The sequence below is a fragment of the Euleptes europaea genome, chromosome 5 (genome assembly GCF_029931775.1).
Source record: "Euleptes europaea isolate rEulEur1 chromosome 5, rEulEur1.hap1, whole genome shotgun sequence".
Lineage (NCBI taxonomy): Eukaryota > Metazoa > Chordata > Lepidosauria > Squamata > Sphaerodactylidae > Euleptes > Euleptes europaea.
Genome location: NC_079316.1, coordinates 9,261,059 through 9,332,323, shown reverse-complemented (window position 1 = coordinate 9,332,323; position 71,265 = coordinate 9,261,059). Strand labels below are relative to the sequence as shown.

At 47.8% G+C, this 71,265-nt stretch overlaps 2 protein-coding genes across 2 annotated transcripts; both read right to left on the bottom strand.

Moving 5' to 3' along the window:
• Nucleotides 1-14,302: 14,302 nt before the first annotated feature.
• On the bottom strand, nt 14,303-29,135 carry LOC130477882 (matrix metalloproteinase-23-like). The gene is made up of 8 exons (XM_056849965.1): nt 29,064-29,135; nt 28,498-28,583; nt 26,742-26,878; nt 22,500-22,667; nt 19,734-19,898; nt 18,530-18,640; nt 15,280-15,412; nt 14,303-14,531 (listed from the first exon to the last, which is right to left on the bottom strand). Exons 1-8 carry the CDS (start codon nt 29,133-29,135, stop codon nt 14,303-14,305), a joined length of 1,101 nt encoding a protein of 366 aa, XP_056705943.1.
• Nucleotides 29,136-36,317: 7,182 nt separating this feature from the next.
• AP2M1 (adaptor related protein complex 2 subunit mu 1) lies at nt 36,318-67,199 on the bottom strand. Its single transcript, XM_056849985.1, has 10 exons — nt 67,079-67,199; nt 54,908-55,173; nt 52,183-52,265; nt 45,537-45,672; nt 45,300-45,441; nt 42,753-42,872; nt 40,026-40,161; nt 38,416-38,513; nt 37,973-38,084; nt 36,318-36,482 (listed from the first exon to the last, which is right to left on the bottom strand). The coding sequence occupies exons 1-10, from the start codon at nt 67,150-67,152 to the stop codon at nt 36,348-36,350; spliced, it is 1,302 nt and encodes a 433-aa protein (XP_056705963.1). The 5' UTR covers nt 67,153-67,199; the 3' UTR covers nt 36,318-36,347.
• Nucleotides 67,200-71,265: the final 4,066 nt, after the last annotated feature.

Genomic DNA, 71,265 nt, shown 5'->3' with positions numbered 1-71,265 from the left:
CCTGTTCCACTGAGGAACCACTCGAACTGTTAGAAAATCCTTCCCAATGTCTAGACGGAAACTCTTTTGATTTAATTTCAACCCACTGGTTCTGGTCCGACCCCCTGGGGCAGCAGAAAACAACTCGGCACCCTCCTCTATATGACAACCCTTCAAGTACTTGAAGATGGTTATCCTATCCCCTCTCTGTCTTCTCCTCTTCAGGCTAAACATACCCAGCTCCTTCAACCTTTCCCCACTGGATTTCTTGTTCTTGCCACGCAACAGGAAACTAACTTGCTGCCCAAACTGCACAGCCAACGCAATTTCACGGCTTCAAATCTGTATCTGAAGATTTTGTTCATCTTTAAGGATCTAGTGGACTCTTGCACTTTTCCGCAGCTACCCATCGTGATCTACCTGGGAGGTAGATTAGGCTGAAAGGGGGAAACTGGCTGAAGGTCACCCAGTGAGCTTCATAGTTGAGTGGGGATTTGAATCTGGATCTACCGGGACTTACAGCCCAATCCTGAGGAGGGGGGGCAGTTAGGCAGCGGCCGGGAGTGGCGCAGCCACGCCGCCTCCACAGAGGCTCTGGAGCGGCAATTGTGTGCTTGTGCAGCCCTGCGCAAGTGATGATGTCACTTCCGGTTTTACTTCCGGAAGCACTGCATCGCCCCGGCTGCTTTAGCACTCAAAATTTGGGGGGTGTTGAGTGTTAAATCGGCCACGGCAATGCCACGCTTTTGGAAGTAAAACAGAAGGGATGTTATCGCTTGCGCGCGGCCACCCCAGCCCCGACCCTTAAAATTGGGGGGGATCTAGCTTATATTAATCAGACTGATAATGCACAATTTTGGGGGGAGCGGGAGGTGTGGAGAAGTTATTGTGAAAAATATTTTTCAATGGGTCAATTTAAAGGATACTCTTTGATTTAATCCCCCACCATTTATTTGGTATTGTGGAAACACTAGGATGATTATAGACATATCAATTAGATAAATTAAGATATCTACAAAGTAATCGAGTAGGGGGATCATAATGTTAGCAAAAGTATACACAATTTAATTATGGACAGAAGAGAGTGAAGGGGAAGTCAATTATGTTTTGTTAATTTTAGATTAGAATTTATAGAGTTGAATTTATATTAAGCATATAAGGAAAATGTTTAATGATGTATAAAATGAGAAAACAATAAAAAAAATTATTAAAAAAAATTGGGGGGGGATCTGGAAACCATACTTCCCGGGCACTGCAAAAAATAATAATAATAATAACAGGCATTTTGAAAAGCAGATAGGGAAAATGCCCCCCACAGGGTTTACTGAGGCTACGCCACCAAATTTTCATTGTCCAGTCTATTGGCTCTCTAGCAGGATTTCCTGCTAGAGAACCAATAGGTTGGACAATGAAAAATTGTATTTGTTGAGATATTGGCTGACAAAGCTTATTAGCGAAAACGCAGGAACTTATTCCGGGAAAAGCGTTCCCTTCTATCTTTCGTTGTGCCGGAGTACCCCGGTCTCCCGCCCTGCGGGGCGAAGACTATCTCAGCCAGCTGGGCGTTTGTGTTGTGAGTTCTGGACTCACAATTGTGATCTTATTTGATCACACTGTGACTTATTTGCTGAAGAATCTGCACCCTGCCACAGCTCTATTATCCTGCACCATTGTATTGGGAACTGCAAGCGCTTCGGTCCCTTTTCGCTTCGGTGCTACGTATAGAGTGTTGAATGTCGTTTGAAACCCCTGTGAGTGTATTGTTTGCATGTGGTTGCAAATATTGTAAATAATTATAGTGATGAGAATAAGAACTGAAACTTAAAAAATTGTGGTTGGTTTTATTTGTTGCGAGCCCGTGTGCTGCCGTTTTTCTACATAGACTTGATACAGCACTGGGTGTTTATTTTTCTTGGTTGTGCCTACCCAGTGCCGGATTTACGTATAAGCTAAACAAGCTATAGCTTAGGGCCCCACTCTCTTGGGGACCCCCAAAAAATTTAAAGGAAAAAAAGCTGGATGTACATTTTCAAAATATAAGATAAAAAATAATTAGTAGTAGTTTGCATCATATATTTACACCAATTATTATTTCATGTTATAGCAAGTTTCTAGAGACTAGATTATGAGTCTTTGTAAATTGTGGTTCTAAAGGAACTTTTGTTTTTGCCAAATGCCAATGTGTTTGCATTATTAAGTTTGTTATGAATAAAAAATAATTTTAAGTTAGAGCTTAATAATTATTTCACTTCTTCTTAATTGTATTTCAGTTCAACAATTACTTTGATAAAATACATATTTTGTTATGTGCAAATGGCTTTCGATACCTATTAGGTCCATAAATTACCCTATAGCATATATTCAACACAAAAAACAGCGACAATTTGTTGTTGGCAAAGGACAGCTGGACATATGAAGGGCCCCATGACCTTCAATAGCTTAGGGCCTCATCAAACCTAAACCCGGCTCCGTGGCTACCATCTGCAGGTTGGCAACCCTAACACACACAGAGATTTAAAATCATTTGATTTTTTTTTCTTTCGTTGATTTTTTTTTATATAAATATTTTTATTAATTTCTAGTATTAAATGGGAATACAGGAAAGGAAAAAGGGTAAGGAAAAACATAAGCAAAAAAATACATATTTTTACCCCCTTAACAAGGTTAAAATTGTCATCAGTTTTTAACATGCTATGTTGAATCATCAACTTTATTTTCATAACGGTTATAAAATTTATTGTTGCTTTTTGGTTTTAATAAATTCATAGAAGGCGTGCCATTTGTCTTTTTTTGAATTTTGAGTGTCTGTTTGTAATAATTCTGTTAGGTGGGCCATTGATATGAATTCATATGCTTTATCAATCCAGAGTTCAATTTTTGGTATTTTTTCTGTTTTCCACAGTGAAGCTAGGACTATTCTTGCCGCTGTTATTAAGTATTTTAGTATGATCTGTTGGTCTTTAGTACATGCGTCTGGTATTTTACTCAGGAGAAAAAGTTTAGGGTCGTATGTAATAGGTTGGCCGACTATAGTTTCTATGTTCCTATGTTCTATCACTGTTGGTGGACGTGTACACTGGTCCAAAAATTTTGGTTGATTTTTTTTTTGAACCCACAAAACGTTCACTGTCACTTGGACAGGTTCATCGAAGCGCCGGCGAGATTCCTAGCTGCTCTCTAAGTGGTTCTAATGACTTGCTCTGCCAGGTCTCTCACATGGTGGTGCTTAGTCAGTCATGTGTCAGTAACCCACACCTGGTTCCTCTGATTTCAGCAGCGCTCTGCAGCCAAAGATCACCTGCGGCAAGCACTCACAACAGGAAGAAACACTGTCACGCCTCGGGGCCCTGCCGAATCCAAACGGGTGACACACAGGAGGAAGCAGGTTCCCACAGGCTTCTCTTCCACCCGAGTCTGTTGGAGGCAGCTGTTTCGTTCCAAGAGCATAGGGTTACCGAGTCCCTCTTCGCCACCGGCGGAGGATTTTGGGGCAAAGCCGGAGGAGGGCGAGGTTCGGGGAGGGAGGGGGCTTCAGTGCCATAGAGTCCTGTGGCCAAAGGGGCCGTTTCCTCCAGGGGAACTGATCTCTGTCGGCTGGAGATCAGTTGTAATAGCAGGAGTTCTCCAGCTATTACCTGGAGGCTGAGCAACCAAAATAAACACCACTGTACTGTTACCAAAGGTTAGGAAATAAGCACAGAGTATGGCTGAAGAAACTTACAATCACTATATGAAGCAAAGTGTATTAAAGTGCATGAGGTGGCTATAAATAAATCAACAAATACATATATACAATTTCACTAAACAGTCCAAAAGGTACAAGTATCAAAGTTCATAAGTAGAAGCTGGAACGATTGTCTTCATGTATATTTGTTGTTGCAGGGGGACGATCGTTTCATTTCTTCCTCAGCCCCATTTCAATGAGAATCACTTCACATGCATGGTTCCTTATGCAGGCATTAAAGATATTTTCAATTCTCCCGTTGGGATGAAAAAAGCAACTTAAGTATATTAAAAGTCTTCAGTTCCACAAGGGATACGTCAATTCACATACATAGTTGCACAGACGATTCTAGACGTTCCCAAAGAGATACGGTTGAGTTACTCTTTCCCCCACCCCCCAGGTTCGTCCAGGAGGGTAGTAACCACAGAACTTGTAACTCTGAATAGAAACTTGATTATTATTATAATAGGTTGTTTTTGCTATCAACCTAGGTTCTTCTTTTTGGTGATTACCTGGAGGTTGGCAACCCTACAAGAGCAGGTAGCCCACGAGGCAGATCTGTCTGTTCATGAGCTACTAAATTTGTATCCCACCTTTTGTTCAAAGTAGCTGACATGGCATTTTGTGTGGCCGGTGGCTAACCAACACCCTTTTAGAGAGGACCTCTTAAACAAATGCAAGTTAGAAAACTGAGGTGGCTTTCACAGGGAGGTTTCATTTCAGTCTGGTATCCAAACTGAAGTGAGTTTTGGTTTAGACATTCACAACCAGGCTGGGGAAGATTGCTAATATGTGTCTCCGATGAATGATGATAACGTATGAATGCACTAAAATATTTGTGCCAATTCAGCTATTGTATGGATTGAAGAATACTGTGGTGGAGTTCAGCTTATTCAAATGCGACTGAAGAAAGAAAAGATCGTGAAATAGGAAGTACCTGCTTTGAACAAAAGGTGGGATACAAATTTAGTAGCTCATGAGCAGACAGATTTGAGTTAACCTCCAGGTACTAGCTGGAGATCTCCTGCTATGACAACTGATCTCCAGCTGATAGCGATCAGCTCACCTGGAGAAAATGGCCGCTTTGGCCATTGGACTCTCCAGGTATATCTCCAGGAGATCTCCAGCTGGTACCTGGAGGTTGGGAATTCAAGCAAAAAAACCTCGGGCCAAATAGTCAGTTAGCAAAAAAGCAAAAAGGCACTGATAGCAATTTATGGAAAGCAATAAAGTATGCGTCATCTGTAGCGTGCAGCCGAATAACAATCCACAACAGGATGGTAGGTTGTGATGACCCGAGATAGGAGCCCGGTGCAAATCCTATTTCGCAGGATGCTTTATCTATCGGGATTAATGCAACGGTGTTGTCATACAGCAATGCACATGTTTTTTTGCTAAGTACCTGGAGGTTGGCAACCCTAGGTATAATGCATAGTGTCCCCCTTCCAAAGCGGCCATTTTCTTCAAGTGAACTGATCAGTAGTAAGCCCAGGAGATCTCCAGTCACCACTGGGGGGATGGCAACCCTAGCTTCCACCCGTGCATGGGGTTCTCTTGGCACCAGTAGGAAAAAAGCCTTCTCCCACCCCTTCAGTATCAGCCAGCCTCCAGGTACTAGCTGGAGATCTGCTATTACAACTGATCTCCAGCTGACAGAGATCAGTTCCCCTGGAGAAAAATGGCCGCTTTGGCAATTGGACTCTATGGCAATGAAGCCCCTCCCCTCCCCAACAACTCCCCTTCTCAAGATCCACCCCCCAAAACCTCCTGCCGGTGGTGAAGAGGAACCTGGCAACCCTAAGTATCAGCATGTGGGTGGCCGTCTGCATAGATGCAAGCACGTGCCTGAAGGGAACACATGGGAGGAAGCCAGCTGGCACATTGGTGTGTATTAGGGATGCCAAAGGAGCTCAGCTTTCCAGGAAAAAAAACATATGCATGTGTGATCACGGAACTGGCACTATGAGTCTTTTCCAGTTCTCTCAGAAACAAGTCCTAATGATGGTGGTAAGTGAGCAAGTGTGCCTAGCATGTAGCGGGTAGTGGTTAAGAGCAGCTGACTTTTATCTGGAGAACCAGGTTTGTTTCCCCACTCCTACATATGAAGCCTGCTGGGTAGGGTTGCCAACCTCCAGGTACTGTGGAAAAAACGAAGGCTCGGTGCTGTAAAAGTATTGGAGAACCAAAACAGCACAGAAACAATATAAGAAATGCTTAATTTTATAAGTGAGTAAAGTGCAAAAGTGACAATAAATATATACAATATAATACAACAAGATACAGGTAAATAACATATCTCAATCCAGCATGTCAAGGACTTGGAAACCTCTCAAGTCCATTCGGATGTAAGTCCAATAAATCCAGTAGTTATATAGAAAGAATATTTCCTTTATGGGGATCAGTTGTATGTCTTTTCAGACTATATTTCAGTACGCTGGAAATCAAGCAACATTTGCAAACCCACAATACAGGATGACAGGACGGACGAATTCTGTCCTAATGGAGACCTGAATAGACACTGTTGGTGGTCCCTAAGGAGATGTTACCTACTAAGGTGTTTTGAAATTATACTTTTGGATACATGTAGCTGACGAAGCCATATGCGAAACGTGATTGATTATGATCTAGACAACACATCCTTCATTTTGTGTGAGCTACTGGGGAGTGACTTGAATCTACATGGCCTACGTTTGGTTACGTCACGGCACCAAGACAGGGTCAGCCAGTTTTAATCAGAAGTTCCATAAGTGAGCCAATGCCATGCTAGCATGTGGTCTTTCCCCCCCTCCCTATTTCCTCCGGCTGGTGCCGCAAAGAAAGGGAATACCAAGAGTCCTGGTATCCATAGCCAAGAGCCCACAGCAGGCCCCAGAATAAGATTTCCCCTGGGTCTCCCGGCTCACATCCCCCAGGCCTAGGGTGGCCAACTGCAGGTTGGGAAATTCCTGGAGATTTGGAAGTGACGCTGGAGTGTGCAGGGTTAGGGAGGGGAGGGACCTCACAGCCCATTCCTGAGCGGCGCCGGATGCTCGACCCAAAGGCCTTTGGAGGCCCATGAAGGCCTCCGCCAGCGCAGGGGCCCACAACGCCGGTGCCCGGAAGGCACACACTGGTGTGAGTGGCCCCAGCGCCGGTGTGCAGGTCCCTGGCTGCCGCTGCAGCAGTGCTGGGCCCAGATGCCGCCGGAGCCTCCTGCCAGCATCCGGCCACCGGCACAGGCTGCGGCGGCGCCCTGGGAGGCATGACAGCACCCCAGGAGGCGTTCCCAGGGCGTTTTGGCCCTGGCCGGGGGGCGGGGCTGGTGTTAGTTGGCCTCCTGAGCTGTTTCGGCTCAGGAATGCCCCCTTTTTTTCTCGGCAAGATACACCACCTTTTAGGTGGTGTATCTTCCGTGCAACCTTTTAGGTGGTGTATCTTCCGTGCAACCCTCAAGGGTTGCATGGGTTTTTGGCGCTGGGCAGAGGTTTCAGTGGCATTCCGCTCAGGAATGCGCTGTCAGTGAGGTATACTGCCATAGAGTCCACCCTGCCATTTCCTCCCTGGTAACCGTTCTATGTGGTCTGGACATCTGTTGTAATACCCCACTGCGGTTCCTCTGCCACCCCAAACCCCACCCTTCTGAGGATCCATCCCCAAAAGCTCCAGGAATTTCCCAACCTGCAGTTGGCAACCCAGGGTGATGGAGTGGGCAGAGGATGGCATTGTAGAGGCAAAGGGCTCCACCCTCATGGACCTCTAGAGAGTTTGACAAATCGCACCTTCTTTCTTTTTTAAGGATTAAATGGTGGTTGAGAATCCCAGGCGAAAGAAGGAAAGCCCAATTTGTTAAGGTAACCACATCCAGAGATAACAAATTGGAGCAAGATCAAAGACTCAGACAGAAAGTTGTCAATTGCAACTCTGCTCATGCGAAGCGGGAGGGAGAGAGTGAATAAGGCTTACATCAAGCCCGAATTTGCAACTGATTCATGCCGCAAACAAATTGCGGCTTCTTTGTGTTTGAATGCCACCTGAATGAAAGGGAGCCAGTGAACTGGGGGGGGGGGGGGAATCCTCGTTCTACTTTCCCAGCTATCGCATCATCGTGCAATCCCACTAATCTCAGCTCTGCTTTCAGATCAGTGGGGCAGAGCTCCAACGAGGGTTGCAAATGTGGCATCTGGGGAATCCCTGGGGAGCTGGGGGAGGGTTGGGCCTGTGGAGGAGAAGGACCTCAGCGGGGTGTAATGCTGTCAAGCAGGAGTGTCAAACCCGTTTGTTACGAGAGCTGGATATGACATAAATGTCACTTGGTCGGGCTGGACCAGGCCTCGGGAGCTCAGATCTTGGGAGGGTGGCTGCCTCGGCTGGCTTGCGAGCCGGATAAGAGCTCTCAAGGGGCCTCAGGAGATGGATAATGGATAAGAACTGGAACGCTCAAAACGAGAGTACAAAACTCTCAATGCTTTAGAGCAGAGGTGTCGAACTCACTTGTTACGAGGGCCGGTTATGACATAAAAAGTCACTTGGACGGGACGGGCCATGTGTACCCTAGAATTTAATGCCGGGTACCAAAGATAAAAACTTTATAGAGGAGATAAAGGCAAAGCCAATTAATGATATCATTTTTTACTTTATTTTTTAACTTACAATACAAACCTGCTTAAAATAATAACACTCTTATTTTCTTTTATTTAACAGTCTTTGATAATTGACACCTCGGGACTGGGGTGTGTCTGGATACCTCAGCTGGTAAGGCTGTAATGGGCTTGCCAGCCCAGATGGGGAGTGGGAGGTGTCTGGTGAGCCCACTGGGGAGAAAGGGGGGGTGGCTCCCTGGGCTGGCTTATGGGCCAGATAACAGCTCTCAAGAGACCGGATCTGACCGGTGGGTCATATGTTTGACACCCCTACTCTGAGGTCTACTGTCTGAAGCAGCCATTTTTTCCAGGGAAACTGATCTCCGTAGTCTGGAGATCAGCTGTAATTCCAGGAAATCTCCAGGCCCCACCTGGAGGTTGGCAACCTGAGCTCCAACGAAAGACCTGCGTCGATTGTGTGTATGGGCAAGGCCATCCAATGCCAATTATCAACTCCTTTGACATGTTTTCTTCATTCTCTTTCATTGTCATCAATGCAAGTTTGTGTGGAACAGATCATTCATCCTTAGTGACGCTAAGGCGCCATCATCAAGAGGTCGCCTGTGTTAGTCTGCTCGACTCTGAGCCAAAGTCTGAAGCATTTCAACACATGCTTATGAGCGTAGCTAGGTAATGGCTGTTATTACCGATTCCCTGCTGAGTGATTAATGGGTGTGATACGTGGCCGATAAGGTGGTGTAAGTGATGCAGCACGTAGCAATTCTGGATCACTTAATCACAGGTTAAAAGTGTATGACCTTGCACATGAAGGTGGCCAGGGGAAAGGTGCACTTTATAGCATGCCGCTGTGATGATGGCAAAATTTGGAATACCGGGGAGAGAAAGGTCGAGCCCATTATTTATTTACTTAATGCAATGTTGTCCCACCCCTTCCAGGTTGGCCAGGGATCCTGGAGGTTTTTTGCTTTGTGCCGGCCCATTGCAAGTATTCATGGGAAACCGAGTTTTCCCACGATCCTTTGGCGAGGAAGCAGCCATTACAGACTATGAAAAGTACTTTTAAAATTATCCCAGGGGGCATTTTTCCAGGTAGAGTCACCAAATTCACAGCATAGCTGCAAGGGCCTCTCCTTGCATGAACCCCAAAGTTTGGTAAAGTTTGGGTTAGGGGATCCAATTTTATGGGGTCCCAAAGGGGTCAACCATCTCCTCCATAGAAAAGCATTGTAAACTTTACCATGTGTTTCTTTGGAGGAGGGGGTCAACACCTTCAGGACCCCATAAAATTGGATCCCCTGACCCAATCTTCACCAAACTTTGGGGTTCATGCAAGGAGAGTCCCTTGAAGCTACCCTGAAAATTGGGAACTCTACCGCCAAAAATGTCCCCACAGGAGCTTCGAAAAGAATCCCCATGGATTAAAATGGGCCCAATTTTTTTCAGTAAACCCGTAAATAAAGCCGAATACCCCTTTACCAGTATGGGTATTCGGCTTTTTCCGGGTTTACCGGGGGGGGGGGGACAAACAGGCCCAATAAACCTGAACCCGAAATTTACCGATTTTTTTTTTTTGCACAACCCTGTTAAGCACCCTTTCTTTCCCACAGCGCGCGCACACAGGTCATGTGTAGCTTCTGAAGCACTGTAGAAGATCATATCTGTAATTGAGTTTCCTGTCTGATAGCGATCCATCTGCCATACTTCTCATCCAGTCATGTCAAGACCTATTTGCATTGATCCAATATCCTGCTGCCAGTCAATTACATAACCAATCAGGCACAGATTCCATTTATGGAATTAGGGTTTCCAACTGTCAGGTGAGGCCTGGAAATCTCCTGAATTACAGCTGATCTCCCAAATACAGAGTACTGTTCCCATGCAGAAAATGGCAGCTTTGGAGGGTGGACTCCAGTGCATTATACTCCACTAAGTTTCCTCTCCTCCCCAGGCTCCATCTCCATTTCTCCAGAAATTTCCCAACCCAGAGTTGGCAACACTATGTGGAATAGATAGAAACTGATAGCCATGTTGGTGCATAAGAACAAAATTCAAGCTCGGTAAAATAATAGTTCCTAGGATCAATCAGATTTGGCAGTGCAATGTAAATCTGAGTTACGCAGCACTCCAAAGGCCCATATGAGGAAAAGGAGAAAAAGAGATTTCTGAATGCGGGCATGCCCTAAAGCCCAAATCCACACATTCAATTCAATGGAGAATTCCTTGCCTCTCTGGAATTGTAATTGAATGTTATGTAGGTTATCTTCTATACAGGTTTAATCCTCTCTAAAACTAAGTTTTAAATTTGTGGATATTTTCCAAATATTGTCGAAGGCTTTCACGGTCTGAGTTCATCAGTTCTCGTAGGTTATCCGGGCTGTGTGACCGTGGTCTTGGGATTTTCTTTCCTGACGTTTCGCCAGCAGCTGTGGCCGGCATCTTCAGAGGAGTCACACCGAATCAGTGTTACTCCTCTGAAGATGCCGGCCACAGCCGCTGGCGAAACGTCAGGAAAGAAAATACCAAGACCACGGTCACACAGCCCGGATAACCTACAAGAACCGATGTTCCAGATAGTTCTTATTGTTTGAATGCTTGTTTCTTTATTGCACTGCTGGTTTTTCGCATTGGTAATCTGCCTCAAGCCACGGTGAGAGTGGCAGACAGCAAATGAAATAAATAAATACGAACTGCCCTTTTACAGAGCTCAGGATGGTTCAGAGACTACTAAAGCAAGCGAGTGGGACAAACACTATATAAATATCACTCTCCCCCCCCCCCGCCCCAAATAAAGTGGAAGAGATGAGAACAAGGTAAGTCACTTTGGGCTCCCACTGGGGAGAAATGTGGGTTGTAAATTAAGTCAATAAGAATCTGTCTCTATGTACATTAACAGTTGGTTGATTTGGTTTTTTTTTTTAATGTCGACTTTCTCTACCACTTAAGGGAGACTCAAACCGGCTTACAACCCCCTTCCCTTCCCCTCCCCACAACAGACACCCTGGGAGGTAGGTGAGGCTGAGAGAGCTGTGACTAGCCCCAGGTCACCCAGCCGGCTTCATGAGGGCAAAGAAAAGAGAGCCAGCGCGGTACAGTGATTAAGAGCGGCGGACTCTAATCCGGAGAACCGGATTCGATTCCCCACTCCTCCACATGAAGCCTGCTGGGTGACCTTGGGCCAGTCACAGTTCTCTCAGACCTCTCTCAGCCCATGTGGAGGCAGGCACTGCCCAACCACCTCCGAATGTTTCTTGCCTTGAAAACCCTATGGGTTCACCATCAGTCAGCTGTGACTCGATGGCCCTTTCCCCCACAATGAAAGAGACACAGCGATTTTTCTCTCCCTCTCCCACGATACTAGAATTTGGGTGCATTCTGAGGAACAGCATGAGGGGTGCGTCAGACGTCTGCAGTGGAAGACATCGCCCAAAATCAGCCCTATTTAAGGTTGCCAAGCCTTCCACCGATTGCCTGTAGTAGAAGAAAATATTTTTAAAACCCATCAGCACCGTATGTCATTTCTGGGTACAAACCAGAAGCGGCACTAGGTAGCTCTAGGAACCTATGGTCACCACTGTCTCTCACACAGAGAGACGCCAGATCCCTGCCTCTCAACCGTCTGCCCTCTTCCGTTCCCAGAAAAATGCTCCTGATTCCCGCACCTGGTTTGAATGTGCCCATGAACGCACTAGCAACTTACAATTTAAACGTGTCCAGTACACAAGCACCCAACACGACTTAAAATTTCTGTCCCCACCGCGACACCTTCCTCCGCTGTATTCGATAAAATTCGTATGTTTTCCCCTCGCACTCCCCGATTTAGAGCGTATATTTTGGAAGAGAAACGGGGGCGGCGCTTCCGTCATCACAGTCATGACCGCCGTCAAATTCCCGCGCATGCGCGGCAGCATTCACGCGCCAGCTCGAAGGAGCATTGTGAGTGGCGGAGGTGATAGCCTGCCGCGCATGCCCACTTTAAAGCTCCGGGCGAGGAAAACGTTTCATTTCTATTAATTCCTTGTATAAGCGGATGCTCTTAACGTGGAGAAATTGTGCTCTGGAAACGTTTCCGGAATCCTTCGGTTGAGATGAAGTGCGAACATGCAAGGAAACCCAGCAGAAATCGGAGCTGCAAACGCGCAGTGCGGACACGGCCTGTGTTGACCTGTCTTATATTGCGTCTTTTTATTGCTAATTCACTGCAAGCGGCTTCCCACCAGCAGGAAAAGCAGGAAACAATTTTTTTTTAATATATGAAAAAATAAAACAATCTAATTCACAACCACAGAAGTGTTTCCAGGACCAGAACTTCCTCTCCTTCATTGCACCTAAATTTCTTCCGCAGACATCAGCGTGGCTTCCTTATAATTCCCAAGGGAGAGACTGTGGTCATTTATGCATGGGAGTTTTACCTGAGGTTCGCTGGACCCACACTTTCCTGTTGGGAGTCTATGCACCAGCAGTCTCCAAGCTCAAATCAGGAAGTATATGAATCCCCGCCTCTTGAAATGCTGCTTCGTAATTGGCTGTAGTGAGAGAAAAGCTCCCTCCCCCAAAAAAACTCAATTGTCACATAAAAAAATCATTTTTTTATATAAACATAAAACCAAAAAGGGAGCAATGTGAAAAGAAGGGGGGGGGGAGAAATCCAAGCCTCGGTTTTAAAAAGCCTTGCTCAGAAAGAGCTCAGAGGAAGAAGGAAGTATTTGAATCCCCACCTTCGGAGACGCTGCTTTGTAATTGGCTGTGAGCAAAACTAAGCGTGTGTCCCGCACTTTGCCTTATGCACGGAGATTTCACCTGGGCTGAGCTCAGGGGAGAGGAAAGAATTGGGTTAACAGAGGAACGGGAAAGTCTGGGATTTGTGAGGGCTGGCAGCAAGGTCATCTCTAATGGAGGGAAAACTCATGCATAACTCCAAGGAACAACCGAGACAGACGGGGGGGTGAACGCGAGTGAAAGTACCCATGCATAAATGACCAGTGTTACATAGCGGTTAGGGTTTCAGGCTAGGAATAGAGAGATCCAGGTTCAGATGCCCACTTGGCCAAGAATTACACAAACAGACAAGGCCAAGATCCCCCTGTACTAAAAGGCAAATTGCCTCAATTTGCCTCGGGCTTTGTACGGAGAAGAAAATTCTAGGCAATAAACTTGTCACTGGGAAATGACTTACTGAAAAGGAAAAAGGGGCCACAGAGGAAAGACAAGGTTTTCAGATTTATTGGCCTTTCAGGTGTGCCAGTTCAGGAGATCTACTGGTAGCAGAAAATAAGTCCATGCTATCCATGCCAGATCATTCGGCCATCACAAGATTTATCCCTTCCGCTGAGGCCCTAGGTCGAGGATGAGTATCTTTGGCACTGGGTAGGGGCAACATTAGTGGGACAACCAACACCCAAGGAGCACGGCCCCTGCAGGGGACAGGGTGTGGATCCACTGAGGCCAGAAGGCAAGCAACACAAAAATCAACGACTGCATCAGCTGCAACAACTGGGGAGGGACTGTGGCTCAGTGGTAGAGCATCTGTTTCACATGTAGAAAATCCCAGGTTCAATCCCCAGCGCCTCCAGTTGAAAGAACCAGGCAGTAGGTGATGTGAAAGACCTCTGCCAAGAGAGCCGCTGCTGGTCTGAGTAGACAATACTGACTTTGATGGACCAAGGGTCTGATTCAGTATAAGGCAGCTTCATGTGTTCATCAAAATCTGTACAAGTAGGGTACCTCCAGTTGCCAACTCTGACTTGACAAATTCCTGGTTATTCCCAAATTTCTGGACAGAGTCCACCCTCCAAAGCTGCCATTTCCTCCAGGGGAACTGCCCTGTAGTTGGGAAAGGTTGTCAATCCAGAAGGCCTCCAGGGTCCATCTTGGAGGTTGGCAACCTCAAGGGTTCCCGCTGTACCTTCTGAAATTTCTGGCTGCAGAAAAGATGAGCCCAGAGGACACGGCGGCCGACCTCTCGCACCGCACCGAGGTCCCAGCTGGGGTTCCGAATGTGTCTCCTACGACGTAGCTTTGGTCAACGTGCTCCACCTGAGCCCTTACGCAGCCCTGGCAGGGAGGGCAGGGAGGCCTTCCCTTTAAGCTTCACCTGCCAGGAGTTAACCCGGAGAGTCCTGCCCCCGCGGCGGATCAAGCAGGCGTAGCGCCCTTCGCTGAACTCCGTGGCGACAATGCGCAGGTCCTGGCTGGGGAGCAGTTCGAAGCCCGGGAGGGAGCGGGAGAGAGGCTCCCCGTCTTTATACCAGCTGCAAGCAAGGAGAGAGGAAAAGGGGAAGGAGGTGGCTGGGTCTAAGCGCTGGCCTTCTTGCCCCCTTAAATAGGGTTGCCATCTCCAGGTTGAGAAACACCTAGGGTTGCCAACCTCCAGGTACTAATAAAACCAAAGAATACCCATGCTGTACACAATGAAGTATTAGCAAAACCACAGCAACGTTGGCCCGACTAAAAGAATATAAAGTTTACAACATATATTACACAATGCAGATATGACTGTAATGCTATAGTCCGTCAAATACAGTGTCTGTTTCCAACAATTGCTTGCCATTGTCCCAAGTGACTTTTGCTCTGGGAATTATATGGACTAACAGACATTGTATTTGATGGACTATAAGCATTACAATCATTTCATTGTGCCACGAACCCTATATATAGCTATATGTTGACAATACAGCATATTAGTAACTAACCTTCATTGTATTATATATGTTGTAAAGTTTATTCTTTCAGTCGGGCATTGAAGTCCCTCCCCTCCCCAAACCCCACCCTCCACAGGCTCCACCCCAAATACCTCCCGCCATCGGCTAAGAGGGACCTGTCACCCTCCAAAGCATCCATTTTCTCCAGCGGAACTGATTTCTGTAGTCTGGAGATGAGCTGTAATTCGGGGGGATCCCCAGGAGGCTGGCATCCCTACCTGGCATCGGTTACTGCTTTGAGATGCCAAGCAATGTGTCTGCTCAAGACTGCAGGGCTATAGGAGCCAAGGAGTCTCACCTGACTCGCAAGTCTGACGTGGAGGAGTTCAGTCCACAACGGAAGGTGATGACTCTGCCCTTAGAGATGGATCGTAACTGAATGAGAGAAGGCCGGGCAGGTGGAGAAGAGGAGGCGGACATAGAAGGGTGCTCTGTAAGAAGATGAGACAAATGCAAATGCTACATGGTCAGCAGGAGGTACAATGGCATGAGAGCTGCAATCAAAGCAAAGTTTGGAGGTTAGTTAAGCTGTGGAACTCATTGCCTCAGGATGTGGTGATGGCTGCCAGCTTGGGAGGCTTTAAGAGGAATTTCAAGGAAGCAAAACCAAAGTTTGCTAATACGAAATTTCTTAGGGAATTTCTCAGAGGGGTAAGGATGGAGCTCTCTTCCTCTGTTGTAGTGGCCAAGTTTGCAGATAATACCAAATTATTCAGAATGGTGAAACCAAGGCGGATTGAGAGCTCTAAGAGGATCTCTATAAATTGGATGAGTGGACATTCACCATGGCAAATGAAGTTGAATGTAGCTAAGCGCAATACATGCTGGCAAAAAATACCCTTAACTTCAAATGTAGGCTCATAGAGTCTGAACTGGCTGAGACTGAAAGAGATCTTGGGGTTGTAGTGAAAAGCTTGATGAAAATGTCGACTCAGTGCGCGGCAAATTCTACACTGGGGATTATTAGGAAACTGGTTGAATATAAAACAGCCAATATTGTAAAAGCCCCTGTATAGATCTGTGGGGCAGCCTCATCCGGAATACCAAGTACAGATCTGTTTTGCCCTAGTTGACATTGTTAGACCTGTCGTAGGGGCCTTCGATTCAATTGACCACTCCATTCTCATTCATTGGCTGGAACATGGAGATGTTCGAGGCAGTCTTTAAGCAGAGGCTGGACAAGCACGTGTCAGGGATGCTCTAGGCTGATCCTGCATGGAGCAGGGGCTTGGACTAGATGGTCTCTATGGCCCCTTCCAACTCTATGATTCTAGGGGTGTCTCTTTGGTGGTTTGGTGGTTGTGTCTGATACGGAGGCCATTTATGCTTGGTAATTAGCAGTGTATTCCAGGCTGAAGTGCCCTGCATATTCTTAAGAGCCCCTTTAACGTGACCTTTTGTGTTTTCTCCATCCCCGCCTCAAAGAATCCCCTCAAGGAAGCATGCAAAGTCACAGCCATGCATTAGCTATGCAAATGGCAGTTGCGAATGGAAGGAACGAAGGAGCAGGCGAGAGGGGGGGTTGAATATCGCCTTTTGTGTCGGGACAGTGAATAGGCATTTTAAAGGTCGCGTTTTTAAAGAAAGCTTTGAGCGAGCATCAAAATTGACCCTGCATAAATGGCCTATGATTCTAGGGGTGTCTCTTTGGTGGTTTGGTTTGGTGGTTGTGTCTGAGAGTTTCCATGGGGGTGCCCCCGGGTTCCATTCTGTCGTCTACACTCGCCAGTATTTATGAGGCTGCTTAATGAGATCATCCATAGTTATGAGGTTGGATGTTATTAACGTGCGGATGACGCCCAGCTCTATACTTCATTATCCCAGCCTCGAGATGCATCCATCCTGGCCCTGAACCAGTGTCTTGAGGCCGCAGTTAAATGACTAACAGTGCAGTCCTAACAATGATAGAATCATAGAATCGTGGAAGGGGCCATACAGGGGCCATCTAGTCCAACCCCCTGCTCAATGCAGGATCAGCCAAAAGCATCCCTGACAAGTGTTTGTCCAGCCGCTGCTTGAAGACTGCCAGAGAGGGGGAGCTCACCCCCTCCCTAGGCAGCCCATTCTGCTGCTGAACTAAGCTTACTCTTAATCTGGAGAGCCGGGTTTGATTCCCCACACCTCCACAGGAGTGGCGGACGCTAATCTGGTGAACCAAGATGGTTTCCCTGCTCCTTCACATGAAGCCAGCTGGGAGACCTTGGGCTAGTCCCAGCTCTCTTTGAACTCCCTCAGCCCCACCTACCTCACAGGGTGTCTGTTGTGGGGAGGGGAAGGGAAGGTGATTGTAAGCCGGTTTGATTCTTCCTTAAGTGGTAGAGAAAGTCGGCCTATAAAAACCAACTGTTCTTGGGGAAAATAAGACTAGTTCACCAGAAGAAGATTAGTTCACTTCTTCTTCTTCTTCAGAAGAAGATTAGTTCACCAGATTAGCCTCCACCACTCATGTGGAGGAGCGGGGAATCAAACACGGTTCTCCAGATCAGAGTCCACCACTCCAAACCACCGCTGTTAACCACAACACCACGTTGGTTTAAGAGCTTGGGGATACTCAAGCTCAGCCTTGGTATTTGAAAAGCAGCTTGCTGGGGTACCTAGGAGTGCTGCCTCTCACCTGCATCTGGTTCAGCACAGTGTCCCCCCTTCCTGGGCTTAGCCGACCCAGCCACAATGATGCAGGACGACTGTAGTGCACTCTACGTTGGGCTGCCTTTGAAGACAATTCAAAAATTAGAGCTGGTACAGAGGGCAGCATCTTTACTGATGCCAGGGGCTGCCCGCTGGAAAGACGTCTCGCCAATTTTAAAACAGCTTCACTGGTTGCCGTTTCATTTCTGAGATCAGTTCAAAGTGCTGGTTAGAAACTTTAAAGCCCTTCCCAGCCTGGAGAGGCAGCGTGGTGTAGTGGTTAAGAGTGGTGGTTTGGAGCAGTGGACTCTGATCTGGAGACCCAGGTTCGATTCCCCACTCCTCCACGTGAGCGGCGGAGGCTAATCTGGTGAACCGGGTTGGTTTCCCCACTCCTCCACATGAAGCCAGCTGGGTGACCTTGGGCTAGTCACAGCTCTCTGAGAGCTCTCTCAGCCCCACCTACCTCACAAGGTGTCTGTTGTGGGAAGGGGAAGGGAAGGTGATTTCTAAGCCGGCTTGATTCTTGTTTAAGTGGTAGAGAAAGTCAGCGTATGCAAACCAACTCTTCTTCTCTTCTCCTTCTTCTGTAGGGTTGTCAAGGCAAGAGAACATTTGGAGGTGGTTTGCCATTGCCTGCCTGCGCGTGGGCTGAGAGAGTTCGGAGAGAACTGTGACTGGCTCAAGGTCACCCAGCAGGCTTCATGTGGAGGAGTGGGGAATTGAACCCAGTTCTCCAGATTAGAGTCCGACACTCTTAACCACTACACCACGCTGACCTTCACAGCCTAGGACCCACATATCAGAAGGATCGTCTCTCCCCATACATCCCTGTGTGCCAGCTACAGTCTTCAGGCTGCCACCATCTGGTTGTTCCTTCATTACTTGGTGAGCCTGCGGCAAGATTGCCAGACCCTCACCGAAGCAGGCGTTGCAGATCCTGGGGCAGTGCCGCTTCATGAAGTCTCGCTGGCGCGTACAGAATCCCTGCTGGGCCCATGATGGGCACTGTCTCTTCTCATCCACACAGCCTGCAAGGGAGAGGGGAGAAAGCAGGAGAATGACAGCATGAACAATAGTAAGAGCATAAGAACATAAGAAAGGCCCTGCTGGATCAGACCAAGGCCCGTCAAGTCCAACAGTCTGTTCACACAGTGGCCAACCAGGTGCCTCCAGGAATCCCAGAAACAAGACGACTGCAGCAGCATTATCCTGCCTGTGCTCCACAGCACCTAAGATAATAGGCGTGCTCCTCTGATCCTCGAGAGAATAGGTATGCATCATGACTAGTAGCCATTTTTACTAGTAGCCATGAATTCCCCTCTCCTCCATAAACATGTCCACTCCCCACTTCAAGCCTTCCAAGTTGGCAGTCATCACCACATACTGGGGCAGGGAGTTCCACTATTTAACTATGTGCTGTGTGAAGAAATACTTCCTTCTATCTGTTTTGAATCTCTCGCCCTTCAGCTTAAGCAAATGACCCCGCGTTCTAGTATTATGAGAGAGGGAGAAAAGTTTCTCCCTGTCCACACTCTCCATGCCATGCATAATTTTATAGACCTCTATCATGTCTCCCCTTAACCGCCTTCTTTCCAGGCAAAACAGTCCTAAGCGTTTTTACCACTCCTCGTAGGGCAGTTGCTCCAGCCCCCTGATCATTTTGGTTGCTCTTTTCTGCACCTTCTCAAGCTCTGCAATATCTGTTTTTTAGGTGTGGTGACCAGAACTGTACACAGTATTCCAAGTGTGGCCTCCCCAAAGATTTGTACAAGGGCAGTGCGATATCAGCAGTTTTATTCTCTAAGTAGTGTCTTCTCCCCAATGGGTTCTCCCTACCTTCCCCCCCCCTTTTCTTTGGTATATTTGGTGATTTATTGGGGAGGGGTGGCCGGCCTGCCTTGGTTACATCTTTTGCCACAGCGGGAACTACAGTAAATTGTGCACCATCTATTTTAATAATTGATTAATAATCTGGCACTTTGTATTTTATTATGATGTTTTAATGGGCATTTATATGTATGCTTGTGATTTTATTGTTGTTCCCTGCCCTGAGCCTGGTTTCAGCCAGGGAGGGCAGCCTAGAAATATAATTAGGAACTGCCTGCCAGGTGGGCTCCTCACCATAAAGCCGCTGGATGGCCCAGACGTCATCCTGGCCGATGCGCCAGGTCCGACTGTATGTGGCGTTGGGGTGCATGAGGGCCCGGACATCTCGGGAGTGCCACAGGCCCAGAGCGTGGCCGATCTCGTGAGCTGCCACTTGCACCAGGTCGTTCATCCAGACACCTGCAAGCGGGAGGGAGAGCAGCAAGAAGAAATGTTAGAGAGCCCTTCCTCCCGGCATCTCACGCATCCATCAGATTGGGTTGCCGACTACCAGGCAGGGCCGAGAGATCTCCTGGAGTTACAACTGATCTGCAGACTACAAAGATTGGTTTCCCCCCTAGAGGAAAAGGCTACTTTGGAGGATGGACTGTATGACAGTATACTATGGTTGCAAACCTCCAGGAGATCTCTTGCTATTTCAATAGATCTCCAGCCAATAGAGATCAGTTCCCTTGGAGAAAACGGCCGCTTTGGCAATTGGTCTCTATGGCATTGAAGTCCCTTCCCTCCCCAAACCCCGCCCTCCGCAGGCTACACCCCAAAAATTTCCCACCAGTGTCAAAGAGGGACCTGGCAATCCTACAGTTAGGCTTGCCAGGCCCTGTTGCTCCACCGGTGGGAGCTTTGCGGGGCTGCGGCCGAGGTGCGCGACGTGTTCATGCGCACCTGTGGCAGCATGCACGCGCACCTCACGTGACGCGCCTACATTACTTTCGGGTTTACCCGGAAGCGACACGAACGCTCTAGCGATCTCGGCTTTAGCAGAGGTTGCCAGAGCGTCCCAGTTGCGTGTGCGCTCTTGTGCACGCAGTGCCCGTTGGCCCTCAGCTGGTCGGCGGGCAGCCCGGTGGATTGGCAGGATTTTACCCGCCGCCACGGGCACTTGGCAACCCTACCTACAGTATACCCCACTGAGGTCTAAGGTTGCCAACCTCCAGGTGGGATCTGGGGATCTCCCAGAACCACAACTGATTTTCAGACTACGTAGATCACTTATTATTTATTTATTTAAAACATTTCTTCCACTTCTGGAGAAAATGGTTTCTTCGGAAGGTGGACTGCCTGGCATTATGCCCTCCCAAGGCCCCTCCCCTCTCTAAACCCCACCCTTCCCAGGCTCCGCCCCCAAATCGCCAGGAATTTCCCAACCCGGAATCGGCAACCCTACCATCAACCCTCTGAAATGCAAGGGGCATCTCAAAAGACCATCCTACAGAAAAAGTTCCAGACGTTTTTTAATCTCTCTAGGAGTAGCATCTTTTTCCCCCACTTCCCTTTAAGAGGTATCTTGCCACAGCCCCCCAAAAGTGGGTACTGGTACTTGCTTCTTTAAAAGATGCCCTGGTCTCTTGGAGCAGAATTTTTTTTAGTTGCCGTCCTGCCCCACCTTCTTAACATCATGGAACTGAAAAGGTTCCCATTCCGTTTCCCATCCACACGCTGAACAGAAGCAGCAAAGCTATGGTCATAGACCCACGCACAAACGTCTGAAAGAGTTTTGGTGCCATCTCCAGTTCAGGAGTAACACGGCAGTTGTGAAATAAAAGACGGGCAGCCAGGTTAGCGAGTGGCAGCAGCCACACACGAAAAGGGAGTCTTGTGGCATCCTGAAGACTAACATTCGTCCGAGCATGAGTTTTGGGGGGCTAGAGAACATTTCCACTGATGCATGAAGTGAAACCTCAGTCAGTGGAATATATAGATACAGCAGAGGGAAAGAAAAAGATTGTAAACCGTGGGTCATGGAACGCAACAGATACAGCTGTTGGTATTTCTATGCCAAACTCAAAGTATACACACAGTGGCTATAATGGGTGATAACCCTGACCTAGATGGCCCAGGCTAGCCCAATCGCATCACATCCCAGAAGCTAAGCAGGGTCAGCCCTGGTTACTGCTTGGATGGGTAAGGCCAAGGGAGTCCAGGGCTGCTATTACAGAGGCAGGCAATGGGCGTTAACGCCTGGCTGGTTTGTTCTGCGACTCTCACGCGAATGCTGCAAATCTCTCCCTCCCGCGGGATCGACCGACCTCCTTCCGAAACTTCTGCAGGTTTCCCAAGTCCTGCTTTGTCACAATTTAAACCGAAGTCTCACAGCGGCCGCAGGTGTTTGCTGGTATGTTTCAGTTCCCGGGTCGACTCCCCACCGGGTAGAAGCACCTGCCTGGCCCCGGCAGCGGTGGCACCTTTCTGCGCCCCTGGACCCTTTCCCTCTCTGCCCCCGCGCTAGGGTAGCCAACCTCCAGGTACTAGCTGGAGATCTCCTGCTATTATGACTGGTCTCCAGCTGATAGAGATCAGTTCCCCTGGAGAAAATGGCCACTTTGGCAATTGGGCTCTATGGCATTGAAGTCCCTCCCCTCCCCAAGCCCCACCCTCCTCAGGCTCCGCCCCAAAACCTCCTGCCGGTGGCAAAGGGGGACCTGGCAACCCTACCCCACGCCCTCCTCTGCCTCCCCCCAGTATCAGCCGGGGTTTCAGCCCACCTGCCTGCAGCCCAGAGCACCACCGTCAGAGGTGGAGTGGAGGCGGCTCCTTTCGGCGCCAACGCCGCACACATCCAGCCGCCTCCACCCGACGTGCTAATCAATCTCTTTAACACACTTTTTTATTTCACAGAAAGCCTCCGATTTCCAAAGCCATGCTGTATGAAGGTGTTCAGATCCAACCCTCTGCTCTCTGATGAAGCCACAGGTCATGCTTTTCACAAAGACGAATGCCGCGCCAAGCAAAATTAATCTGCCATTTGATGACGATCGTTGCTTAAACCTTCCCGAGTACCTTGCTTCCAACTGAAGCGTGAGCGGCCCAGAATCCAAAACTCGTGGTTATCGAAGTGGATCTCGCCGCGGGGAGGCAGGAAGGCGTGAGCCAGTTCCCCGTTGAGCCCATCGAAGCACGGATGCAGAGGAGAGAACCAACAGTCAGTGTGATTGAAGGTGTAGAATCCTATTCCAGGGTAGCCAAGAAGAAGGAGAAATGTATGATTGCACACAGTTGCTTCTAACACGCCTGTTTAAAGATTTACAATGAACTGTGGTTCGGAATCTAAACTGTACTCAGTTGCTTGATACAACACCAAGAATTTGCTTCATGATGAAGACAGCTTGACCTCTATGGCCCAGGGCTGTCCGATCTCCTCGGATCTTGGAAGCTAAGCAGGGTTGGCCCTAGAGTTGCCAACCTCCAGGTGGTGGCTGGAGATCTCTCGCTATTACAAGTGATCGCCAGCTGATAGAGATATGTTCCCCCGGAGAAAATGGCCACTTTGGCAATTGGACTCTATGGCATGGAAGTCCCTCCCTTCCCCAAACCCCGCCCTCCACAGGTAGGGTTGACAGGTTCCTATTCGCCACCGGCGGGAGTTTTTTGGGGCGCGCAGAGAACCTAAAAGTTGAGCTGCAAATTTATACAAAATACAGATATTGTTTATTATAAAGTGTACACTCAATTAAAAACACCAGGCCCAAAAATTAGGATGATCAATTAAAAGACTCTAAAAAGTTAATTGCTAATTTGCAAACATGATTGATGATTATAAATATATGAAAATGACCAATGGACAACCAATAGGGTTGCCAACCTCCAGGTATTAGCTGGAGATCTCCTGCTATTACAACTGATCTCCAGCCAATAGAGATCAATTCACCTGGAGAAAATGGCCACTTTGGCAATTGGACTCTATGGCACTGAAGTCCCTCCCCTCCCCAAACCCCACCCTCCTCAGGCTCCACCCCAAAATCCTCCTGCCGGTGGCAAAGAGGGACCTGGCAACCCTAACCAAACGTGTTTCGGCCTGTGGGGCCTTCTTCAGTGGTCATACATACATTTCCACATCTTGAAATACATATAAAGGTATGCTGAAAAGTAATTGTCTTCTATAGTGTGTGGTCTGTTATTGGTGTAAAGCTTGGAATAGTCACCATTTATATTGGCTCACACTGAGGTCTTGTAATGTATTTAGACATTAGGAAGAATTTTCTAACAGTTAGAGCGGTTCCTCAGTGGAACAGGCTTCCTCGGGAGGTGGTGAGCTCTCCTTCCCTGGAGGTTTTTAAGCAGAGGCTAGATGGCCACCTGTCAGCAAGGCTGATTCTGTGACCTTAAGCAGATCATAAGAGGGAGGGCACCTTGGGCATCTTCTGGGCATAGAGTATGGGTCACTGGGGATGTGTGGGGGAGGTAGTTGTGGATTTCCTGCATTGTGCAGGGGGTTGGACTAGATGACCCTGGTGGTCCCTTCCAACTCTATGATTCTATTTCCTATTTCATCAGGATGTGTCTATCATCAGTCAATGATAAAGCATATAGGTAACAACATTCAGAAAAGTTCAGCTAATACACATTACTGTAAGGGCAACCCTAACAAAGAGGCAGGCAACGGCAAACCATCTCTGTTCGGCTCTTGCCTCGAAAGCCCTACAGTTGCCATAAATCAGCTGCGACTTGACTTCACAAAAAGGAGGATGAGAGACAGAGCGCAAGGGCCAGGTTTGGAGGGAGGGGAGTTCAAAGCCTCGGTCTCCCCAATCTGGCTTTGCTCTCGGAGGGGAAGGTGGAAAGAAGCCAACCGCAACCTGGCCACCACCGAAAGAATTCCCCGTCTCATAGCAGCCGGCGCAGATCTAGCCAGGCCGCGTCCCCTGCGGCTCCCTGGCAAGCCACAGAGAACATCTCCGGCTTGGCAGGGTGATAAAAGGCTGAAGGGCAGAGCTAGAAGTCCCTGCTTCAAAAAGTCACTCCGGCCGGGATCTTACCAGGTAGCCTTCAGCACAGCGTTGCCGATAGGGTTGCCAAGCTCCCGGTGGTTAGCAGCAATAGACACTTCTGTGTATATAACAGTTACAACCAAGTAGACACAGAAACAAGCTCTTATACAAATGTAAGAAATTCTATATTATACCACAACAATTCTAAACATACTACAAGCTTACAAAAATACAAATACAAAATCCAATTTTCCAAAATCCAATATGGTATACAACCAACACATGCAATGTTCCTATATCCACAAAGGTCTGTACTTTTTCTTTCAGTGCAAACAGGTAAGTACCATCTGTATTTTACATAAGTTTCATTTTATAATTTTTTCTTTTTTTTTCTTTTCTTCCACAGATGTCTGGTAGAAAAGGAATACGATCGTTTCAGTTCTTTCCTCAGTTCCTTCTCAAACCCTTAAACTGCAAGTTTATCCCAGGAGGGAACCTAGTAATATATGGAAGTATACTAGCCACTTGCTGGCAGATAATATGAAACTAATGCTGCCCATGGGAGCTACGTGAAATTATTTGAGAGGATATACCAACGTGCAGTTTAAGGGTTCGAGAAGGAACTGAGGAAAGAACTGAAACGGCCGTATTCCTTTTCTACCAGACACCTGTGGAAGAAAAGAAAAAAAGAAACTTATGTAAAATACAGATGATACTTACCTGTTTGCACTGAAAGAAAAAGTACACACCTTTGTGGATATAGGAACATTGCATGTGTTGGTTGTATACCTTATTGGATTTTGGAAAATTGGATTTTGTATTTGTATTTTTGTAAGCTTGTAGTATGTTTAGAATTGTTGTGGTATAATATAGAATTTCTTACATTTGTATAAGAGCTTGTTTCTGTGTCTACTTGGTTGTAAGCGCCAGGTGGTGGCTGGAGATCTCCCACTATTACAACTGTTCCCCTGGAGAAAATGGCCGTTTGGGCCATTGGACTCTAAGGCATTGAAGTCCCTCCCCTCTGCAAACCCCGCCCTCCTCAGGCTCCGCCCCAAGATCCTCCCACCAGTTGCGAAGAGGAACCTGGCAACACTAGTTGCCAATTTCCAGGTGGGGGCTGGAGATCTCCCAGAATTACGACTGATCTCCAGCCTACAGAGATCAGTTCCCCTGGAGGAAAATGACTGCTCCGGAAGGTGGACTGTGTAGCATTACACTCCTCTGAGGTCCCTGCTCTCTCCAAACCGCGCCCTTCCCAGGCTCCACTCCCAAATCGCCAGGAATTTCCCAATCTGAAGTTGGCATCCCTAAACTGCTCACTCTCCCCCCCCCACCTTCTGCAATTTTGTTGTTGTAAAGGTAGCAATGAGGACGTAGTAACGTGAAGCACTTTGAATAGCCCCATGGCTAGTGTGGTGTCATAGTTAAGGTGTTGGCATAGGACCTGGGAAACTCAAGTTCGAATCCCCACTAGCGCCATGGAAGCTTGCTGGGTGACCTTGGGCCAGTCACACACTCTCAGCCCTGACCCTGGCTAGTATTTGTATAGGAACCGCCAAGGAATATAGGGTTGCCAACCTCCAGGTGGTGGCTGGAGATTTCCTGCTATTACAACTGATCTCCAGGTGACAGAGATCAATTCCCCAGGAGAAAATGGTCGCTTTGGCCATTGGACTCTGTGGAATTTAAGTCCCTCCCCTCTCCAAACCCCACCCTCAGGCTCCACCTCCAAAATTTCCAGGTAATTTCAATTCCGGAGCTGAAAACCCCACCTTGAGACAATGGCCACTTTGGCCATTGGACTCTATGTAGGGTTGCCAGGTCCCCCTTTGCTACTGACATCAGTCTTTTGGGGCAGAGCCTGAGGAGGGCGGGCTTTGGGGAGGGGAGGGACTTCTATGCCGTAGACTTCAATGGCCAAAGCAGCCCTTTTCTCCAGGTGAACTGATCTCTATCGGCTGGAGATCAGTTGTAATAGCAGGAGATCTCCAGCTAGTACCTGGAGGTTGGCAACCCTGACTCTATGGCATTGAAGTCCCTCCCCATTCCAAACCCCGCCCTCCTCAGGCTCCACACACACCCCAAATCTCCAGGTAATTCCCAACCCCAATCTGGCAACCCTAAAGGAATACCAAGGTGATGTGGAGCCAGGCAATGGCAAACCATTTCCGGATGTTAATTATCTTGAAAACCCCACCAGGGGTTGCCATAACTCAGCTGTGACTTGACAGCAAAAAAAAAAGTATTAGCATTTTCCCCTCCCTCGGCCAGCCCACCACCCTCCAGGATCTTCTGCCCACCAAGCTCTCACCGATGGCGATGTCCGCCTGCTGGGTGGGAGGCAGGCGGCGGAAAGTGAGGGGCGAAACGTCGCTCCACATGCGGAAGGCCTTGGCGATGGCCGTTTGGGTGTCTGCCTTGTTGAGGGTGCTGGGGAACTTCAGGATCCTGCATCCGTTGAACCAGAAAGCAAATAACCATCCGTCAAAAGGATACTGGAGATTCTGTTTAGCTGCCCTCCCCACACAGTCACACACTTAGGTTTGCCAGCTCTGGGTTTAGAATAGGGTTACCAGATCCAGGTTAGAATACCTGGAGATCTTGGGGGCGGAGCCTGAGGAGGGCGGGGTTTGCAGAGGGGAGGGACTTCAATGCCATAGAGTCCAATGGCCAAAGCTGCCATTTCCTCCAGGGGAACTGATCTCTATCGGCTAGAGCAGGGGTCTCAAAACTGCGGCTCCAGAGCCACATGCAGCTCTTTGGCCCATTGAGTGCGGCTCTCCGAACTTGGTTCGGAGCCCCTGCTCTTGCGCCCACTCGCGCCGGCAGCTGGGCTGCAGAGCCGGCTCACCTGACAGAGAGCGGGCGAGCGGGCACGCTTTCTCTCCCCGCCCCCGCCGTGGAGAATGGCCGGGTCCCCCTTTCCCTTGCCCTCAATGGTTGGGAGGCTAAAGCCTCCCCTCCCCTCTAGCCGCATGATTGCTGGGTGGGCAGCTCGGCGGTTCCTGCCCCCCCCCGCCTATCAGCTGTTGGGTGGGGCGGGCTTCCTTTGGTAGACCTGGCCTCCGGCTGAGTCCCATTGGGAGGCCATGTCTACCCACTGGCTTTCTTGGCGGTAGACCTGGACTCCGAGGAGGGGAAAAAGTCCCCCTTCAGAGGCCAGGTCTACCAATTGGCTTCTAAGAGCCTCCAGAGGCCAGGTCTACTGCCAAGAAAACCAGTGGGTAGACCTAACCTCCCAATGGGACTCAGCCGGAGGCCAGGTCTACCAATAGGCTTTTATGGAGGTAGACCAGGCCTCCAGATGAGGACTCCGGATGATGAGGGGGAAATGGCAGGGACTTACAATTTAATTTTTATCAATAAATAAGATCACTATTAAGTATGATATCAAGTTTTATTCAGTGTACCTTTAGTTTAATTAAGACTTAAAACTTTAATTAAAGTTTATTAAGTTAATAAACAGTGTACCTACCTATATATAGTTTAAATTTAAGAAATTTGGCTCTCAAAAGAAATCTCAATTGTTGTACTGTTGATATTTGGCTCTTTTGACTAATGAGTTTGCCGACCCCTGGGCTAGAGATTAGTTGTCATAGCAGGAGATCTCCAGCTAGTACCTGGAGGTTGGTAACCCTATTTAACAGCCACCTCAGCAGCTTTGAGGAGGGTGGAAAGGCAGGGTATAACCAGTGTGGTGGAGTGGCTAGAGTATCAGATTAGGATCTGGGAGACGCGGGTTCGAAGCCCCACTCAGCCATGAAAGCTCGCTGGGTGCCCTTGGGCCAGTTACACGGTCTCTGCCTAACCTACCTCACAGGGTTGTTGTGAAGATAAAATGGTGGTGAGGAGAACGACGTAAACTGCTTTGGATCTTCATCGGGGAGAAAGGTGGGGTATAAATGAAATAAATAAATGAAATGAAACTGGGCCAAACTCTGCCCCTCCAAATGTAGTCCCACATAGTACACCATGATCCTGAAGTATGCTCTGGAAAGGTTTGTTTGACAGGCAAACGCCCTATGTTCATCCCTAACCTACCCAGATATGGCACACATAGCACTCACCTGTATGTCAGATTCACATGGTCCCACTTATAACCTAGAGGGTTGATCGCATAGCGCCTCCTCCTGGTCAAGGCTTTGTCCGATTCCTGGGCACCAGAGGCCACGGATACAGACGGGACTGGTTCTTTTCCCTGCACAGAATCAAGGACACCTGTGGTCAGTAGGGTTGCCAGGTCCCTCTTCCTCACCACCGGGAGGTTTTTGGGCCGGAGCCTGAGGAGGGTGGGGCTTGGGGAGGGGAGGGACATCAATGCCATAGAGTCCAATGGCCAAAGTGGCCATTTTCTCCAGGGGAACTGAACTCTGTCGGCTGGAGCTCAGTTGTAATAGCAGGAGATCTCCAGCTAGTACCTGGAGGTTGGGAACCCTATACTACACTCCAATCTACCTCTGATTGTTTGTGACCCTTTCAAGCCCCCCTCCAAAAGTTTCCTCTTTGCAGTGCGCTTCCTCCCTCCAATAACACAAAGCCCCCTAAACCTCCCCCAAACCTCAACCATAGCCACCGTCTCAGAAAAACAGCCGCTCGAGCCCCCTGCAAAAAAAAAACCCAGGTCTTTGCTCACCTTATAACCATGGTCAGCATTTTGCAGAATCCAAAAAGCTGCCGGCAGCATCAAAAGCAGAATGACCGTCATCGTCCCCAAGTGCCGCCTGGGCATTTGGGGGCACCCAAAGGGCCCCATGGCTAACCCTTACTCCGAGGAACCAAGCTCTGCACAGAAGCGCACCCTTCCCGTGTGTCTCGGATTCAACCCCCACCTCTTCTGCTGCACGTCCCACAAAGGCGAACCGCTGTGCGAAGGAGTCTGCCTGCCTCTGCCGAGCAGCCGGCCCCCAGCCCTGCCAGATTGGATCCATCTGTCCAAGACATACAGGAACAAAGCAGGCCTCTGCTAAAGCTTCCAGATGTGGACCCCCATCTCTTCCTTGCCATCCAGAGGATCGCCGGTATCCCTTTCAGACGCCGCAACCTAAGTGTGTTTTTGCCCGTTTATGGTCTTTCCCACCACAAGACGTCGCAAAAAGCCGCTACCTTAAGTGACTCTTTAAAACGTATTGGACTTGTTCATGGACTATAGCCATCAATTGACATTTTTGGCCACGAGAGCAAAGGGAAATTTGTGACTTCTGAAGCGGTGAGCTGCTGAGTCCCCTACATCTAGGGAAGGGTAGAGCATCTGCTCGGCATGCAGAAGGTCCCAGGTTCAGTCCCTGCCATCTCCAGTTAAAGGGACCAGGCAAGTAGGTGATGGGAAAGACCTCTGCCTGAGACCCTGGAGAGCCGCTGCGGCCGGTCTGACTTTGATGGACCAAGGGTCTGATTCAGTATAAAGCAGCTTCATGTATTCCTGTTTTAAGGGGAGGGGCTGTGGCTCAGTGATAGAGCATCTGCTTGGCATGCAGAAGGTCCCAGGTTCAATCCCCGGCATCTCCAGTTAAAGGGACTAGGCAAGTAGGTGATGTGAAAGACCTCCGCCTGAGACCCTGGAGAGCCGCTTCTGGTCTGCGTAGACAATACTGACTTTGATGGACCAAAGGTCTGATTCAATATAAGGCAGCTTCATGCGTTCATGTGAGTCCCGCTGAATAGGGCCAGAAAGAGAAGCAGCGGCTGGTGTATCTCGCTTGGTGATTTCCTGAAGGGTTCTCATGGTTTGGCAAATTGCAGGACTGCCTGGATCTTCAGGCTAGCCCAGTCAGGGCCTCCAGAGAGCCAGCGTGGTGTAGTGGTTTAGAGCGGTGGACGCTACTCTGGAGAACCCGGTTTGATTCCCCACTCCTCCACAGGAGCAGGGGAAACTAATCTGGTGAACCGGGTTGGTTTCCTCACTCCCACACATGAAGCCAGCTTAGGGTTGCCAACCTCCAGGTAGGAGCTGGAGATCTCCTGCTATTACAACTGATCTCCAACCGATAGAGATCAGTTCACCGGGAGAAAATGGCCGCTTTGGCAATTGGATTCTACGGCATTGGAATCCCTCCCCAAACCCCACCCTCCTCAGGCTCCACCCCAAAAACCTCCTGCTGGTGGCAAAGAGGGACCTGGCAACCTTAAGCCAGCTGGGTGACCTTGGGCTAGTCACAGTTCTCTTAGAGCTCTGTCAGGGAGTCTGTTGTGGGGAAAAGAAAGGAAGCCGGTTGTAAGCCAGTTTGATTTTTTCTTAAGTGGTAGAGAGAGTCGGCATATAAAAAGCAACTCTTCTTCTTCTTCTTCTTCTTCTTCTTCTTCAGTCATCTCTCAAGAGAAGGGTTTCCTGCTCTAGGTTTGGAAATACCTGGACATTTCGGGGGGTTTGGGGACGGAAGGGACTTCAGCAGGCTACAATACAAAGAGCTTCCTAGAGGCGCCTGGTTGGCCACTGTGGGAACAGACGGCTGGCCTTGATGGGCCTGGGTCTGATCCAGCAGGGCCTTTCGTATGTTCTTATGTGAGGAGGCACCTGGATGAGCTCTCTTATGGCACAGCAAAGCTACCTGAGGTTATTTGCCAACTTGCAAGGCTTTAAGAGGGGATTGGACATGTTCACGGAGGATACGGCTATCCATGGCTACTAGTAAAAACGGATACTAGTCATGATGCAGACCTATTCTCTCCAGGATCAGAGGAGCATGCCTATCAACTTGGGTGCTGTGGAACACAGGCAGGATGGTGGTGCTGCAGTCGTCTTGCTTGAGGGCTTCCTAGAGGCACCTGGTTGGCCACTGTGCGAACAGACTGCTGGACTTGATGGACCTGGGTCTGATCCAGCATGGCTTTTCTTATGTTCTTAGAAACTGTTCAGGAGAGTGATATATTACTGGCATTCCCCCTCCCTGCAACTCAGTGAGGGCCTCCCCCCAATTTCCTGCTCAAGGCTTGCACACTGTCTGCCACTGTAGAAACGGAGTTGCGAAGCCAGAATCAACAATGCTACAAGCACCCATTTGTGTTATACTCGCTGGCACGCACAAGCTGCTCCTTCCACAGACATGCCTCTGGTCCAAACCCGCACAGAGAAGCCTGCCAGGAGGAAGCTTCTGGGTTTGGAACGAACAGTGTTTTGTGTTGCTTTTTCCCCGAGCCAAGAGACCGCCGTCAGCCAACCAGGGGTGCAGTTCAGCACTTTCCAATTTCAAGCATAACAGGTTTACGCTTATGCCTTCTCCCCATCTGTCGATTGGTTGTACTTTCCAATGACAAAATGACAGCCTTTTTGGGGGGTGGTCTCTTGCTAGGGTTGCCAACCTCCAGGTACTAGCTGGAGATCTCCTGCCATTACAGCTGATCTCCTGCCGATAGAGATCAGTTCCCCTGGCGAAAATGGCCGCTTTGGCAATTGGACTCTATGGCATTGAAGTCCCTCCCGTCCCTAAAAGAGAGCACAAGTTTGGTAATGAATGATCTGCCGATTCCAAGCAAACATGGATCAGCCAGACTCCAAACTTAGGAACAGCAGTAAGGTGAAGATTGCGGCAGACAACAGCTGTTTCTACAGAACATGCTGTCTCATCAGTGGCTTCATAGCAAACTGAGTCAGTGTGGTGTAGTGGTTAAGAGCGGTGGTATCTGATCTGGAGAACCGAGTTCGACTCCCCACTCCTCCACATGAGTGGGGGAGGCTAATCTGGTGAACTGGATTTGTTTCCCCACTCCTGCACACGAAGCCAGCTGGGTGACCTTGGGCTAGTCACAGGTCTCTTGAGAGCTCTCAGCCTCACCTGTTACAGGCTTTGACATATTAGAGCACATTAACATGGTATTAGTGTTGTACATATGCAGAATTATTCAATATAAAACCCAATTACACATATAAACTGCAAATCATAAAGCTTTTAATGTCTTTTTAAAAGGAAAGAGCCTGGTGAAAGAGGAAGTCCTTATTTGGTAATACAATGGGAGGCAGCTGAGCATGTGCAGCAAAAATGAGAATTGCTCGATTCTCAGAGTCAACCTCATTGAACGTGATTGAAACAGTATAAATACAGGTAAGGAGAGGGCTAGAATTTCAGACCTCTCACAGAGGGTCTCAGAAGATGGTGTTGGTATGTATGGCTTTACAAATATATTATTCTATGAGTATGAATTAGATACTTTGAACTAAATCAGAGTTCTTTAACTGTTATTATTTTATGTGTTGGATTATAAAACTGAATAGTATGTAGAACTTGCTTGCTTTACTGTAGTTATTGAATATTAAGACTTTGTAATACTTGCATATACACATATATATATACACAATTACATTGGAGTACATCAATAAAGACTTAATTTTTAAGTGAGTAAAGTAGTTGAGTCCTGCTTAGTAGGTGACTATCTGAATAAGATAACATACCACTTCTCAGGAAGGGGTCAATTCTAAGAGCATAGTCACTCGAAAGGCACTGACCCACTTCACACCTACCTCACAGGGTGTCTGTTGTGAGGAGGGGAAGGTGATTGTAAGCCAGCTTGATTTTTCCTTAAGTGGCAGAGAAAGGCGACATATAAAAACCAACTCTTCTTCTTCTTCTAAAAGGAATCCCTTGGAAGTTCTCACAAGGCAGTTGCAGGAGACACAGTAATCTTTGCCGCTGTGAAGGTGGGGGACTGCCAATGGCCACCGCCTCTAAATATATTTAGATGATTTGCTGTCTCCCAGTATGCGATGCCAGAGACCCCTTACTGTTAACATACCAAATAATTACAGATTAAGAACAGATGATGAAGAGTGCAGTCCTAGGCAGAGTTAACTCCGGTCTAAATCTGGCCTAAGATTGCATGGTTATGAGTGCAGTCTATGCATGTTGCTCAGAAGTCAGTCCCATTTTCTTCAGTGGGGCTTACTCCACAGAAAGTGCGCACGTAACTGCAGTCTAAGATCATCCCAGGTTCAATCCCCAGCATCTCCAGTTAAAGGGACTAGGCCAGTAGGTGATGTGAAAGACCTCTGCCTGAGACCCTGGGGAGCAGCTGTTGGTCTAATTAGACAATATTGACTTCGATGGACATAGGATCTGATTCAGTAGAAGGCAGCTTCGTGTGTTCATGTGTTCATCATTGAAGTCGGTGCCTTAAACTGAGGCAACGCCGTCTAGGATTGCACTATTAGTCTCCTGTTCTTAATTTAATTCTACTATTGGTAGTTCTTTGATTTGATACTCCGGCATCACATATGGAGAGAGCAAATAATATAAATGAACGCAGGCCAGGTTTGCGAACTGCCAAGAAAGCAGGGCTCAGCTTGGCAGAGAGGAAGCAGGCTTTATAGATCACATTTCCACTGGTTAAGTTCCCAACCCAGGCCCTGACCCAGATAGCCTGATCTTATAAGCTAAGCAGAGTTAGCCCTGGTTAGAATTTGGATATTAGACCACCAAGGAATACCAGGTCGGGCTGTGGCTCAGTGCTGGAGCATCTGCCTGGCATGCAGAAGGTCCCTCTTCACTACACCACGTTAGCCACAAGCATACATGGCTTTAAAACGGGATTGGACAGATTTGAGGAGGGCAGGTCCATCCATGGCCACTGAAGGGCTTAGTAAAAAAAAAAAAAAAAAAAAAGGTAAAGGTCCCCTGTGCAAGCACCGGATCATTCCTGACCCAAGGGGTGACACCACATCCCGACATTTCCTAGGCAGACTTTTGTTTATGGGGTGGTTTGCCAGTGCCTTCCCGTCATCTTCCCTTTACCCCCGGGCAAGCTGGGTACTCATTTAACCGACCTCGCAAGGATGGAAGGCTGAGTCAACCTCTAGCCGGCTACCTGGAACCGACTTCTGTCGGGATCAAACTCAGATCATGAGCAGAGCTTGTATTGCAGTACTGCAGCTTACCACTCTGGGCACGGGGCTCTTAGGCTGGAGTTAAATCTGCCTAGGATCACACAGGTTCATCTTCTATTCTGTCTGTAATTCGTCAGTGTGATAGAGCAAGGCGTCTCTGGCACTGCCAATGGGGAGATAGCAAATCAGCTCTATTCAGTTTGAAGAGATGCTTGAATACATGCAGAAAGTCAGGGGATGAGCACATGGACGCGATGGGCGTTCTTGGTACAACAGTATCCATGCCCCTGCCTCTTGTTGTAAGGTCATTGGTGCGCAGTACATGATTGAGCAACATCGTTTGGTGCCTCATGTGCATTGGTCAAGCATAACAGCAGCAGACAATTAGTGGGATAGAAGATTTATTATGAGTGTTGCTAATAGTTATCACAGACCTTTGAGAGAGAGAGAGAGGAACGGAGCCCAGAACAGCATGGTCTGTCAGATTTAACTGACTATTAGCTTGGGTAAATATAGCAATATTATTTTGTTTGTATAATAAATACGTTAATATAGGATAAGTAAACTTTTGTTATAAACATTCATAGAAGCATGGAGTTGGAAGGGACCCCAGGGTCAGGGTCTATATAAAACTTTGTTTTATATAGACCCTGACCCCGGTGGTCCCTTTAAACTCCATGATTCTATGAACGTTTATAAAACTTTGTTTTATATAGAGAACAGGAATAGGAATCAGTAAGACTTCAAAAGCGGCTAAGATTCCCCTGCGAAATTTAAAGCAACAGACTTCTGAGGAAGCAAAAAGTGAAACAAGGAAAAATTGAGAAACCTTGTCAAATCTTATGTATTTATGTTACATTTGTATAAAAGCTTATATATATATGTAATGGAGTTAACTATTAATGAGTGTATATAAAATAGACTTATATTTGTATAGTGGCGTTGGTTTCTATTGGTTCATGTGCATTGGTGGCACAGGTCTGTTTCAGTCCCTCTCTTTGGCCTAAGCAGTTAGGGGGCAGACATCTAGTGGAGACATCTCTGCCCCAGGCCCCCTTCAATGAACAGCCGGACTCCAACCAGCTGGTTCTACATACTTTTATTAGGTTTAGAACTGGACAAATCACAAGTGTACAAAAATGGGAGATCACACTATTGAAGCAGAGGACCGCGGCTGCTGCAGTAGTTCTACTGACCAAAAAGCGTTTGGCAGAAGAAAAAAAAGCATATGCTGGCCAGGCAAGGGGGCGGGGAGGGAGAAGACGGCGCGACTGAACTGGCCGATTGCGGGGGGACAGATTCGGCCCTTCATGTCCTGACGCAAAGTCAGCTTGCTAGGGGCTTTTCTTTTTTGAGAGTTGGGCGAAAGCTCTAAATTGGCGGAGGGGGAAAAGGCGCTGGCTTCGTCCACAATCAGTGCTCCAAGGACCTTTGCCCTCCAAAGGGGTTTGAAATGCTGTGCTATCTCCCCAACCTCTGGCAAGAAATGCCGACCCCTCGGCCTTTTTTGGTCACAAAACCTTCCCAAAGTAAGACTCTGTACTAAGGATGCCGTAGGGGAAAAAAAACACAGAATGGCAGTGGTGGGGGGAAGGGAGGGACAGCAAACCCCACTTCTGCTGAACAGCAACAAACCACAACAGCGAGTACGGAAGCTGGAAAAATCAACTCAAGGTTTGTCCAGTCTATGGTTTTCAGACCTATTCTATGAGTACATATGCACGAGAACTTCCAAAAAATACTAGGCTATGATGCAAGTAGTGACACCAACGGAAGAGGGCTTGTTACGTGGACGACGTTCCCTAGAATGATCACAAGGGTGTGTGTGGGGGGTGGGGGGGTTAGACCGGCCCTCTCAGGCCCCGGAACAGAAGCGAGGTGCCCCGCCAGGCTCTTCTGAGCCGTCTGACTTCAGCCACGACGGATCGTGGCCCAAAAATCTGAGCAGGCCGCACGGTCCTTTTTTCCAGAGAGGAGTCGCGGAAGTCTAGCTTCCAGCCTCCGAACAGAGGAGGGAGGTGGGCCCAGAGAGATGCTCTTCAATTGTACTTTCGAGACTGGGGGAGGCTGGCCGGGGGAAAAGAGAGCCGGGCAGCTGCGCAGGAGCTAGCATCTCGTCTCGTAGATCCCGCTCCGGCCGATGTACCGCACCCATTTGATCACGTCGTGGTCACTGTAGTTCAGCTTTGGCTCAAAGACCTTCAGGTAACGCACCTTCAGCCCAGAAGGCGCAAACGGGACCTGGATACGATAGAAAACAAGGATCAGGGATGTCGAAATCTTGCATCTTTTGTCTACATGATAAAATATCATTTGTATACAATAGGTTTCATTTAATTATGTATTAGATTTAATAGTCAATAACAGATAAAAGTAATATTGTAGTTACAGAATTTAGCACCTAACTTTTGATTTTTAATGTGGTAATCTTTTAATGGTATCTTTTTAAACTTAGAAGGCATGTTAGGAGTATCTTAAATTAATGGGCAGGAGTCGGAACACAAGGGGCACTAAGTTAATTGCAAATTCAAGTTTGGTTTGTTTGGGCACAGTCATGTTGCTATATGATTTTCTTTCTTTCTCTTTTGCCCCAAAATTTCTTTTTCCCATTTTATTTTTTCTGTATTCTTATATATAAAAAATAAAAATTATTAATTTTAAAAAACCCTGCATCTTTTGTATCTGGAGAACCGCTTTCTGCCCTCCCCATGGCATGATCCCGGAGAAACTATCCACAGCAGCAGCCTCCTTCAGTTCATAGTCACTCCGGTCCCTTTTGTCGAAAGTTTATTTTTTAACTTCGCCACAACGGCAAAGTGGCTGCATGTTTTGGGGCTGGGAAGATGACATTGGTCATTTATGCACGGGAGTTTTACCTGAGATTCGTTGCTCACTAGACTCATACTTTCCTGTTGGGAATCTCTGCATCAGCAGACTAAGCTCAAAATAAGTCCCTGCCCGTTTAAATGCTGCTTTGTAATTGGCTTGTTTGTAGAGCTTACTGTGAGAGAAACCCCCCCCAACCCAATTCCCACATAAAAAAGCATTTTAAGAACAACAACAAAAATGGAGCAATCTGAAAGGGGAGGGGGAGAAATCTAAGCCTCGGTTTTAAAAAGATTTTCTTCTGCTTAGAAAGAGTTCCGAGGAAGCAGGAAGTATTTCAATCCCCACCCCTGGACATGCTGCTTTGTAATTGGCTGTGAGAGAAACCAAGCTTGCGTGCCCCGCACTTTGCCTTATGCACAGGGATTTCACCTGGGCTTTGCTCAGGGGAGAGGGAAGAGTTAACAGAGAAATGGGAAGACCTGGACATTGCGAGAGCTGGCAGCGAGGCCATCTGTAATGGATGGAAAACTCATGCATAACTCCAAGGAACAACCGAGGAGGAGTGGGGAAATCAAACCCAGTTCTCCAGATCAGACTCCACCGCCCTTAACCACTTTTTCTGGAGGTTTCTGGAGGTAAATTGTGAAGAGCTGTGCTGGTCTATGACTGCTTTAATAAAGACTGATTGTATACACACACACAAACAATACAGGATGCACACACAAAGATACATCAATTAGAAGCATTTGGGGAAGGAAGGAACAGTGCCTCTACTCACTCCTCTACCATTTCCACTAGGACGCTGCCAACCAGTTGCTCGTGTCCTTTCTGTAGCCGGAAGCCGTGCCTCAACTCCAGGAGCCTCGTGCCAAGTTGCCTGAGCGAACCTAAGGTTTCCTTACCTCAAAGTTCATGGAGATGGGCGGCCGAGCCCACTTCTTCTTGTCGTTGGTTGGAAGCAGTTCTATTTCCGCGCTGATCTGGGATTCCTTCATTCCTGCCATACGCTTAATCCTAAAAGGGGAGAGAGGAAGAAAGAAAAGTTGGACTCAGAAGCAATATCGCATATTGAAGCTGCCTTATGCTGAATCAGACCCTTAGTCCATCAAAGTCAGTATTGTCAGACTGGCAGCAGCTCTCCAGGGTCTCAGGCAGAGGTCTTTCACGTCACCTACAATCCAGTTCTTTTAACTGGAGATGCCAGGGATTGAACCTGGAACCTTCTGCATGCCAAGCTGATGCTCTGCCATGGCCAGGAGGGCACAAAGCCTACCGGTGACCATGGGACCCCGCAGCAGAACCCACAAAGCAGCCCATGTTAAAGATAAGCCAGAAGCTCACTTACTTCCACACAATGGCATTCTCACTGGCTTTGTATTTTGCCTTCCCTTTCATGCAGATGACTTGTACGCCGCTAGTGTTCAGGGGGGTAGGGATTCGCACCTAGAAGACCAAACATTGGATTCTTAATCCACAAACAGAAAGCTTAGGTATACACCCCTACGCCTAAATAGGAGAACTAAGTTGAGCGGCATGGCACTACAAGTTACTCAGCAGGACTGCGGGAGATAAAGGACATAAAGGTAAAGGTCCCCTGTGCAAGCACCGGGTCATTCCTGACCCATGGGGTGGGGTGACGTCACATCCCGACGTTTCCAAGGCAGACTTTGTTTGCAGGGTGGTTTGCCAGTGCCTTCCCCAGTCATCATAAGGGGGTAAGAAAGGCCCTGCTGGATCAGATCAAGGCCCATCAAGACCAGCAGTCTGTTCACACAGAGGCCGCCCAGGTGCCTCTCTAGGAAGCCCCCAAACAAGACGACTGCAGTAGCACCATCCTGCCTGTGTTCCACAGCACCTAAAATAATAGGCATGCCCCTCTGATACTGTAGAGAATACGCATGCGTCATGGCTAGTATTCCTTTTGACTAGCCATGGGTAGCCCTCTCCTCCATGAACATGTCCACTCCCCTCTTGAAGCTTTCCAAGTTGGCGGCCATCACCACACCCTAGGACAGGGAGTTCCACAATTTAACTATGCATTGTGAGAAGAAATGCTTCCTTTTATCTGTTTAGAATCTCTCACCCTCCAGCTTCAGCAGATGACCCCGCGTTCTGGTATTATGAAGGAGAAAAGCTCCTCCCTGTCCACTCTCTCCACACCATGCATAGTTTTATAGACCTCTATCATATTGCCTCTTAACTGCCTTCTTTCTAAGCACAACTATATTCTTTAGAGGTCCCCCCTTGGCAAGAAGAAAGGACTTCTTCAAGTACTTGAAGGGCTGTCATATAGAGGAGGGTGTCAATTTGTTTTTTGTTGCCCCAGAAGGTTGGACCAGAACCAACAGGTTGAAATTAAATCAAAAGAGTTTCTGTCTAGACATTAGGAAGGTTTTTCTAACTGTTAGAGCGGTTCCTCAGTGGAACAGGCTTCCTCAGGAGGTGGTGGGCTCTCCTTCCCTGGAGGTTTTTAAGCCGAGGCTAGATGGCCATCTGTCAGCAATGCTGATTCTATGACCTTAGGCAGATCATGAGAGGGAGGGCATCCTGGCCATCTTCTGGGCATGGAGTAGGGGTCATTGGGGGTATGTGGGGGAGGTAGCTGTGAATTTCCTGTGTTGTGCAGGGGGTTGGACTAGACGACCCTGGTGGTCCCTTCCAACTCTATGATCCCATGATTCTATGACTTTATGTTCATCCAAGAATATATGCCATACAACTCCGGCCATAGCGGTCACCAATGAAGCCTCTCTCAGTCTTTGCTAAGCCATACAAGGGACACAGCAGCAGCCACCATCATTTGATATCTGGGAGTATACAGCACATTGTTCCCGCCCCCTCTCCTGGTCTACCCAGATGCATATGCTGCACCCATTTCTAGAAGAGAGGTGTGCCAAGCATACCCCCCACCGGAACACATGGCTATGAACAGGCATATGCCCTTGCCAGCCTCACCTCTATCTTCTGAGCCAGAAGGGAAGGCTTGAAGTTGGATTTGATCACAACCTTCACCTCCAGCTTGGTCCGGCCGACCTCCCGCACCAAGGGGATCACCCGGAAGGGAAGGATAATGTCCTTAGTGGTTCGGTATCTGCGGGACAAGAGCAAATACACGTCAGTCTGGAGAACAGAAGGCAGATGTGGCGTGCCTTACAAACAGCCTCCTTGCCCAAATATGCAGATGTCCAGCATGCTACACAGAGCTGCTCCCACAGAACTTTTTAACCACCCATCAGAGTTGAAACGAAGACAACCATCCTGAAGATTTAGGACTGGAACAGGTAGTGCGTGGGGGCAGAGCCTATGCACACACACTCCAACTTAAGGGCAGAAGGAGGAGGACCAAATACCAAATATTGAGAGCCAGCGTGGTGTAGTGGTTAAGAGCGGTGGTTTGGACCGGTGGACTCTGATCTGGAGAATCCGGGTTTGATTCCCCACTCCTCCACATGAAGCCAGCTGGGTGACCTTGGGCTAGTCACACTCTCTCAACCCCACCTACCTCACAGGGTGTCTGTTATGGGGAGGAGGGGAAGGAAGGTGATTGTAAGCCAGTTTGATTCTTTCTTAAGTGGTAGAGAAAGTCAGCATATAAAAACCAACTTTTCTTCTTCTAATATAATCTAGATCAGGGTTGTCGAACATAAGGCCCACGGGCCCGATCCGGCCCCTTGAGAGCTCTTATCTGGCCCATGAGCCAGCCACACACACACACACACACACCACTCTCAATCTGTGGTAGTGAGGCATGGCCCGGCCCGACCAAGTGAAGTTATGTCGTATCTGGCCCTCGTAACAATAGAGTTCGACTCCCCTGACCTAGACCAACTGAAAACTAAATAATAATAAAATAAATAATAAAACAAAATAAATAATAGCAATAGTTAATAACAACAACAAATAATAATTAACAACAACAGCAGCAGCAGCAGCATCAAGGTGTAACGGACTTAGCCATGTTTAAATATTTGAAGGGACGACATGTTAATGAGGGAACTAGCTTGTTCTGTTGTTTCAGAGACTAGGACACGGAGTAATGGATTTAAACTAAGAGAAAAACGATTCCACCTAAAGATTAGGAAGAACTTTCTGACGGTGAAGGCGGTTTGACGGTGGAATGCGCTGCCTCGGGGGAGGGGATGGAGTCCCCGTCTTTGGAGGTCTTTAAGCAGAGGTTGGATGGCCATCTGTCGGAAGCGCTTTAATTGTGGGATCCTGCATGGCAGCGGGGTTGGACTGGATGGCCCTTGTGGTCTCTTCCAATCTTGTGTGATTTTGTATGGTGGCTTTTCAATCGGTTTCAAGGCAAGAGATGTTCAGAGGTGATTTACCATGGCCTGGGGTCTGCATAGCGACTCTGGTATTCCTTGCTGGTCTCCCATCCAATTACTAACCAGGGCTGACCCTGCTTCGTTTCCCAGATCCAATGAGATTGGACTAGCCTGGCCCATCCATGTCAGGGCAAGAGACGTTCAAAGGTGGTTTACAATCGCCTGGGCTCTGCATAGCGACTCTGGAATTCCTGGGTGGTCTCCAATCCAAGTACTAACCAGGGCCATCCCTGCTAAGTTTGCTAGAGAGACAGCGTGGTATAATGGTTAAGAGCGGTGGTCTCTAATCTGGAGAACTGGGTTTGATTCCCCACTCCTCCACATGAGCAGCGGAGGCTAATCTGGAGAACCGGATTGGTTTCCCCACTCCTACATGTGAAGCCAGCTGGGTAACCTTGAGCTAGTCACAACTCTCTTAGAGCTCTCTCAGCCCCACCTCCCTCACATGGTGTCTGTTGTGGGGAGGGGAAGGGGATCGCAAGCCAGTTTGATTCTTCCTTGTGGTAGAGAAAGTCGGCATATAAAAACCAACTTTTCTTCTTCTTCTAGGTCTGACAACCTCAGGCTAGCCTGGGCTATTCAGGCTGCTTATAATGCTACAATACCACAAATACAAGCTCCACCCCTGGCTCCAAATCAGCCCCTGACCAGAAGCCACCTTGTTCTTTCACGGCCATTTTGATTCAAACTTTTGTTCTCCATGGACCTGGAGGCACGCCTCTTGCCCCAAAGAATGCAGGAGTGCTCTAAAAGCAACAATCATAAGAATGTAAGAACGGCCCTGCTGGATCAGACCAAGGCCCATCAAGTCCAGCAGTCCATTCACACAGTGGCCAACCAGGTGCCTCTAGGAAGCCCCCAAGCAAGACAACTGCAGCAGCATTATCCTGCCTGTGTTCCACAGCACCCAAAATAATAGGCATGCTCCTCTGATACTAGAGAGAACAGGTATGCAGCATGACCAGCATCCGTTCCAACTAATAGCCATGAATACCCCTCTCCTCCATGAAAATGTCCACTCCCCTCTTAAAGCCCTCCAAGCTGGCAGCCATCACCACATCCTGGGGCAGGGATTTAACTATGCGCTGTGTGAAAAAATACTTCCTTTTATCTGTTATGAATCCCTCATCCTCCAGCTTTAGCAGATGACCCCGTGTTCTAGTATTATGGGAGAGGGAGAAAAAATCCTTATGTACTGGGCTGTACTGAAAAAACCCTTATGTACTGAGCTGTACATTGGACTTGGGAAAGCCCAGACACGAGGACTCTGCAATTTGGGAAATTCCCCCCCCCCCAATCATTCTGGCCATTATTACCAGCTCCTGCAGCAACCCGTCCCCACTGGCCGTACCTCATGAGCTCGAATTCTCCATCTGGAGGTATGAAGCTGATGCTCCTCTCGGAGTCAAACTTGCTGAGCCTCACGCATTGGTGGAAAGTGCAGTCGTCAATGGCGATAGACTGTTTCCCGCTAGGAGACAAGAGAGCAGGAGCAGAGTCACAAACAAGCCGAGGCTTCCAGCAAGCTTTCGGGGGCAAGGAGCGCGTGCTGCGCTGCTTGGGCTGCCAGGAGAGACAACGCTACTCTCCCAAGAGCCATTTGCCATCACAGGCTGAACCGAGCAGTGACAAAGGAAAACAGGAAAACTCAGCTGGACGCTCGGTACGTCGAGCATCAACCAGCCCCCTCGCGGCCGACGGGGAAGGCTGGCCACCTTAGCAAGCCCAAGTAAGAGACTTCATTTCAACGTTCACCAGCATTCCCCAAGAAGAGAAGGAGGGGCTTTGGCTCAGTGGTAGAGCCTCTGCTCGGCATGCAGAAGGTCCCAGGTTCAATCCCCAGCATCTCCAGTTAAAGGGATGTGAAAGACCTCTGCCTAAGAACCTGGAGAGCCGCTGCCGGTCTGAGTAAACAATACCAACTTTGATGGACCAAGGGTCTGATTCAGTATAAGGCAACTTCATGTGCTCAAGAGGTTCACCCCCACACTGCCTACTGTAGGGCGAAGTCCAGGCTGTTCAGACCAAACACAGAAGAGCTCCAGAAACAACCCAAATACTACCGAAATATTGCAACTCTTGTCGAGGGCAAGTGTTGAATGGGAGTGAGCGAATGACACTCAAGCACACGAGTCATTCACAGAGGGTGTGCCAGAGTACAGGAGGGTGGGCTGGGTTGCCGGAGAGGAACTGTGCATCCAAGACAGAGACGAGAGGTCAGAAGCAGTTTGCTTCATTTGCACACAGTCGGGGTTGTATTTCAAAGAGATGCTGAAGGACTGGATCAATTATCTATGTCACTGGCTTGCTTTCCTCCCCCAACCCCAAAGAAGTTCCAAGTTGGCAGCCTTCATCACACCCTGGGGCAGGGAATTCCACAGTTTAACAACAAGGAGCCCAATACAAGGCCCCGTGGGTTCTTAGATCCGAGTTTTGCAGAGTTTTGCAGAGAGGCCTCTAGGCTCACAGTCTATGTTAATCGGTGTTCATGAGCAACAACATTTTGACTTATCTTGAATTTTCAAGGGGGTTCTCTCTTGCTTCTGTACTTTGATAAGGCGGTTCTATGCCATTTTGCTACTCAGCTAATGGAAGAAGCCAACTACAGTCTTTTGCAGGGACTGAGAGCTCCTACCAGAAGCCTTATGAGCCCCGCCCATCTCACTCAGGCATGTTTGCTGCACCGGCTGGATGGGACAGTGACACTTCCGTGGGCTTAGCAGGTAGCAGCTCAGCCTTCAATCACAGGGGTGGACCCCGTGTGGAAGTGTCCGGGGTGGGAAAATGGTGGCACATGCACAAGTCACACAAAGCAAAAAGATGGGGAAGGGGTGAGGAGTGCGTGCACACAGCAGTAAGCAGGTTGTTATCTACCTTCCTGTTTCACTGGAGTCAGCAGAACACAAGAGAAAAAAGAATTCAGTAACGTTAACGGAGAGAGCCCCGTGGCGCAGAGCGGTAAGCTGCAGCACTGCAGTCAAAAGCTCCGCTCCCGACCTGAGTTTGATCCCGACGGAAGTCGGTTTCAGGTAGCCGGCGCAAGGTTGACTCAGCCTTCCATCCTTCCGAGGTAGGCAAATGAGTACCCAGCTTGCTAGGGGTAAAGGGAAGATGACTGGGGAAGGCACTGGCAAACCACCCCATAAACAAAGTCTGCCTAATAAACGTCGGGATGTGACATCACCCCATGGGTTAGTAATGACCTGGTGCTTGCACAGGGGACTACCTTTACCTTTAATGGAGAAAGGAGGCCTGCAATATTGTCCATCTCAAAGGAGGGACTTTTGGGAGACTGGGGGGAATGATACCCCAACAAAACTACCGTGTGAACGGGTCGGATGTGTACCTCTGCCTCCACCCCAAGAAGCGGGCAAACAGATGCACCCCAGCCCCCTGCCTGTATTGCGGGAGCCTGGGACAACTGAATCCGGCTTAGGAGGCCCCCAGTTTTCCGGCAGTGGGGATAATGGGAGAGAGGAGGGAGGCATTTGAGTCGGCCCTGTGGCTTTCCAGGGGCACAGCCCATAAGTACTGTGAATTAAGATGCCTGGTTCAGTAAGCATACGAACAGGGGAACGGCCCAACCGAACCCTGGTCATTCTAAAGTTCTAAACCTTCTAAAGTTCGTTCCCACCCACTCACTGTCTTGTGCCATCATAGCAGCAATGGTTGAGGCAGGGCTCCTGCTTACTGGAAGAAGACAAGACCAAGTGCATTCTGGCCTAACCCCTGCAATAGTGTGCTTAACACAATAAACCCCAAGAAAGCTAGATTTCGTCTTCCTATAAGGAAGTGGTAGAGGAAGAAGTCACTGACAGCTGAGCGCAACTTAGTACCACCAGCTCTGGGGCTGCAGACCTTGGCTTCTCGGCATCCCCCGTTCTACGCTCGCTCTCACCTTTTCCCTGTTTCATCCGCAGTCCCTTTGCCCTGTTTCTCAATTACAATCTTGTCGTTCATGCCGAACTTGCATTCTGGCATCCCGCTGAGATAGCTCTTCATCACCACCCTGCCGGAGACGTGGGCGCTCAAAACTTGACCTGGAAGGAAGTAAAAACACTGCAGCACAGCGGAATGGCGAGGAAAGGAGGAGACGCGCCCTGTGCCACCACGTCCTGCCGCGGCCCCCGTTTACCTTGTGGCGACATGAGCAAGTTCACACTCTCCAGCACGTCCAAGAAGAGTTCATTGCGACGGTATTTGATCCCTTCACGCCTCCAGCCGATCTGTCCGGTCACCTGGCTGGTTATCTGAGACTGCTCTTCTTTAGTCTGAAGGACAAAGGGAAGGAAGGATACACTTCCTCAGGAAACGAAGAGGTCATGGGCAGCCCCACCAAGCACAAGGTGGTTCAGAAGAACAAGTAGCTGCTACCTAGAGATGTGAAATTTCTGGAAATTTTCAAAGCCACTGGGGGGGAGGGAGAAAAATCTTTTTTTGGAGGGGAATGTAAAGTTGGGGGGGAAACTGAAATAAGCAATGCTTACTCTCCCCTATCAAATCTAAACCTACTTTGCTGCTTTCAACATAAAATGCACCACTTATAATTTAGTTAGCATACTGAATTATATTATTGGGCGTATTTATGGAACTAAAAAGGTCTTTGTTTTCCTACAAGCAGAACTGCAAATACGCCAAGTACCCCAAGCAAGAGACAACTGCGAACTACTGCACCCGGTGTCCTTTTTGCACATTTTTACTCGTTTCAAAAGAAAATGGATTTCACAGCACCAGCGTTCTGCAAAGTTCCTTATTTTTCATTGCGAAAACTGAAAACAGCCCTCAGATAATAAACTTTTCCTGACTGCCCCCCTCCCCCAGGCATTTATATCTCTACCGTCAGCACAATCCACTTAGACCACGGATTTTTCAGTACAGCTGACTGGTCATCGTGAACTACCACAAAACCAGCCTGTATGGTGTGACTGGAGCTTCAGACTTCGAACTCCTGGCTTCCTTGGGATGGTAAATTTGTTGCAACCAAGTTTTGGGGCACAGCAGAAGAACCGCTAGCTTCAATACCACCACGTTGGGCTGTTCTTATTATATCATCCACACGCTGCAAGGCCCAAGCAGTACCATAGCTGCTGAGAGTAGGGTTGTGCATATCGATAAACCCGAACCGAAAATAAATCCGAAAAAGGCTTTTTCGGCTTCTTTCAGATTTCATTAAAGTTGAATATTAAAACTGGGAATAAAGCCGAAGCTGGATAGCTGATCGCCAAATCAGCTGAACAGGTATTTGCCTTTTTTCGGCTTCGGATTTCCCCAGGCTTTTCGCTATGGGGATTTTTTTAGTGAGCTAGAGTTCCCAAATTTTCAGGGTAGCTTCAAGGGACTCTCCTTGCACAACCCTGAAGTTTAGTGAAGGGGGTCCAATTTTATGAGGTCCTGAAGGGGTCACCCCCCTCCTCCATAGGAAACCCGGAAATAAAGCCAAACACCCATAAGTACCAGGGAAAAAATTGGGCTCAATAAACCCAAATCCAAAATTTACCGATTTTTTTGTTTTTGCGCACAACCCTAGCTAAGAGGCATCCAGTTTCTGCCAGCAGACAACCTGAGGAGATCAGCTAGCCACCAAGAACTGATTGGGAGCGATGCCAAATTTGTCCTACCTGATGCTAGAGGCAGGTCCAGCCACACGCAGGGAGCGAAAAAACAGATGCACAACAGCAAGCGCAGCACACACAGGGTTAAGACGTAAGCGGGTCAGTAGAGGGGAAGGAGGAAGAGAGAAGAGTGTTAGGATTGTGACTATCGCATCACGCTTCTCATTATCTACTCCGTTAATAAGCCGGGGAGGGCCACACTTCCGTCTCAACTCCGGAGCAGCACGGGGACGAGCTAATATTCTACTGCAGAAGGACCCCGGAGAGCAGGTCAACCAACTGCCTCTGCAACTCAGGCAAACCGCTGGACAAAGGCATGTCTTTCCATCTCAGAGACATCACAAAGGAGAATAATTTTGGGTAAGCTGAAGAGATTCCCTTTGTTTTCCGTGCTCCTGGTGGTGAAGCGATAGGGCAGGTACTCACACCAGGCATGTGTCGATTGCTGCAAACGTTAATCAGCACTATGCAGTGCAGAGATGGGCTTAAAGTAACTTTCCCATTGCAACCCCCCACCCGAGAATTATCCTGTAAGTAACTGCTCTGTTTTTAAAAGAAGGCTGTAGGAGAACCACAGATACAAATGGCTGGATAGTCTTCATTCTCTGACAGTTTGCAATCAGAATTTTATGATGGAAGAGATCATAAACCCCCTTTCGCCATGAGCATAACCTAGAATGCCACAGGCTAAAAGTATCATGGAACTCCTAAAGTGGCAAGCTACCTACTCAACACACCAAATGCACATGGGTAGCTCTTCTAAATACATGTGGCTGCAAAAATGGAAGTCAGCACATCATTTAAGCTAGCCCAGGGGTGGCAAACTCAATTGTTATGAGGGCCGGATATGACATAAATGTCACTTGGTTGAGCTGGGCCATGCCTTGCCAGCCCAAATTGAATCATAGAATTGGAAGGGGAGGCTGTCTCGGCTGGCTTGCTTCGGCCAGGAGAGAGAGTGGGATACAAGTCTAAAAATAAATTAATTAAATGCGCCCCTTGGGCCTTATGTGACACCCAAGGGCCAGCTCTTAAACTTCATTTTATAACTGTCAGATGTTAAGACCACTGAGGCCGCTCACACATGGCTCGAAACTGCAGCACAAAGTACAGGGCAGCCCACTACAGAAAAGTGTTAGTTTAACACTCTGCACATGCATTTCCAATCCTATTATTGCCCCGGCTGTCAAACATGAGCTTGATTAGAGCCATGGCCAAACTGATGTCAGATCTGCCTATTTATTTAGATCATTTATAGTCTGCCTTCCTCGCTTAGACCCAAAGCATGTAATCTTTTTTGTAATTTAATTTATGTAATCTAATTAAGGAAATGCAATACAAAGTACTATAAACACAGTACAAACAATGCAGGGAAATGATTACAAAACTGGAGGAGAAAGGAACAAAAAGTACATGTTACCTCCCAAAGACCAATGAAGAGGCCAGTATATCTAACAGCCATTAAGAACATAAGCCCTGCTGGGTCAGACCCAGGCCCATCAAGTCCAGCTGTCGGTTCAAACAGTGGCCAACCAGGTGCCTCCAGGAAGCCCCCAAGGAAGACAAACAACCTCTGAAGAATTTCTGATTACCGCGCTACCCCTCGACTCTGCTGGACACCAAGCCATCTCAAGCAACGCTCCCTGGAGCAACCCCGCAGTCTGTTATATTGGCTGGCCAAGGTCGAGAAATGATAGTTAATCCCCACCAGTCATTGACTAATCCTGCTTGGGGAAGGTTTGGCATGGGTGGCACGAAGGACCCGAAAACCAAGAATGCCTTCACTATCGCCCTTCATGGGTTGATCGTGAGTTCGTGAGAGCCAGGCAAGCCGAATTTGAACTGAAACAGAGGGCTCGAGATTCTACCTTGATTTTAACACTGCTTACTGTAGAAACTGGCAGCATCTTGCTCCAACACTCATCCACCCTCTAAGCCCAAGTCGCACTTGGAACAGTTTCCTGATTATTATGTTCCTACAACAATGCTGTTCTTCCTTTCCAGACCCTACAAGGAGGAAAAAGCCAGCATGGTGTAGCGGTTAAGAGCGGTGGTTTGGAGCAGTGGACTCTGATCTGGAGAACCGGGCTTGATTCCCCACTCCTCCACATGAGCAGCAGAGGCTCATCTGGTGAACTGGATTTGTTTCCCCACTCCTACACATGAAGCCAGCTGGGTGACCTTGGGCAAGTCACGCTCTCTCAGCCCCACCTACCTCACAGGGTGTCTGTTGTGGGGAGGGGAAGGTGATTGTAAGCCGATTTGAGTCTCTCTTAAGTGGTAGAGAAAGTCGCATATAAAAATCAACTCTTCTTCCTTTTCATAAGCCCACTAGGTTCTACTTTACATACCAGAGGAACAAGGTATTCGCTTCAAGATGAAACATCTTGTCAGTATGCGCAGCAGGTAGACAGGCTGTCGGGCATTCCAGGCTTTTCCTATTCCCCACGAAATTTGGGCCTAGAGCCACCGAGTACTCTTAATATGGAACTTTTGCTACTTTAAACCAGCCTGCCAACAGCTTGGCATAAGTGGAGTAACATCCGCTCATACCTGGTTGGTCTCTTTAGAAACATCCCTACACAGCAGGGACTAGAGATAGAAGAAGAGTTGGTTTTTACATGCCGACTTTCTCTACCACTTAAAGAAGAATCTACCAATTAAAGAGTAAGAGGCAAGGGGGCAGCAGGAAGCGCTAGAGGCGGGCCCCTTAAACTGTGTTGTTGGATAGGGTAGGGGGCGCCGGGGCTGAGTTTGTGGAGCCAAGGGGGTGGTGGCCCAAAAAGTTTGGGAACCTCTGGGTTAGAGGAATAGCCTAAAGCAAGGACCCATGCTAACAACTGCCTCCCAGATCCAGCATTCTAAGATAGCCTCTTCCCCTGGCCCTTAGCCAAATACCGCAACTGCCTGCTCACTCATTGTGACAGCAAGTCAATACACTGTGCTGAGGGAACTGGTTGCCACAGGACCCAGGCAGGCAAGGGAGACTGAAGTCACACTGGGCGGCTATCCAAGTTACTACGCTGTTGAGACCGACAGCCGTTAAAAGCAGTTCTGCAGTTTCAAGATTTTCTGCCCGTCTATTCAGCATCTTGACGCATAGAGCCAATGGAGACTAACAGGCAGCCTAAAAGGAGAGCAGGAAGGTGAAAGGCTGTTTGGATTCTGTGCTTTAGCCATGGTTGCTTCCCTCCGGCTGCAGAAGTGACCCCCACCCTTCCCTGTAGAAGGATCGTTAAAAGCAGGAAGAGGCCTTCGCATCTGGCCTCACACGCTTCCTGGCAGAAGGCAAGCTGTCTGAAGAAGGAGAGTCGACACTCTCGTGACTAGGAGAAACATCTGCTTATGGTACCCGCAAAGTGTTAAGACAGCAGGAATGGAATGGGGTGGGGGGAAGAGACCACCTCGAAGGCTGTAAAACAGTTTCTCAAAATTGGGATCCAACCGCTAGGACCTACTCGTCCCCATCAATAACATGTTCTGCGAGAGATTGTCTGAAGGTTCTCCTGCCCAGATGTGCGGTTCCACACGAGAATCTACAGGCTGAGCCACTCTCTTACGAAAAGAGGCAGATGGCACCTCTGTTCGAAAGCATTCCCCAGATAAACCAACCCTCAGATATAAGGATATCCTCCCCACCCTCTCTGAAATTATTCCTGGCCACTAACATGCACGTTATTCAGCACAGAAAAGTTTGTGTTGCTGCCCCACTCAGCAGCCATGCATATTTTGAGCAGCAACCTTGTATACCAATTAAAACTGTGCAGCAGCTTGCAATGGTCCTAAAAAGAAAAGAAAAACCTCACTTATTTTCCAGCTCACCACCTCTGTTTTAAGAACATGGCATTTAATTGTGCTGGGACCATCCCACCCTACAGTACTTGATTGCCACACGACAGAGGACATGAATGCCTCAGAAGTCTTGGGAATACAGGTTCAGCAGCAGCAGAGATAAACGAATCATGGAGCGGACACACCAGCCGCTTCCCTACTTCTGCTTTCTCTGGCCAATGTGTCTCACAAAGCTACTTGTGGCGTAAAGCCACAGAACCCCACCCGCATGAAGGACTGCACCCGGTAGCTTTCCCCCAGGTTCCCACTTTAGGTGATATGTATTCCCACGACCAGACCTTCCTATTGTCCCCTTCCCCTTTCCAAGCGCTTTTTGGAAGAATGGCTTCACGTATGAGTGTCACTATGGCCCAGGTGCATTCTGGGTAGGTTTACTGCATGGTTTTTCTTTCCACTGTTTTATCCTCCCGACCACCCCGTCTGGTAGGTGAGAGGCTGGCCCACCTTGCCCAGTTTCACAGCATGGAATAGGAAGATAAGTTACAGAGGTTTGAAGAACTGGCAGAGCTAATTTAGTTGGTTAATAAAACCTATCACTGGACTGGTGTGCGTGTGTGAAGTGCTGTCAAATTGCAACCAACTTACAGTGACCCTGCAGGGTTTTCAAGGCAAGAGACTAACAGACGTGGGTTTGCCTTTGCCTGCCTCTGTGTAGCCACCCTGGACTTCCTTGGTGGTCTCCCATCCAAGTACTAACCATGGTTGACCCTGCTTATCTTGAGACAGGGCTAGCCTGGGCCATCCAGCGACATTGCTACAACAATAGAAGCAGAGCAGAATATATATCAAGCCCTGTTTTTTTTTTGGGGGGGGGGCACTGCCAAAGGATGAAGAAGAAGAGCTGGTTTTTATATGCCGACTTTCTCTACCACTTAAGGGAGAATCAAACCAGCTTACAATCACCTTCCCTTCCCCACAACAGACACCCTGTGAGGTAGGTGGGGCTGAGAGAGCTCTAAGAGAGCTGTGAGTAGCCCAAGGTCACCCAGCTGGCTTCAAGTGTAGGAGTGGGAAAACCAACCCGGTTCGCCAGATTAGCCTCTGCTGCTCATGTGGAGGAGTGGGGAATCAAACCAGGTTCTCCACACTCCACCACGCTGGCTCTCAGAATTACTCAATAAAGAATTGCTCAATAAAATGCCAAAATTACCCAATAAAACGAAAAACTTTGACTGTTTTAAATCAATCTTGTGTCATGAAAGTATTTCTTCAGATGGAGTCACAGTAGGACACGCTGTTTAGGACTATTCCCCCAACACAGAATACCCCCAGTGTGAAGGGAACACTATACAAATCCCAGCCCCCTCCAAACTTTACCTGGCTCTTGATTCCTTGCTGAGTGATGAATGTTTTCAGGGCTCCAGTCTCGGAATTCTGAGGATAACCAAAGTCCAGGATTTCTACAGAAGGGGTAAAGTGTTATCAGAGAAAGGTGACACCCAGAAAGTTTGATGCAGTGGTTGTAACTTCCAATTCACACAACAGGCAAATGCACAATTTGCTTAAGGAGACGGCTAAGGGGAAGTTCATATCAATTGCTGTCAGGTGTGAAAAAGATCCCGTCAGATGTGATCACAGCTGTCCTCGAGTCAGCAGCAGCAGAGACGGGACAAAACGCTTAAGAGGGTAGAATCCAGACCATCCAAGGAAACCCGCTCTGGAGCGGGATTATCCAACCGCAGCAGAGTAATCTATCTTTGCAGCATTTTCTTTAGGTTTTGATTTTCGCATGAGCATGCCATAAAAATCAAAACCTAAAAAAATAACAGCAGAGTAGCAGGAGACGCAGGACAGGCTGGCCAGCCAAGCTTGGGAAGAAAAGGAAACTGCCATTAGCTGCTGCCCCCCCTTTGAGAGGACAGGGCTACCCATTCAGGATCCAGAGGGAGCACACCTGCAACACGAATACAAAGTGACGCTGCGCTCGAGTTCCTGCTTCCTTCTAGCCTGCGGCAAACTGTAGATCCATGACTTCCCCCCTCTCCCCTCTCCCAGAAGCGCCTGCACGAAGAGCTCCGAGAACCTTAAAGGCAGGGTTGCAAATTCCAATACCAATGAATTCCCACCATCTGTCGACAACACTTCACGAGGCAGTTAAGCAGCCCTCGGCAGCACCTCTGGGCACTAGGAATATTAACCACATTCCTAGGAGCACAGTGAGGCTAGCATTAAAAGTTAAAAGGGACCTCAGCCTTATAGAAGACAATCAAGCTACGGAACACTGTTTTGAAGAACTCTAAACTGAAACATTTCAGCGGCTGCCGCTTATAAGCATTAGGGTAAGCCTTCCCAAACTTCCAACAGCCATAATATTTTTTTCTGAACTAAACTGGGGGAGGGGGCTGTGGCTCAGTGGTAGAACATCTGTCTGGCATGCAGAAGGTACCAGGTTCAATCCCCGGCATCTCCAGTTAAAGGGACTAGGCAGGCAGGTGATGTGAAAGACCTCTGCTTGAGACCCTGGAGAGCTGCTGCTGGTCTGAGTAGACAATACTGACTTTGATGGACGACCAAGGGTATGATTCAGTATAAGGAAGCTTCATGTGTTCATACTTCACTCTTCTTTAAGAGTTGGTTTTTACAACATGAAAAAACCACCCCAGGTTTCTGTTCGAGGCATTGTTCTGGCCGTGCCTCTAAGGGCAGGTATTTAATGCATTCACAGAGACTGAATAATTCAATCACCTCTGATGCAGAGAAGGCGCGGAGACCAACCCCTCTGCAGGGGCAGAGGTGGAAGGAGGGAAGCTCAGAGCAGTCTGTAAGGAATACCGCTGACAGCACAGGGTGGGAGCATACTTGCTATTTGCAGGAGATTTGTAACTATTCGTGGCACATTAGTGCGACGTTGCACAATTTGACAACTGATCTTTAAAGCTCCACATGGGACTAGCACACCTTAAGGACTACCTATTCCCACATGAGCCTAACTGACCTCTACAGTCTGACAACGTCTTAGGCTGAACGGGTGGCAGCTAGCAACCAAAACTACAGAACTCCCTCCCCAGGGAGATTCATCTAATCCTTCTTTATCGCTGTCTTCATCAGCTCGTAAAGACTTTTCGGTTTGGCATTCCTTTACTAACCCTCCTTCCTGTTCATGTATCTGTTCTGTTTTTTAGTTAGTCTATATTTCTCTATGCATTTTAAGCTTGAATTAATGTTCATCATTTACCACCCCGAGTTGGGTGCAAAGCTTTTAAATAGAAATGTTTTAAATAAGCTGCCACGTTAGAGCTGGGGAATTTGCGTTTCACCTCCCAACAAGGTCTACAGATTTGCACCAAGCTGACTACCCAAAATGTGGGGGCTCTGCTTTTCGTCTGCAACCTAGTTTTGCACATCAGTTAGACGGCCGTCCATCGAAATCTCTGCCCCAAATGCTAAAACTATGGGACGTGCGTTCGCCTTAGGGGTGACTTGAAAATCCTTCCCTTTTACCTACGCTTAGAACTCCATACATGGTATAGGAGAGAAGCAAACTCTTCAGAGGAAAAGACCTGGGCTAACATCAAGCCCTTGGTTTTGCCACCGATAGTGGCCTCTTTTCACCTTTCCCTTTAATAGTAAACAGTAAAGCTCAGTAGTCAATAAGAGGTTTATGTTAAAAGGGTCCAAACAGAGCCTATGCATCCCATACCACACTGGCAACCATGCCCATCATGCCAGTTCAGAGCACCAAGAAGAAGAGTTGGCTTTTATATGCCAACTTTCTCTGCCACTTAAGGAAGAATCAAACTGGCTTACAATCGCCTTCCCTACCCCTCCCCACAACAGACACCCTGTGAGGTAGGTGGGGCTGAGAAAGCTGTGACTAGCCCAAGGTCACCCAGCTGGCTTTGTGTGTAGGAGTGGGGAAACAAATCCAGTTCACCAGATTAGTGTCAGCCACTCAGGTGGAATAGTGGGGAATCAAACCCGGTTCTCCAGATCAGAGTCCGCCACCCCAAACCACCGCTCTTAACCACTATACCACACTGGCTCCCAAGTATAAAGCAGATCTCCCCCCACCCCAAATTTAATTAGAACGGCTCATCCTCACCGTCCAGAAGCTCATAGATAAGCACAAAGTTGTTCTTGATGTTCTCTTCGCTGATCTTTCCAAAATAGGCGGTCATCACATCGCACATCTTGTAGAGGAACTCGAAGACCATGGCGGCGTTGACATTTTGCTTGGTGACAGCAGCCAGCCAGATGTTGGACCGCTTGACATGGAAGAAGCTGGTGCGGGCAATGTTGGTGACGGGAGAGCGCACCTGCTGCCGCGCATGGATGACATTGACCCGGAAGGCGTCCACTGCATTCCGCCTGGAGAATGGGAACAAGATAGGGGAGACAGGGGCGAGAAGTCAGAAGCCACCCAGCGGACAAGATTACATATTATCTACCAAGTAGTCTAGCTGAAGATTTGCTGACTGAACTAGGTGTGCTGACGTAGCTAGCACTTCAAAAATACGTTCCTGCAGGATTTAGCGTGGCTACGTATAACAGCCAACAGATCTGACTACATATTAAATGACGTTAAACGTGGTCCTGCTGATGTTCTAAGCAACGCAGGGCTGGAAAAATTAGACAGGCAGATTGAGCTGAATGCTAAAGGTGCTTCTTCCTAACGCAAGAGCAAATTCAGAAGTGGGGTAAACTGCTTGAGGGTAGGGAATCTCCTTCCTGGTCAGCAACATGTTCATCTATTAGTCATACATCTACCATTAATTCCATTTGATATTTAATAGTTACTGGTGGTCTGCTGCGACTTGCTGTGCTAAGTTCTCAAAGATACTTTTCTAGCTCCTCCCATATTCACCTTTCCTAAGGAGGTAACACTAAGGAATGGACCACTGATGCTGAAATTAAGGTCAGAGGGATATCCCAACTGAAGACTGGACCATAGCTCTCGTTTGAATGCCTCAGTTTTAGAATCCCAGAACATCTTTAGTGCTGCAGACAGCGGAACCGCCTTGTTTCATCGTTTCAACCCTCCCACAGGAAGAGGTTGGTTGGGGACATGGCTTTCGTTGGTTCCCAGTGGAGACGGTGTCGATCTAGGAGGTAACGTCACCCATATTAGACCTCCCTCTGCCAAGTCTGCTACTGAATACAGAGGAGACAATGTCGCTCTAGGACAGTGGTTCCCAAAGTGGGCAGTACCACCCCCTGGAAGGCAGTGGGATTACCTAGGGGGGCACTAAGAGGCAAGGGGGCTGCAGGGGGGCACTACGGGGGGGGGGGCCTTCAACTGTGTTGTTCACTAATTTACAATAGATCAAGCTGTGGCACCATGCTGGCAAATTTGGTGGAAACTATCAGAATTTTTCCCCAGTCTTTGAACAGCTGGTACCACTGGATCAAGTTCATCAGTTTTGTTGAATACATTTCAACTAAAAAGTTTTAATTTGATTTTGAATAGATGTGCAATTAATTGTTACTGTTTTGAAATTTTATTGTTATCATCTTCTTTAGTGAGTCATGCAAACCCCTAATTTGAATAATGCTTTTTATAGGGTAGGGGGGCACAGGGGTTGAATTTGGGGAAGCAAGAGGGCAGTGGCCTGAAAAGTTTGGGAACCACTGCTCTAGGAGATACCTTCACCCATATTAGACCTCCCTCTGCCAGGTCTGCTACTGAATACCGGCTGGAGGAGCCTCTATAAGGCTGCAGAGTTTTCTGCATAAATTACTCAGATGAAACTGTGACAGGCTGGTTAGCCATGAGCTGGACTACGACTACCATTCTGAGACATGCTTTTGACTGCAGCTGTACGGCCCAAGCTGCCATTATATTAACACTCAGCTCGACAGACCAGATCCCCCATGTCGCAGTGCCCGTTACATCCTGCCATTCTTCTTACCTATTGCTACAGCAGCCAATGAGATGGGATGGACAGAAATGGCGCCAGCGAAGAAAAGGGAGGAGTGACAGCAACAAGAGAGAGGTTAGAACACACACGTACACACAAAAGCACAATGAACTGAAACACAAGGGAGACAGACAGCGACCCTCCTCCCACACAAAGGTCCAAAGAGGTATTTTAACATCCCTAGCCAGGGGCAGCGGGGAAGCTCTGACAGGGGAAGCCACACGCAGCAGCGGTGTCGAAGCCAGGCTTGTCTGTGCTGCCAAGGTGCCAACTGCCAAGTTACACCCAGCGCCAAGGATTGCGTTATCCTTTTGTCGCAAGTCAAGATGCAAAGAACCTCCATGGCCCAAGTGTTTTCGCTTAGCTTGCAAAAAAAGCTGAAATGCAGCTCTGCCCTAAAGATATTGCAGGGCAAAAGCCAACAGGATGTTTTCAGATGGGCTATCCATTTTCCAAGGTCGTCCCGTGATTTTGGAGGCCAAGTCTGCTCCAAATGTTTAGAATCAAGCAACAGCTCAGTCTGCCAGCCAAGCCAGTGAAGCCGTAGCCAATTTCCCTGGAGCAGTGAAAACACACACCACGGTACACAAAGTTGGTTTCATTTGGGGAAAGCTGAAGTGGAAAACGTGCTCTTGCTTTCGAAACAGGCAGCCATTTGCTAGTTCTGAGAAAGCACAGACACACAAAACCTTCAGGAGAACAAACCGACTTCTAGAACACAAAGACTAACACCAAAACAGGTGAGTCCTCTCTTGGGTGTTCTGACAGCAGTAAGCAAACTTTACCAACTGAAGTCTGCTAATGAGGTTATGTCACATATCTCACTGTAGAAGAACTGCCCCCATCCCCAAGGGCTAAAAAAACTGTCACATCAACTTAGCTGACTGATCAGCAAGACAGAGACTAGACAGCATTTGTTCATTTTTGTACTCTTTGTGGCTGTTGTGTTACCGTAGTAAGTGCTAATGGTCTTTAAAAGTTGCCTTTCATTCTAACTGTGAGTGGCAACCTTTGTTTAAACTGCAAATTCATGCTCCCTCTAATACTGGCTGTTACCGCACTAGGTATTCCCAGCGATGTATCAAGAGTTTGGAAATGTTATAAAAAATACTGTTTGCACTTTGTTTGGCCCCTTTAGCTGTGAAGACATCTTCTAACCATTTTTAGCGATGTTTTTATATCATTTTCAAACTCTCAATACATCGCTGGGAATACAAAGTGCAGTAACCCCCACTGTTTCAAGGAAGCATCGCTTTTAGTTTATATTACCAAACGCCGAGAGATTAATAGGCCTAGGTTTTTAACAGGCAAATTAGATGCAGATATCCTGATTAGCCCATTTACTGGTCTTAAAGATAAGGAAATCACAGGCTACACCGGCACAGGAAGGATCATAAACAGTTATTATAATACATCTTCCTTTACCCATTTTAATTTTTAAAAAAATATTATTTTATCTTATATTTTAGCAGTGACGAATGATTATCAATCATATGGAGTCTGATTGATGATATGATATTTATATTTAGAACCCATGTTATACTTTTAATTCTATGTATGTAACAACATTCTGGTCTATAAGGTAAAGGTAAAGGTCCCCTGTGCAAGCACCGCAGTGGTCATTCCTGACCCATGGGATGACATCACATCCTGACATTTCCTAGGCAGGCTTTGTTTACGGGGTGGTTTGCCAGTGCCTTCCCCGGTCATCTTCCCTTTACCCCCGGCAAGCTGGGTACTCATTTTACCGACCTCGGAAGGATGGAAGGCTGAGTCAACCTTGAGCCGGCTACCTGTAACCCACTTCCGTTGGGATCGAACTTAGGTCGTGAGCAGAGCTTGGACTGCAGTACTGCAGCTTACTACTCTGCGCCACGGGGCTCTTAAATTCTGGTCTAGGACTGTAATAAATATCTACTTGCTTGCAGCTTTATGCAAAATTTAAATTTAGCCTGTGTGTGTGTAAAGCACCACCGAGTCGCAGACAACTTATGGCGAGCCCTTATGGGGTTTTCAAGGCAAAGAGACTAACGGAGGGGGTTTGCCATTGCCTGCCTCTGAGCAGCAACCCTGGTATTGCTAGAAATACTAGCCAGTGCTGACCCAGCTTCGCTTCCGAGACCTGATGAGATCAGGCTAGCCTGGGCCATCCAGGTCAGGGCGACCAGCACAGAAATGAGGCAAAACGATGCTTTAGCGCTAGAGGAATGAACACTGGTCAAATGTTCGCCTTTGTGCCCCCAATAAAACTACTTCCTGTTTAGTATGAAAAATAGTCAGTTTACAACCCCAGACAAGGGGGGAAAGAGCAAACTTCAAACTTGCAATGCACATAGATGGGTGCATGTGCAATTTATAGCTATGCCAGCTCAGGTGCAGTTGTGTTTACACTAAACGGCAAGTAAGTAACTGAACCAGAGTGCACAATTATGGGGGGAAAGGTAAGACAAGGCAGAAACGAGGACAAAGTCCGGTCCCATAGTTCCCAAGCACTTAGAATCATAGAGTTGGAAGGGACCACCAGGGTCATCCAGTCCAACCCCCTGCACAATGCAGCAAATTCACAACTACCCCCCCACACCCCCAGTGACCCCTACTCCATGCCCAGAAGATGGCCAAGATGCCCTCCCTCTCATCATCTGCCTAAGGTCATCCAACCAGCATTGCTGACCGATGGGCATCTAGTCTCTGCTTCAAAACCTCCAGGTAAGGAGAGCTTTCCACCTCCCGAGGAAGCCTGTTCCACTGAGGAACTGCTCTAACTGGTAGAAAATTATTCCTAATGTCTAGGCGGAAACCCTTGACTTAATTTCAACCTGTTGGTTCTGGTCCGACCTTCTGGGGCACTTCTGGAACAGTTTGTGAACCAATCTACTGTATGCTGTTGTGAAAGAAATCCCCATCTGACTAGGATTCTTCTATGAATCTTAGTCGGCGTTGTTTATGATCCATTGTACAAACTTGAGCGGAGACACAAGGAAATTGTGCGAGCTTTGTTACCAGATTACTCACTTAACTGGGATGAAGGGACCCTCTGCCTGCTCTTCCCAGCCTACCAGTCGTGTATGGAACGCACAGCCCACTCCCTCATCAGCGCTCCTGACCACCTTGGCAGCAGTGCCAAACAGGCAACGGCCATGCCCATGACCTGTAGGCCACTCCACCACCAGGTAAAAGGTTTGTTAGCTGGCATAGTCAGTTAACTGGCAACACCTGTTCACCATGGATTCCAGGTAAGGCTTTCACCTTATACAATAATAAGCTCAAACCTTTGGGATAAACACTCGACTTAATGATCTTACAATGTGCAGGTAGTTTAGAGAATCGAGGCAACTTCAGACCACAGCAAGTTGATGGCAACAAGTCTAAGCTTGCATTTACATTTCAGACTGATGTTCTGTGAGAGCCACAAGCTCCCATTTGAGACGGACAGCCGGAGTTACAGGTTCTAAGCTGCCTTGGTCCTTTGCGGTTATGAGTGCTTCAAGTAACCATGTTATGGAGGGAGATCAGGGCAGCCACACCTAAAGCAGATCATAACCACTATCATATTTCCCAATTTTACACCAAAAATCTTGTGGTTTTTTGACCACTCCCCCATTTTTCCGAGTGTATAAGCACCATTATTTCTGTTGGAATGTACTATCTCATAGAATCATAAGAGTGGGAAGGGACCACCAGGGTCATATAGTCCAACCCCCTGCACAAGGCAGGAAATTCACAACTACCTCCCCCTCCACACCCCCAGTGACCCCTACTCCATGTCCAGAAGATGGCCAAGATGTCCTCCCTCTCATGATCTGCCTAAGGTCATAGAATCAGCATTGCTGACAGATGGCCATCTAGCCACTGCTTAAAAACCTCCAGGGAAGTAGCGCTTACCACCTCCTCTTCAGGCTAAACATACCCAGCTCCTTCAGCCTTTCTTCATAGGACTTGGTCTCCAGACCCCTCACCATCTTTGTTGCCCTCCTCTGGACATGTTCCAGCTTGTCTATATCCTTCTTAAATTGCGGTGCCCAAAACTGAGCTCTAGGTGAGGTCTAACCAGAGCAAAGTGATACCACCTCCGCCTACAGTCTGAGTAGTTTCATTAGCTCTTTGTTTTTAACTTTAACGGCCTAAATGAGCCAGAAATTCTGCTTTAGGAGAATTTTCCGCAATGGCTCGTGTATGGTGAAATGTGATAGCAGGCCACAGCCGAGCAAAGTTGCGCTGATGTTCTATGACCATGCAAAAAAGCCAGGCATGCAATTGGCAGCGAGACCAGGGCCTCTCCCAGAAAACTGAAGCTGCCAACTCACCTCTGTAGACCCACAAGCCTCACCCCACAAAGGTTAAAGCAGTGGGACTTGCAGCTCTAAAGCCTAGAGAGCATTTGGCCAGAAGTGCTTTTGTCAGTCAGGATTGGACAATCAGATTTGCTGAACCTGCATGGCAGCCCCTGGACGAATGAGATTCTTGAGCCAGAACTGAAATGTGCTCTTATCAAGGCGGGAACTGACCAGTTCCCTTATCTTGGGCCTTCTCATTTCTACACACAGTGCTTCTTTCCCTTTTCTGCCAGCCACGGCAGGGTGACAATACTTCGCTAATAGGTTGCCTGGAAAGAGGTTTTGCTGCCAGAGGGTCGACCTCATCTGTTACTCCTAAATTATACTCTCCAATTCAGCAAGCGGAATAATACTCTGACACAGCAGGGAACAGCAACGTAAGGTGACATTATGATCAGGGCCCCGGAGACCAAGCTGAGGGAATTGGAAGCGTTCAGTCTGGATAAGAAGAGGTTGGGGGGGGGACATGATTGCTCTCTTGAAGTATTTGAAGGGCTGCCACTCAGAGGAGGGTAGGGAGCTGTTCCTGTTGGCAGCAGAGGACACGACTCACAATAATGGATTTAAATTGAGGGTGGAAAGGTACTGGATGGATATTAGGTAAGAGTTGTTCAACAGTGGAATCAGCTGCCCAGGGAGGTGGTGAATCTTTAAGCAGAGGCTGGACAAACCTTTAAGTCACTGGCAGTCTTTAAGCAGAGACTGTACAAGCACTTGTCAGGGATGCTCTAGGCCAGGGGTGTAAAACATAAGGCCTGAGGGCCAGATCTGGCCCCTTGAGAGCACTTATCTGGCCCACGAGCCAGCCAAGGTAGCCACCCCGCCACTCTCGATCTGGGCTAACGAGGCATGGCCCTGCCCAACCAAGTGACATTTATGTCATATCCGGCCCTCCTAACCATTGGGTTTGACGCCCCTGCTCTAGGCTGATCCTGCATTGAGCAGGGGGTTGGACTAGATAGCCTGTATGGCCCCTTCCAACTCTATGATTCTACAAGGCCAATGGGTTAAATACAGCTTTAGTAAAAATGTTTCAAGTGTTCCCACCCTCCAGCAGAACTGGGGTAGAGTAATGTTTCAATGGAGGTGATGCAACTCACTAGCTAACCAGAGTCCTTGAAAACACACGCACATAAATACATTATGCACTGGGCCAAAGTCTGAGTGCACTCTAAACGGCGAAAGGCTTGTGCCTTCTCAGTTGTGACCCCTGTACAGACAGCTCCTTTCATGTTTTACAGGATATGCAAGACTCTTGTTTGACAAGGCGCTTAGTGATTAACTACTTCATAATGGCTTGGATCCCAGGCCTTCATGCCAGTTGCTCCTCTCCGGCTGTTCCTGGATGCACACTTCCTCTGGTATCAAGACCGATGCTTTTCAAAAAAAACCAGAGCGCCTAAAGGAATGCACTCTGCGATGGAGGACCACCACTGCCACAACAGCCAAAGAGAAGCGCACATGGTATGAATTCACAGGATTCAAACCCAGCATGGCATAGTGGTTAAGAACGGTGGTTTGGAGTGGTGGAGTCTGATCTGTAGAACCGGGTTTGATTCCCCCCTCCTCCACATGAGCGGTGGAGGCTAATCTGGTGAACTGGACTTGTTTCCCCACTCCTCCACATGAAGCCAGCTGGGTGACTTTGGGCTAGTCACAGTTCTCTTAGAGCTCTCTCAGACTCACCTACCTCACAGGGTGTCTGTTGTGGGGAGGGGAAGGGAAGGTGATTATAAGCTGGTTTGATTCTGCCTTAAGTAGTAGAGAAAGTCGGCATATAAAAACCAACTCTTCTTCTTATGACAACCATGGCACTACTATTAACACTACAAGTTCTACCAGACAGAGCTGAACTTGGGGCAATACCTTTTATGGGACTAAGCAGACCAGCAATTGCCAAATAGGAACTTTGAACCCTCGTCATACTGAAGGCCACAGAAAGATCAGCCACTGCAACAGTCAGGCAGACAACAGGACATGATGACAATCTACACAAGGGTATGGTGCAGCAGTGCTACATATTCATTCTTGCCCCAACTACTCCATGGACAAATATTGCATGTTGAGACTGGACTTCCCAGGTATCAGGCAAAGGAAAAAGGCCCTAGACCAGTAACTTTACTTGATGGAAAAAGCTAGACAGCGATCTCTTAAGAATGCTTTAGGTCAGCCTTGTATACAGAAGCCGCCTCTTTGCCTCCAGCCCCAGTGTTGGGCTCGGAGCCCAATAGACACCTGGGATAGTATTACAACAAAACAGTGAGGCACAGCAACTCTCTAGTATCAGAGGACCATGCCTATTATATTAGGTGCTGTGGAACATAGGAAGGATGGTGCTGCTGCAGTCATCTTGTTTGTGGGCTTCCTAGAGGCACCTGGTTTGGCCACTGTGTGAACAGACTGCTGAACTTGCTGGGCCTTGGTCTGATCCAGCAGAGCCTTTCTTATGTTCTTAACTGCCCTGGTGAGGAGGTAGGTTACCATCACACCCCAGCAGTTATCAGACACCTGACCCTACATTTCAAGATGCCTTCTAAGAAACCTGTGGTTAATAAAACTGTCATTCTGCAACTGACCTAGAAGCCCCCCTATGTTCCTAGGGAGTTGAAAATTAGACTGCATAATATGATCAAGTTCTCAGGAACTTGAAAAACACTGCAAGAAGATGAACGGCAAGTCACCTTTAAAAAAAATTGCTTGAGAGGAACAATGCGGCCAATTATTGCCTAGTCTCTGATCTCCCCTATCTGGATAAGATAATTGAGAGACTGGTGGTGAAGGAACTCCAGGACTTCCTGGATGACTAGAGTTGCCAACCTCCAGGTACTGGAGATAAAGTGTACAAAGGTAACAAAGTTCTTATATTGTGCTTAATTAACAATGACATACAAAAGTGGAATACATAAACACATCACAAATATATACATGTTTGATGCAGTCTCTGTGCAACAGAATAATGCAATTTTCTTGGTATATATTTGTAGCTAATATCAATTTATATGGTTGAAAAGGTACACATTCAAACAATCCCAAAAGTTCACTTATTGGGAGTAGATGGGGATGGGGTGTAAATAAACCCCTTCCCCATCTATTCCCAATAAGTGAACTTTTGGGATTGTTTGAATGTGTACCTTTTGGACCATATAAATTGATATTAGCTACAAATATATACCAAGAAAATTGCATTATTCTGCTGCACAGACTGCATCAAACATGTATTGTATATATTTGTGATGTGTTTATGTATTCCACTTTTGTAAGTCACTGTTAATTAAGCATGATATAAGAACTTTGTTACCTTTGTACACTTTATTTCCAGTGCTGTTTTCCTAACCATATTGGTATCGGCACGGAGGTGCCCTCCATTTCGGATTGTCACCTCCAGGTACTAGCTGGAGATCTCCTGCTATTACAACTGATCTCCAGCCTACAGAGATCAGTTCACCTGGAGAAAATGGCCGCTTTGGCAGTTGGACTCTATGGCATTGAAGTCCCTCCCCTCCCCAAGCCCCGCCCTCCTCAGGCTCCGCCCCAAAAACCTCCTGCAGGTGGCGAAGAGGGACCTGGCAACCCTATGGATGACACATCTGCTCTAGACCCTTCTCAACTGGGTTTCAGGCCAGGCTACAGGACAGAGATGGCATTGGTGCCTTTAGCTGGCAGTCTCCATTCGAACACAGGCAAGGGTTGTCCTTATGCTGCTGGATTTGTCAAACACCCTTGGGTACAGTGTACTATGCCCTCCTACTGAAACACCTGGATGCAGAAGCAGGTATCAAGGGCGGTGCTTTGGTATAGGTTAGATCCTTCCTTCCAGAGGGAGGGCTGCTGTAAGACACCAGTTGCTAGCCATGTGGGGCGTGCCCCATAGAGCCCGAAGAGGTTTAATCTTTATGCAAAGATCTTGGAAAACATCATTTGTATTTGGAACAGATCGCCAGTGTGCTGACAGGGTAACGCTGCCTATATCCCAACACTTTTTGTTGTGGTTCCCAACTTGCTCGATATGGTCAAGGCAGCTTTTGCTGCTATTGTTGTGCAGAACGTATGAAATGTAGCTGTTCAGGAGGGCAATTTTCATGAAGAGAACAGTGTTTCACATGTGTTGTTGGTTTTTTGTTTTTTTATATGCCGACTTTTACTACTAAAGAAAGAATCAAACCGGCTTGCAATCACCTTCCCCGCCCCACAACAGACACCCTGTGGGGCTGAGGGAGCTCTAAGAGAGCTGTGACTAGCCCAAGGTCACTCAGCTGGCTTCATGTGTAGCAGGGAAGCAAATCCAGTTCACCAGATTAGTGTCCACCGCTCATATGGAAGAGTGGGGAATCCAACCCGGTTCTCCAGGTCAGAGTCCACCGCCCCAAGCCACCGCTCTTAACCACTACACCACCGCTGGCTTTCTCTCATGTGTGCAGAATTTCAGGCAGATTTTCTTTTACTGGCATTGTTTATTTCATTGTTCTCTTTTGTAATCCAGTTCTGTTGCTTCATTTGTTAAGAACATAAGGAAAGCCCTGCTGGATCAGACCAAGGCACATCAAGTCCAGCAGTCTGTCCACACAGTGGCCAACCAGGTGCCTCTAGGAAGCCCACAAGACAACTGCAGCAGCATTCTCCTGCCTGTGTCCCAAAGCACCTAACATAGTAGGCATGCTCATATGATCCTGGAGAGAATAGTTAGGCATCATGCCTAGTATCCATTTTTACTAGTAGCCATGAATAGCCCTCTCCTCCATGAACATGTCCACTCCCTCTTAAAGCCTTCCAAGTAGGCAGCCATCACCACATCCTGGGACAGGGAGTTCCACAATTTAACTATGATGAATATATACAAGCCTCTCCTGTGTAGTTCTAATTCTGTAATCCATCTTGAGCCTCAATGAGAAAGGCAGACTATAAATGAGGTAAAATAAATAAGTCTCTGGTCATTATGTCAGTCATGCAGATTTCCAGAACACATTTTGCACCATCAAAATTCAAGATACCATTTTGAATCAAGTAAGAATATGCACCCCAAATTTCATTTTCAGTGCTGCATACTGCTCATTTTGTTGTTGAGCTGCATGTGGCCATGGTATCCTTTCATGCTAGAACATCCTTCACTTTGGGTCTAATTTATCTTGGTACGCACAAAAGATCTGTTCATCAGCATCTGTTCTCCAGGCATGCATCTTATTTTTTTTAAGGATTGCATTTAAAGCTACTGGCTGCGCTGAAGAACGATATGCAAGCATCAGAACTGTGCAGATGTAAAAACAGGAAGGAGCTAATGGGTAAGATGGTAACCATCTTCAAGTACTTGAAGGGCTGTCATATAGAGGGTGGTGTGGAGTTGTTTTCTGTTGCCCCAGAAGGTCGGACCAGAACCAGCAGGTTGAAATTAAATCAAAAGAGTTTCCGGCTGGACATTAGGAAGAATTTTCTAACAGTTAGAGCGGTTCATCAGTGGAACAGACTTCCTTGGGAGGTGGTAAGCTCTCCTTCCCTGGAGGTTTTTAAGCAGAGGCTAGATGACCATCTGTCAGCAAGGATGATTCTATGACCTTAGGCAGATTATGAGAGGGAGGGCATCTTGGCCATCTTCTGGGCATGGAGTAGGGATCACTGGGTGTGTGTGTGGGGGAAGTAGTTGTGAATTACCTGCATTGTGCAGGGGGTTGGACTAGATGACCTTGATGGTCCCTTCCAACTCTATGATTCTATGGCAAAGTTCAAACAAATATTACACCAATTGGCTTTTGATCAGTTTCATAGCAGGTTTTATATTGAAAGCAGTTTGCTTGGAATACAGGAACCAAGACAGCATCTGAGGAGAGCTGTTCTCATAGATGTTGCCTGGGAACGAGCTAGGACATTTCATACCCAAAGGTAACAGCAAAATGGACACAGCCTGGATGCAACACAGCACACACAGTCTACATGCACACACAGCTAAAGCAGTACCAGCAGCTCAGGAATTGCAAGAAGCTGAATCGGGGTGCAGAAGGAAAGCAGGAGGACGACGTCATAGTAACTTACCCAATGTCATCACGGTAGACTCGAGAGATCAAAACCTCTCCCTTGTGATTGTAAATGAACAGGCCTCCAATCATGGTGAAAACCTTAGTGTTCTTTTCCCATGGTGCTTAGATCAGATCTACAAACACAGAGAAAGAGATCAGTCAAATTGCTTTAAGAACATAAGAAAGACCAGGCTGGATCAGACCAAGGCCCATCAAGTCCAGCGGTCTGTTCACACAGTGGCCATCCAGGTGCCTCTAGGGTGCCCACAAAAAAGACTACTACAGCAGCATTATCCTGTCTGAGTTCCAAAGCACCTAATACAATAGGCATGCTTCTCTGATCCTGGAGAGAATACGTATGCATCATGACTAGAACCCATTTTGACTAATAATCATGGATAGCCCTCTCCTCCATGAACATGTCCATTCCCCTCTTAAAGCCTTCCAAGTTGGGAGCCATCACATCATCTTGGGACAGGGAGTTCCACAATTTAACTATGTGTTGTGTGAAGAAATACTTCCTGTTATCTGTTTTGAATCTCTCACCCTCCAGCTTCAGCAGATGACCCCGCGTTCTAGTATTATGAGAGGGGAAAAAGCTTCTCCCTCTCCACACCATGCTTAATTTTATAGGCCTCTATCATGTCCGAATGGTAAGTTGATTTGTCTGAATGGTAAATTTATTTAGCAACTGCCTGATTCAGCAAGTTAAACTAATATACTTCTTGGACGCTAGCCTCTTCCCCATCTACATCCTCATATTCTTTTCATGGAAGTCCAAATTTATCCATGTACACACCAGCACTTTTGTTCTGGAGAAAAAACACAGAAGTGTGCTAATGCAAGTGTGCCTACCACCATCTTATATTCTCCTTCTCCCTACTCAATAGAAGGACTGGCTCATGACATGCAAGGCTTGAACTAGAGCTCTACAGATCTGACCAACACTCTCCACACTGTGAAGAAAGCAGCATGCCCTTTGGGGTCCTCTAAAAATGCAGGCTGCCCCCTCCCTGCCTACAAATGGCTCATGTTTAAGATGATGCTGTCACCACACCTATGCCACTTAGAGCCTTTATTCTTATAAGCAGAAAGTGCCACTTTCTACGCTGATAAATAGAAAGAGGCCACTCACAACTACTTCTGCATTTGTATAATTCTTAACCCTCAAAATGCACTACACCTGTCTGCCTCCCTCCAACTAGAAATCTAACTGCAAGGGGGGAGGGGGGAGAAGACAGTGTTTATTACAAGTAGGAGACCCACAAGAACTCGCAGGGGTGCCTCATTTTCGGCTTCCCCAATATTCCCTCTTGTCCCTCCCTGGCCGTCATCCAGTGAGCACCCGTGACAAGAGTGACGGATTTGAACCTGGGTCTCCCAGATCCTAGTATGAAGCTCTTACCACTATACCACACTGGCTTGTGTAGGGTGGGTGCTACTGAACAGTAGCAAGCAGTGAGATTTGGCTACGTTATGGCAGTTGCATGTCAGCAAGTTGCCCAGTGTTAGCTGGTGGGCCTGGCCTTGATGAGTCCTCCCTCAAAAGCCAAAAACCCCTGGAAAGGGCCCAGTCCTTCTCCATGCCTTTTAATGACATAAACCAAGGCTTGAAGTCTGGCAATACTGTTGCATTTATCTAGCACTGAGTTGCTTAAAGCTACAAATGCTGCTTTTATTATTTTGGGTGGTTTTAATTCCCTATGTATTTTCTTTTAGATTTCAGATTTTTCTGCACCCCTAGGGTTTTCCTCATGTTTGTAGAAAAAGCTGTGTTGTCTGTTCATGGCTCCAGACTCCAGATTTAAGTGTCCACAGATTTAGCCATATTGAGAATTAGATATATTGATAATGGTGAGGCCAAATACTACTAGCATCAGTACTTTTATTCAAATTGAAATAATACCATGCAGAGGTTTCCAACAAAGTATGAGCTAGTAGAGTGGAAACCCTGTGTAGTGGCTTCATTAGCTATGGCTCCAATGTAGTATGAGGCAGAATGACTCATGAAACCAGGCTGCCAAGATTTTCCCTGAAGAGGTCAGATGTAGGGCTCCAAGTAACTGTTCTCAACTTATCTGTGCGATTAATTTTCTAACAGTAAAAATAGTTTCAAACAGAACTGTGGGATAAAAATCACATGCTAGTTCATTAGGAAGCTCTCTGTACTCCAGCTCCACTTTAACAAATGGAAGGTCACCATTTCTGCAACTCCTGGTCTCATAACTTAAATACAGCCCAAGAATCCTCTCAGTACTGCCAAAATTTAACAAGAACATAGTAGCTAAATTCTTCCCTGATGGGTAGCCACAATTTCCCCAGACATTCTGAAAAGAATTATGTCCTTCTAAAGGCCAGGAGAGTTAGCATGGATTCTGATCTGGAGAACCGGGTTTGATTCCCCACTCTTCCACATGAGCAGCGGAGGCTAATCTGGTGAACTGGATTTGTTTCCCTACTCCTACACACGAAGCCTGCTGGGTGACCTTGGGCTAGTCATACTCTATCAGCCCCACCTAGACCTCACAGGGTGTCTGTTGTGGGGAGGGGAAGGTGATTGTAAGCCGGTTTGAGTCTCCCTTAAGTGGTAGAGAAACTCGGCATATAAAAACCAACTCTTCTTCTTCACCTCAGTTTGCAGACCTGCACACCAGCCAACTCACCAGTCAAAACACCCCATGAATGTCTCTGTGCAGGTGGCAGCTGATATTTTTCATTATATTGCCATTTGTTACCAGCTACATGAGAGAGGGCTATGAGCCTGCTAACCAGACAGCAGCCCGAGAAAACCTCACGGCATAACAAAGCATCCCTATATTTATTTCTATTCCCCCTCTCCGAAGTACCAGCTCAAGGTGGTTCGCACCTGCCGTAAAACCAGGTGTCTTTTAAACAGGAATGCCAGCAGTCTGCAGCAAAAGGCACTGTCAAGGATCACCATGACTCCATCTTGCTTGCTGCGAGAACAAGAGAGTCCTTCTTCCGTGAGATCCGGCCATCTACTCTGTAACATTTCCGCGAGGGACTGGACAATGCTGCTGAAGAACTGACCGACTGCCTATCAGCACAACTGCCCTTAAAAAGTTTAAACAGGCTGCTAGTTTAAGGCTGCAGGCTAACCCTGGCATTCCAGAAGAACAGCTTTTCAACCAAACATTCACACCAAGCCCTAACTCAACAATAGTTACAATGACACTTTCCAAAAAGTTAATTGTTGCATTAGTTTTTGCAATTACTATAATGTCTGACTCGAGTATCATTTTTGCTCTGAACACTTAAACACCCAACAGCCTGAGCAGAACAGTCTTCAAACTAGATCTGAAGAAGAGTTGGTTTTTATATGCCAACTTTCTCTACCACTTAAGGAAGAATCAAACGGGCTTACAAATCACCTTCCCTTCCCCACAGCAGACACCCTGTGAGGTAGGTGAGGCTGAGAGAGCTCTAAGAGAGCTGTGACTAGCCCAAGGTCACCCAGCTGGCTTTATGTGTAGAAGTGGGGAAACAAATCTGGTTCACCAGATTAGCGTCCGTCGCTCATGTGGAGGAGTGGGGAATCAAACCCGGCTCTCCAGATCAGAGTCCACCTCTCAAAACCACCGCTCTTAACCACTACACCACGCTGGCTCTTGTGGCTGCGGCTATTATACACTAATGAGAGCCCGTGGTGAAGCATTTGCTTGGCATGCAGAAGGTCCCAGGTTTAATCCCCAGCATCTCCAGTTAAGTAGGTGATGCGAAAGACCCCTGCCTGAGACTCTGGAGAGCTGCTGCCGGTCTGAGTAGACAATACTGACGTTGATGGACCAAGGGACTGAATCAGTATAAGGCAGCTTCATGTGTTCATCTGTACAGCTGACTACACACTTTGTAGCTCAGATGCTGATCTAGACCCCACCAGAACACTACAAGGATGCATGATTGCTGGTCTCTCATGCACGCAGTTTATGGAAACTGTGCGCCCTGAGAACAGAGTGCCTCACAACTAACCATATCTACACAGCCCCCCAAAAATCTCTGCAAGTATTATAAGCCTTAGGCTACAATACAAGACTCGGGACTCCTAGTTTTTCAAGTATTAAGATCTGCCTCAAATTCCATGCGAACAGCCGTGTTACATGCTGATTAAAATCACCACTGCTGAGCAAACTGAAGACAGAATGATTCCTTTGACAATTGGAATTCTGACAAGCACAGGGAATT

Coding starts and splice junctions, on each gene's coding strand:
- LOC130477882 (XM_056849965.1), bottom strand. CDS start 29,135: ATGACGGTCATTCTGCTTTTGATGCTGCCGGCAGCTTTTTGGATTCTG. Junction 22,668..26,741: donor GCAGGCGGACATCGCCATCG/GTGAGAGCTTGG, acceptor ACCCTGGAATAG/GATTCTACACCTTCAATCAC. Junction 18,641..19,733: donor GGCCATCCAGCGGCTTTATG/GTGAGGAGCCCA, acceptor TCTCCCTTGCAG/GCTGTGTGGATGAGAAGAGA.
- AP2M1 (XM_056849985.1), bottom strand. CDS start 67,152: ATGATTGGAGGCCTGTTCATTTACAATCACAAGGGAGAGGTTTTGATC. Junction 52,266..54,907: donor TATCTATGAGCTTCTGGACG/GTGAGGATGAGC, acceptor CCCCTTCTGTAG/AAATCCTGGACTTTGGTTAT. Junction 45,442..45,536: donor CTTGCTCATGTCGCCACAAG/GTAAACGGGGGC, acceptor ACTTCCTTCCAG/GTCAAGTTTTGAGCGCCCAC.